This window comes from Bidens hawaiensis, unplaced genomic scaffold, assembly GCF_021521415.1.
Source record: "Bidens hawaiensis isolate Kalapana, Puna unplaced genomic scaffold, B.hawaiensis_p1.1 tig00005588_1, whole genome shotgun sequence".
Lineage (NCBI taxonomy): Eukaryota > Viridiplantae > Streptophyta > Magnoliopsida > Asterales > Asteraceae > Bidens > Bidens hawaiensis.
Window position 1 is genome coordinate 110,670 of NW_027491362.1, and position 72,089 is coordinate 182,758.

The 72,089-nt window shown below is 34.8% G+C and overlaps 1 protein-coding gene and 3 pseudogenes across 3 annotated transcripts; all 4 read left to right on the forward strand.

Annotated features, from left to right (window-relative positions):
• The first annotated feature begins 14,762 nt into the window (after positions 1-14,762).
• LOC143630172 (DNA repair protein RAD51 homolog) lies at positions 14,763-17,294 on the forward strand. Of its 2 annotated transcripts, XM_077099255.1 has the most exons (9): positions 14,765-14,934; positions 15,632-15,776; positions 15,869-15,979; positions 16,065-16,156; positions 16,250-16,344; positions 16,419-16,532; positions 16,629-16,758; positions 16,828-16,949; positions 17,031-17,293. In XM_077099255.1, the coding sequence occupies exons 1-9, from the start codon at positions 14,839-14,841 to the stop codon at positions 17,152-17,154; spliced, it is 1,029 nt and encodes a 342-aa protein (XP_076955370.1). In that variant the 5' UTR covers positions 14,765-14,838; the 3' UTR covers positions 17,155-17,293. The 2 variants fall into 2 exon arrangements, with proteins under 2 accessions (XP_076955369.1, XP_076955370.1); XM_077099254.1 differs by having other exon boundaries at positions 14,763-14,934; positions 16,065-16,344; positions 17,031-17,294.
• Positions 17,295-19,308: 2,014 nt separating this feature from the next.
• On the forward strand, positions 19,309-22,020 carry LOC143630174 (beta-caryophyllene synthase-like; annotated as a pseudogene).
• Positions 22,021-26,148: 4,128 nt separating this feature from the next.
• Positions 26,149-38,521, forward strand: LOC143630206 (beta-caryophyllene synthase-like; annotated as a pseudogene). The gene is made up of 7 exons (XR_013153128.1): positions 26,149-26,238; positions 26,325-26,601; positions 36,012-36,393; positions 36,485-36,703; positions 36,788-36,920; positions 37,425-37,673; positions 38,201-38,521. The product of XR_013153128.1 is annotated as a beta-caryophyllene synthase-like (transcript).
• An 11,718-nt stretch (positions 38,522-50,239) lies between these two features.
• LOC143630175 (auxin-responsive protein SAUR78 pseudogene) lies at positions 50,240-51,039 on the forward strand (annotated as a pseudogene).
• The last annotated feature ends 21,050 nt before the right edge of the window (positions 51,040-72,089 follow it).

The following is a 72,089-nucleotide window of genomic DNA, read 5'->3' on the forward strand; positions in this document are numbered from 1 at the left end:
TATGGATTTTGTAGCATGTCAAAAGAAGAAAATATAAAAGGAAATTCTTCCAAAGAAGTTAGAAGTGAGAGAAACAAAGAAATGAATAACCAATTTAGAGATGAGGTTCGGGAGATGATTAATGAAGTTGTAGCTCCAATAATGAAGATGCTCAATGACCCTAGAAACTTAGAATCAAGAAAAAGGACTCAAAGCGAGCCTGATTCTTCAAAAGAAAGTTGTAACCAATTTAGTCATGTAGACGAATTAAGGAATAAGAAGAAACTTAAACTTCAACCGGAAAATGTTTTTAAGAATTACAAAGCCTATGAGCCTAAGAAATTCTGTGGAAATGAAAATGTCATAACCACCTTGAGTTGGCTTAAAGAACAAGAGTCAATCTTGAGCAATATTACTTTCACAAGCGAACAAGCCATTTGGTTTTCTTCACAAATGTTCATAGATAAAGCTTTAGAATGGTGGAGTATGTTAATTCAACTTAAAGGAAAGGAAGCAATGCACAATTATATTGGGAGGAGTTTAAAGATCTGATTCTACAAAAATTTTGCCCAATCAACAAAATAAAACAAGATCAAATCCTGCCATGGGACCAGAAAGTCATTAATAACAATCTCAAGGAATACAACGCTAAATTTTTTGGAATATTGTCAAGTAACTCCACAATTAGATAATTTGGAGTTTAACAAAATGATGAAATACATATCTAGGCTACCCAAAGAGACAAGAAGAATAGTAAAACTACAAACAAACCTCTGAAGCTAGGATGGTAGCCAAATGTGTAATAAAAATAAAAAGAGATTAATAAAACAAAGGAAGTGAAGAAAAGTAAGGATGAAAAAGGATCGCCTAAGTTCACCAGACCCATATGTAAAAACTGTGAAAAAAGGCATCATGGAAAATGTAAAAATACTAAAATAGTTATGTGCACTTTTTGTAAAAGAAAACGGGGCATTTCAAGAATGAATATTCAGAAAATAAAACAAGTAAGAGCAAAAATGAAGAGATGAACGTTGAAACACTTATGACGAATATATGAAGAAATGTCAAAGACAATCAAACAAAAACAAGAATAGGTTAAAAGAATATTAACTCTTGTAGTAGCTATTAGTTTAATTAAACTCATGTAACTCGATTACCAATTTGTTATAAAACGAGAGATTTTATAAATGAATGGATATTTAAGTCCCTATTATATGAAGAAAATATTAGCATGAAGATCGTGTCTGTACACAAGAATACTATTATTTATTCAAGTTTAGAAATTTTTGAACGTCTATCATAAATAGAAAAGTGAATATAAAGAAAAGAATTGATTAAATGAAACATGACAATATTAATCCTTAAAGAAGATAGAAACTAAGAAAGAATCGAAAGGATGATGGATGGAAAGAAACTATCAAAATCATGAAGGATAGGATATTATGAAGATTTCTGCAAAAGAAATTCAAATAGACTAATATCTAGTTAACATTAGTAAATATTTAGAATACTGAAAGTAAGGTAAATAATTAAACACAATTGGCCACTGTGTTTAGCGATTTACAATTGCTTACGACATTCTGAATTATAAACTTAATATACCATCCAAAGGCATAGAATTGACAAAAGAGATATACTACAACACTCGGAATTATTAGTAAAAAGTCAAACAAGTTAACTATAGAAGGAAGTTATCTATTCAAATCGCGGAAATGTATTTAAAAGAAGATTGCATAAAAGAATAAATGTAAAACAAGATGGTATAACATTAGAACATCTACTTAAGATAGTATATCCAAATAGTTGCTAAAGATAAGTCTGAAGATTTTATTACCAAAAACGGAAAAATAAGAAGATCTGGAGAATTAGAATATTGGAGTTTTAAAAGTTCAAAACTCTAAGTAAACATAGACAAAGCAAAACTAAGAAAAACGCAAGAGTAAGTAATCAATAAAAATCAAATCTCTCTAGAGAAATGTTTTGATACAATCAAATTATAAGTTAAGAGAGATGACGAAATCCTTATACTCGAAAACTAAAATTTGATACCGATAATTGAAAAGCTATACGAAACGATAATGAACAAAGCTCATAAGTACAAGATGCACTCAAAAAGTTATAAAACATACCACAAGCCGTAGATCGAATTATTAATAGAAGAACATGAACAAGATATCACTTCGTATATAATGAAAGATCAAATTCATTTAAAAGTCAAAATCGAGCACAAGAAACCTTTGGATTACTTTAAACAACCCAAACTCCCCATGTAGAAAGGAGTAAAGACAACTATGAACTGTGTTACGAAGCTTCCCAAGATTTCCTACCAATAGGATGCAAGATGGGTTATTGTTGATAGACTAACAAAGTTTACCCATCCTTTTCCCAAACTATATGATACGTACTCGATAGATAGATTGGCATTATGTGAACAACATCGTATCCCTACACCTACCCAAATAAACGAAATAACTCGAGCGAATCGGGATTGTTGCATACCTTCTACGACTACCCGAATAAACGAAAGGGATATACAATATAATCCACATATCAAATCTGTGAAAATATCTAGCCGATAAATCTTGTCGATGCCTTTAAATAATGTTGTAATAAATGAAAATCTAAGAATTTATAACCAATACAAATCAAAGATTTTGTAAACAACAAAACTAAAGAGACGAACATTGAATATAGTCAAAATAAAAAAGGGACTCACGAAGAGACCCTGACTATACTTGAAAACGTGTATCCGAAATAAAGAAAAAGTACCCCCACTTATTCTAAAAGAAGCGAATCTCGCGGACGAGATTCATTCAAAGATGGGGAGGATGTAACATCACATAAATATCGGGTTAAAAATACCAAGTTCCAATAGTGTAAGGCCCCGAACCCGGTGACCCTACTTTAGCGTCGGATTTACTCATAAACACAGTTCTTCAAATCAGAGTTTATTAAAACTTTTCGCGGAATATAAAACATCAATCATTTGTTACAAAACATTAAATCTTTTCTTTGATACCATAACACAAAACTTTATAATTAAAACATCTTTACTTCTTTCTTCAGATGCCAGCCGTTCAATCCATGCCGTGTGTCATCCTCATGCTCACTCTATAATCAGCTCACCTGCGTGCATACTAAAAGTCAGCTACGCTGAGTGAGTTCTAGTTAATCGAACGCCATACAATACATACACATACATACATATCCGTAGATACATATCCATACTTCACTAGTTACCCTTCTGTTCTACATTCATACATGCTATCATACATACATACATACATACATACATATCTACAATCACTAACCTCAGTCTACCGAGAGTACGTTCATAGTTCACCGTCTATACCTGTACTCAAGGTCGTGAACACGTACAAGGTTCGCAGTCCTTACCTATGTTCACCATTTATGGTACGTACAAGGATCGCGGTCCTTCCCTATACCATAGTACATCCACAACACGTACAAGGTTCACAGTCCTTCCCTATGTTGCAACCTAATTCATAGCACGTACGAGGTTCGCAGTCCTCCCCTATGCTACAAATACAGCACGTATAAGGTTCACAGTCCTTTCCTATGCTGCAACCTAATTCATAGCACGTACGAGGTTCGCAGTCCTCCCCTATGCTACAAATACAGCACGTATAAGGTTCACAGTCCTTTCCTATGCTGCAACCTAATTCATAGCACGTACGAGGTTCGCAGTCCTCCCCTATGCTACAAATACAGCACGTATAAGGTTCGCAGTCCTTTCCTATGCTGACGCCTATCTACATTACGTATAAGGTTCGCAGTCCTTATCTACGTTTACATATATCATCTACTTCACGTATAAGGCTCGCAGTCCTTAACTACGCCATCACCAGCCGAGTCTATGTCCGACAGAAACTAGAGGGATTTGCTATCCTAACTTACTATGTCGAACGTAGAACTCACATGCCATTCGTGTACCTGTATACACATACTTACATTATAACATAAGAACACTCTAGGCATTCTTTACCTCATTCATTTAACAACCATACCCCTTGTCGTTACGTGCAATATCCGAAGATCGTTCACGCCCCGACAAGTATTCATTTGAAATATTCATACATCTTCGATATATAATATTCGTACCTTTATTTTTAACCTGACAATACGCGCAATATCCGAAGATCGTTCGCGTACCGACAAACAATCATTCATATCTATCACACATTTCACATATGACATACACTTATCACTTAGGATAAATGTATTAACAACACATCGAGTATGCACACAGCCCCGAAAACATAACAAGGAATGGGGCTAGAAACTCACCTGAATTCTGCTTCTTCCTCTGATATCTGTAAATCCCTTCTTTAACTGAGCTCGGCTGACTGTACAAGTTACACGTATCAATACTCGTCTGATCTAATCTGGTGGCCTAGTATTAGCTTACTTAACTTATCGCTTGATAACTTATTTTCTAATCAAACTTGGCTTTAGGCGAAGTTAACCCTCGGGCGAACTTGGCTTCAGGCGAAGTTAAGCCTCAGGCGAACTTAGCTTCAGGCGAAGTTAAACCTCAGGCGAACTTGGCTTCAGGCGAAGTTAAACCTTAGGCGAACTTGGCTTCAGGCGAAGTTAAACCTTAGGCGAACTTGGCTTCAGGCGAAGTTAAACCTTAGGCGAACTTGGCTTCAGGCGAAGTTAAACCTTAGGCGAACTTGGCTTCAGGCGAAGTTATCCTTAGGCGAACTTGGCCGTAGGCGAAGTTACGCTTGAAGGCGAAGTTACGCTTGAAGGCGAAGTTCATCAGGCGAACTTAATCTTGCAGGCGAAGTTATCGCGCTGCAGATCTGTTTGCCCATAACTCCTTCGTTTCTTAGCCAAATAACTCGATTTTGGTACCCACGGAATCGTATGATCGGCGCCTACAAATCCCAACCATCAAATCGGCCTAAAATCGACGTTTTAGGGGTCCGATTTGGGCAGTTTGGGTTTCGGGTCCGGTTAACCCATCCAATCCTAACCATTTACAGTAATATAAGCTTTGTTGGATTTGTTCTTACCTTACCAACTCAGATCTATCAACAAAATCTCGGGTCTCGGCTTCGAATCTTGATCGGTTAGAATGTGTGTGTTAGGAGTTTTAGGGTGTAGGGTGAGAATGAAGATATTTTGGGTTTAGGGGATATTTATATCCCTTAAATCCCCTTCTCATTTAACCCAAGTCCACAACCCGCATCCATTACCCAACACTAGCCGATCCATACCAACTCCTATTCTTTTATTTATTTCCTGCTAACCCGAGTAAACTTCCCCTCTATTATTAAATAATATAATTAATATTATCTTGAAATTTCGGGATGTTACAAGTCTTCCCTCCTTAAAGAGGTTTCGTCCCCGAAACCTAACTTATTCCCTATAAAAGGAAAACTTCTTATATTTACACGCTTTATTGAATCGCCTTCGCTTTCTGAGTTATCCCTCTTACTCCTGACTTGTAGTCATCGAGCGGTGATCATGTGTTTTAGCTATTACGGTAGCTTGTCCATGAAGCCCTCGATGTACCAAGTCTCGTATCGCCTTCCCGAGGAACCTTGTTTATATAATAACGCTAACTCCTAAGGCGACGCTTTACCATCACACAACTATTTATTATAACCAACATGCATTCAAGTTAAATTCATAGATCGTTCATACCAAAGCACAAGAAGTCACAAGTACCTCATAACATAAAAGGAAATCATTCAAGCTTGCTAAACAAACATAGGTTCAAATGTAACATAAAACACTCTTTAACTACTAAACATAAAACAACTGTGACATGCCACTTACTTTCCTGCTACCTCCTTAGCAGTTAATAGACCATCCTTTCACGCGTTTCCTCTTCCTTCCCTCACTGCTACGGCTTCTCCACACTCCCTAGCTATGTGACCTGACTTACCACACCTGTAACACTTCTGGTCCTCGGTGCATTCACGGGAGAGGTGCCCCTTTCTCCCACATCGGTAGCACTGGTTTGGACCAGCCTTGCATTCCCCCAAGTGCATCTTTCCACACACCTTACATGCTCCATTCCCTGCCATCTTCTGTGTCCTTCTTCCTGCATGCTCCACGATATCCCCAGCTCTTTTAGTTCCTTTCCCTTTTTCCTCATCTTCCACTCCCACATCATCCGCCGCCAGATCATCATAGACCATCTCCGCCAACTCGACCGCAGACTCAAAGGTGGCAGGTTTGCTTGTCCTGACTAACATGCGGACTCTCTGTGGTAATCCCCTCACGTAACACTTGATTCTCTTAGCCTCAGTGTTCACCATGTCAGGTACCAACCTAGACATGCGGTTGAATTCAGTAGTATACTCACGATGTGTCAAAGTCCCAGCTTTCAAGTTTAGGAACTTCATCTCCGCCCTTTCAACCTCGGCGTCAGCACAGAACTTCTTCATCACCATGTCCTTTAGGTCATTCCATCCCATTGCCTTGATCTCTTCACGGGTCTTCCTCTGCTCCACACTCTCCCACCAATACATAGCCTCATCTTCAAATGATTGGGTGGCATAACCGACAGCTTGATCGGGACGGCACTCGCTAATGCGGATAACCTTGTCCATAGCGGTTATCCATTGGAGAGTAGCGATTGCGTCTCCCAACCCGGTCAGCTTTGGCGGGTCGCATCCTTTGAAGGACTTATAGCTGCACCCACCTTGTCCTCCTCTCCTATCATCGACTTTCACAGACTTATCCCCACTCGAGGCCCCTCTTTCACCTTCCCCATCCTTCCTACCATCACCACCCGCCCCTTCAGCAGTTCGTTCACGGCTTCCAGCAGATCCTTCGGGATTCAGGTTCTTCACAGCAGCAACTACAGCCTGAACAATGGCTGCTTGAACTGCAGGGCTAAGTTGAACTTCCTCGTTGTTGTTCTGGTCTCCTCCAGCTGCGCTTCCTTCATCTTCGGTGTGGGAAGCTTCTTCTACCGAGGGTTGCCGGACAAGACGAGGCCTGCCACGACGTTCAGCGCGACCCCCAGTTCCCACAACTTCTCCAGCTCCAGCCATCAGTATTCTTAAAGGGACAACACAAACATCATCACTCAAGGAACTATTTAGTACAAGGATAGCAAGGCTAACAGGTAATAACAGTGGCCAGCTGTGACTAGCTGATCACGTTGCTTTCCGTGTCCTATACACTTCCCTTTATGAGTCTATTTGTGCTGGTTCTACTTAAGCAGTTAGTCAATTCAAACAATTAATTATTCCTATCCCTATCGTTCACATATATTTTCTTTCTCATTAACATATATCCTTTAATCATACACTTTACCTTTACTAATCTTGCTTGAGCGACACATGGCATTCTTGAACTGGCATCTTCTTTCCTTTCTTACTTAAATCCCATTTTCTGTTCGAGTCTAAGCATGTAGGATGCTTAAATCTCTCGAACTTATGCTCTGATACCAACTTGTAAGGCCCCGAACCCGGTGACCCTACTTTAGCGTCGGATTTACTCATAAACACAGTTCTTCAAATCAGAGTTTATTAAAACTTTTCGCGGAATATAAAACATCAATCATTTGTTACAAAACATTAAATCTTTTCTTTGATACCATAACACAAAACTTTATAATTAAAACATCTTTACTTCTTTCTTCAGATGCCAGCCGTTCAATCCATGCCGTGTGTCATCCTCATGCTCACTCTATAATCAGCTCACCTGCGTGCATACTAAAAGTCAGCTACGCTGAGTGAGTTCTAGTTAATCGAACGCCATACAATACATACACATACATACATATCCGTAGATACATATCCATACTTCACTAGTTACCCTTCTGTTCTACATTCATACATGCTATCATACATACATACATACATACATATCTACAATCACTAACCTCAGTCTACCGAGAGTACGTTCATAGTTCACCGTCTATACCTGTACTCAAGGTCGTGAACACGTACAAGGTTCGCAGTCCTTACCTATGTTCACCATTTATGGTACGTACAAGGATCGCGGTCCTTCCCTATACCATAGTACATCCACAACACGTACAAGGTTCACAGTCCTTCCCTATGTTGCAACCTAATTCATAGCACGTACGAGGTTCGCAGTCCTCCCCTATGCTACAAATACAGCACGTATAAGGTTCACAGTCCTTTCCTATGCTGCAACCTAATTCATAGCACGTACGAGGTTCGCAGTCCTCCCCTATGCTACAAATACAGCACGTATAAGGTTCACAGTCCTTTCCTATGCTGCAACCTAATTCATAGCACGTACGAGGTTCGCAGTCCTCCCCTATGCTACAAATACAGCACGTATAAGGTTCGCAGTCCTTTCCTATGCTGACGCCTATCTACATTACGTATAAGGTTCGCAGTCCTTATCTACGTTTACATATATCATCTACTTCACGTATAAGGCTCGCAGTCCTTAACTACGCCATCACCAGCCGAGTCTATGTCCGACAGAAACTAGAGGGATTTGCCATCCTAACTTACTATGTCGAACGTAGAACTCACATGTCATTCGTGTACCTGTATACACATACTTACATTATAACATAAGAACACTCTAGGCATTCTTTACCTCATTCATTTAACAACCATACCCCTTGTCGTTACGTGCAATATCCGAAGATCGTTCACGCCCCGACAAGTATTCATTTGAAATATTCATACATCTTCGATATATAATATTCGTACCTTTATTTTTAACCTGACAGTACGCGCAATATCCGAAGATCGTTCGCGTACCGACAAACAATCATTCATATCTATCACACATATCACATATGACATACACTTATCACTTAGGATAAATGTATTAACAACACATCGAGTATGCACACAGCCCCGAAAACATAACAAGGAATGGGGCTAGAAACTCACCTGAATTCTGCTTCTTCCTCTGATATCTGTAAATCCCTTCTTTAACTGAGCTCGGCTGACTGTACAAGTTACACGTATCAATACTCGTCTGATCTAATCTGGTGGCCTAGTATTAGCTTACTTAACTTATCGCTTGATAACTTATTTTCTAATCAAACTTGGCTTTAGGCGAAGTTAACCCTCGGGCGAACTTGGCTTCAGGCGAAGTTAAGCCTCAGGCGAACTTAGCTTCAGGCGAAGTTAAACCTTAGGCGAACTTGGCTTCAGGCGAAGTTAAACCTTAGGCGAACTTGGCTTCAGGCGAAGTTAAACCTTAGGCGAACTTGGCTTCAGGCGAAGTTAAACCTTAGGCGAACTTGGCTTCAGGCGAAGTTATCCTTAGGCGAACTTGGCCGTAGGCGAAGTTACGCTTGAAGGCGAAGTTACGCTTGAAGGCGAAGTTCATCAGGCGAACTTAATCTTGCAGGCGAAGTTATCGCGCTGCAGATCTGTTTGCCCATAACTCCTTCGTTTCTTAGCCAAATAACTCGATTTTGGTACCCACGGAATCGTATGATCGGCGCCTACAAATCCCAACCATCAAATCGGCCTAAAATCGACGTTTTAGGGGTCCGATTTGGGCAGTTTGGGTTTCGGGTCCGGTTAACCCATCCAATCCTAACCATTTACAGTAATATAAGCTTTGTTGGATTTGTTCTTACCTTACCAACTCAGATCTATCAACAAAATCTCGGGTCTCGGCTTCGAATCTTGATCGGTTAGAATGTGTGTGTTAGGAGTTTTAGGGTGTAGGGTGAGAATGAAGATATTTTGGGTTTAGGGATATTTATATCCCTTAAATCCCCTTCTCATTTAACCCAAGTCCACAACCCGCATCCATTACCCAACACTAGCCCGATCCATACCAACTCCTATTCTTTTATTTATTTCCTGCTAACCCGAGTAAACTTCCCCTCTATTATTAAATAATATAATTAATATTATCTTGAAATTTCGGGATGTTACAAATAGTACAAGGGCTTAAAATATAAAATTCTGGTTTTCTGTCTGGTCGCGATACGCGACGTCATAGAAGACAAGCCCATCGCATATCGCGATGGGTATGTTTTCAAAACCCAAGAAATGGGAAGACGGCGATACGCGACGAACTAAAAACCCAACGTCATCGCGATACGCGATGACGAGGTCTGACAACGTGACACGTGTCCCGCCACGTGTCACATGGTGGCACCATGTTCCTGCCACGTGTCACCACGTGGCATAATGGCATGACATGGTACACGTGGCATAAAGCCATGATAAGGTGACACGTGTCACCTGGTGGCATTATGTGTTGCCACGTGTCACCACGTGGTATCGTGTCCGCCACGTGGCGATCCTAACGATAACTCGCCATGCATGCATCGCGATACGCGATGGCATGTTCAAGGGATCATCGCGTATCGCGATGGGTCCCAGATCAGCCTATAAATAGGGGGTGACCAACATCATTTGTCACACACCATTTCACACACTTTCTCTCTCTAAGATCTCTCTAAAAATACCTCGATAAACGTGTACCGACCACCTCGTTTTCCGTGACCATAAAACCACGACATCTTACCTCGTAATCCGTAGCAATAAACCAACGAAACCCCGACATATCGACGTCCCGCCTCGAAGTACGTGCCGACCCGAGACGACCCGACGTTCCGCCTCAAAGTACGTGCCGACCCGAGACGACCCGCTCCAAAATGCATCCGACGAGGTGTTGATCAAGATTCTCGATATACGTGCAAGCGTCGAAGTGCTGCCCATGAGTTTAGAAAATAATAAGCCGAACAAGCTATGCATAATGCCCGAATAAAATATGAATAAAATAATAAAGGCTTAGACACTGGTCAAGAGTATAGTCTATACCTCGAAAATATACAAAAGAAAATAAAGGAAAGAAATTATATAAAGAGAAAGATATAAATATTATTATAGATTTCAAATAATAAATATGAAGAGAAAGAATAAAGAAATAATAAAAGAATCTTTATTAATAAATAAAGATAAGAATATTATATATTGTTTATTGTTTATAATTATTAAAATCAAACTAAATGATATACGTTGTTGGAAAACACAGATTTTAGCAACGAAAACATGACGGACTAAAGGTCTGAATATGAGAATAAAAGATATATGAGTTGAACTATAAGTTCAAACATACTATAAAAGAAAAGGAAAAGATGGAAATAGAAAAGAGTTATAGTTGATAATATTATTTAAGTTATTATTCTTAAATAATAAGAAAATAAAAAGATACGTTTCTTAATAAAGAAGAAACGTAGAAAAAGACAAGTTAAACTTGAGGTTTATCTTGTGAAAGAAACGAAAAGTAAATAAGTTAAAAGAAAGAATTTTAACTTGAAAAAGAAAATAAAGAAATAATATTTTAAACTAAAGGTTTAAAATAAAGAAAAGATGTTTTGAACTAAAGGTTCATAAATAAATTTAACATCGAGGTAAAGATTTTACAAAAGAGACTAGAGGTCTTAAGCCGGATTGTATATCCGACTAACAAAAAGTTATACTCGTACTATAGGTGTGAGATAACAAAGAAGAGGGAAAGACCCTCGGACAGTGTATTGAAGCTGATCCAAAAGAGAAGGCTATATTCGTACTATATGTGCGAGATAGCAAGGGAAAGACCCTCGGACGGTGTTGAAGCCGATCCCAAAGCGAAAAGGTGAATACACCCCCAAATTTTTATAAACTTGTTTTCAAACGAGTTAAACATGTTTTGTGAAAATTGTTTACAAGGAACTACGTGTTCATAAAACCATTATAAATGAAAGTATAAACCTAGCCCTCAGGCTGTGGTATACATATGTCTGGATCCTTACATAGGTGGTACTACGCGATGGGCACATCGCACCACCCTGATTGTAGGACGCTTTCCCGCGGGAAGTACGATCATTGTGTATATTTACGGGTACTTAACTAAGTCGAACGCTGCGGTGTTTGCTGAGGTGACCTAGAGTAGAGACTTGAATTTATAAATGTGTTGTTTTAGCTTTGTTATTTCTAAGCCACGATGGGCCGAGGCAGGCGTAGCCTCGAGGGGTAATAAAGTAAAAGAAAATATTTTAGCGTCAGCGTATTCACCAGCACATCGCTGACGTAATTTCTAACATTTCAGGTGATTAAAGTATCAAGAATTGGAGTCATTCATAAAGTGGATGTTCGCAAGGTATAGATGGCTCATTGTTTTAATTATTTAAAAGATTATAAATAATATGATTTGTAAAATCAAACGAGGTTTATAAATAAAACGCTCGGATATTTATTACCTGAAAAGCTTTTCAAATAAATTAAATATTATTACAAAATAAAGATTTATTAATAAAATGTTTCAAAAGAAATATTAATATTTTTTTATAAATAAAGCTTTATAAGTAAATTAATATTTCAAAATACTAATACTTTTAAAATACTTCCGCTAAACTCTGATACATTTACAAAACCGGGTACCAACTGTTGGTCACACGCCTAGGCCGTAAGTCGGGGTGTGACAGTTAATAGTGAAAATATGGTATTGGATTTAACACGAAAATGAAGATGAAGCTAGTGAAATTATGCTCGTGGTACTGACGTACACATTGAACATGAAGAAAATCCCGGTAGAAAAATTAATGGTGTTGGTATGGACACGAAAGAAAATTATGGTGTTAGTATGAAACATGAAAAAGAAAATTATAGTATTGAACACGAAGATCAAGTTAAGACAAAAAAATTATAAAATTTGTGTGTTGTTATGATATCACATGTGGTACTATCATAAATAAATATCTTGAAGATTGTATAGAAAATTAGATTTGTTCAAATATTTCATCTTGATTCTTAATTTAGATCATCAATTGGATTCCTCAACGTCTTTGTTTGTGATTTTGGTGGGGATAATAATCAATAACTCTTCTATGGGTTAAATATTGTTGAAAACTAGTTTGAGCCCGTGCTCCACACAGATAGAAAATATACTCAAAATAAAAACTTATTATATTTAATACGTGAATTCAATTATTTCATATAATTAATTTTTATTTATGACTTTTTTTATTAAGTTTTTAATATATTATGCACTATAATTTTAAGTTGAAAATCTAATATTGTGTTTGATTTATTTAAAATAAAACATTCATACCGATATTGTTATATTAAATATTGTGTATATAAAAAAATATTTATAACAAAATGTTTCACAAATTTAAAACTAAACTTACAAAGACTAAGGTTTTGTTGAAAAGAAAAATAACTAAAAATACATTTTATTTTAAAATAAAAGGAGAAACGATAAACAATCTTAAATGGTTGTGATAAAAGATATGAGAAGACAATGTGATTATTCTGAATTATGAAAATGTTAACAATTAAATATAAATAGGGTTTAGAACCCGCGCAACGATAAAGAAAAAAGCGATTAAAAATGTTAACCGCCATTAAAAACATAAATGAAGATATACAACCGCAAGTATAAAAACACTTGACATGTTACGCGTTACGGTAGGGTAAAAGCCAATTTCCGCTAAAAATGTTATATACATTCATGTTGTTAAATTACAATATTCGTTTCATGCAACAAATGAAACATATCTATATCTGACAGCGGTATAGAGTTCCTCTATGCTACTTCGACGCTGGACTATATCTGCGGGTGATTCTAGAAAACCGTGGTATACAGTGGTATCTATATATGCGGGTGATTCTAGAAAGTTGAAGAAAGAGAATACTAGCTTGAAGAATGAAGTGAAACGTCGATCAGACTTGTATGAGGGTGATGCTAGAAAATCGAAGAAAGAGAATACTAGCTTGAAAAATGAAGTGAAACGTCGATCAGACTTGTATGCGGATTTGGTTCATGCTAGGGATGAGGCCCATGATTTAGTGACTCAAAAGCATCTGAAATGGCTTTTTGCTGCTTCAGACAACCATGTTATTGGGGGTATTGAACGTGGTTGTTCGCTATTTGTCTATTCAGTACGGAGAGCTTTGTTGGGTAGGTTTAAACCCTTAACATTTGTTTTCGCTTATCCTATGTGTTTTCCCTTACATATACTCTAATCGACCTTTTCTGTAGATGCTTCGTATGGCAATGAGGAGGTGGATGCTTTGCGAGCTTCTATGGCTAATTTGATGGATCGATAAGAGTTGGTTTTTTGAGATGGGAATGGAGCGCTTTGCTCAAATGGTGAAAAGTTGTCCAGATCTCATCAACTCTTTGGGGAACCTTTAATAATGTTGTGAACGGTTCTTGTTATCAGGTTGGATTGGTGAAGGGGTACTAGTGTGATAAAGCCAAGATCCCCTTAGATCAGGAACTCGGGTATAATCTCTCTGCTAATTTGGAGACTGAGGTTGGTTATACATGTTTAGGGTTTATGATGCAGAAGATAAAGTATTACTTTGGAAGATGAAGTTTTACGTCGGACGACGAAAAAATTGAAGTCAGACAACGAAAAAAACTTCTTTGTTCGTCAGACGACCATACATAATGACACGTGATGACTTCTGGTATATTTAAATAATCAGCCGGATCAATTCTTGTTTACTTGGGATCCGACAGAGAAATATGGCTATTTTGGGTATTTTTTCGAAATAATGGCTGAATTTGGAAAGGCTGGTAAAAAATGGTTATTATGACTAGTGACTTTGGTGGTTTGAGCATGACAGTTATACGTTTTATGTATCAAAAAATAGAACTGATATACTATAGCCTCTTGATTTTAGTTATTATAATATATATATAAATTTGCGTAACTGCCGTAACACATATTTTTTGTTAAACATGTCTTATCGTGTCTAAATAAATGACTATTACGAATCTTAGAAATAAATAAATAAAAAAGTGAAATTGAAATCTGGAATTCTTCTTGTGTACGCCTTAAATTGGCGCCTGGTACTCTCTTCAAATTCATCATTTGCTTCCACTCAAACCCCAACACAGTTTCTTCTGAAATTAACCATGGAGCAGAGGCAAAGAAACCAGGTTCAAGAACCACAACAAGATGAACAGTCAGACGATATGCAACATGGCCCATTTCCAGTCGAACAACTTCAGGTTATCTCTTCAATCTAGGGTTTCATGATATGGGTTTTCTTTCAATTCGAATAATATTATTTCATATTCTTGTTTTCGTTGTTTCGCCCAATTCAAAATTGGCAAATTAAGGGTTTGTTTACCGAAATTGAGGAATGGGTATTCGAATTCAACTTGATAACTGTTTGATTTTGTACAAGAAAGGGTCTTAATTTCTATATGGGTTCATGGTTTTTTTTGTATCGAATTTTAATGTTAGGGTTTCAGTTATATCATGTGTTTCTTGATGGGGTTTTCAAGATTTGATAAATTGGTTAAGTTAGATTTCTGGGTTTTCGATAAAGATCAAAACCCACAACTACATTTAGGGTTTTTAATAGTTTGCCTTGTTACCAACATTGATGGTATTTAGTGTACGGTTTGGTCCGGGTCGGTTTTGGACTAAAACTGAACCAAAAACAGAAACTTTGGTTTTTGAATTTTGAGAACTTTTTGGGTTTGGTTCTTGTCATTTGAACTTAAAAAATATTGGTCGAAACCAAAATAATGTTTTTGGCTAAATCATTTTGTTAATTTGTGACTAATTGATTATCTTACATTTGGGCTAAAGTATTTGAGTCTCATGTTTATTAAATTATTATAAATTTACTTAATAATTTGCTTCATTACCAACATTGATATTTCATAAAGTAACTTTAATTTTAATTAAATTCTAAAGGCTTCTGGAATCGCTGCGCTTGACATAAAGAAACTGAAAGATGCTGGCTTATGTACAGTTGAATCTGTAGCGTATTCTCCTCGTAAAGAGCTTCTGCAAATTAAAGGAATCAGTGAAGCTAAAGTCGATAAAATTGTTGAAGCAGGTATGTCAAGATGTTAATTTTTTTCTTTTTATGTGGTGTACTTATAGTGAAATCTTTGAAGTTAATACTCGTTTCGTTTTTCATTTGTACAGCTTCAAAGTTGGTCCCTTTGGGTTTCACCAGTGCAGGCCAACTTCATGCACAAAGACAAGAAATAATTCAGATATCTTCAGGGTCTACAGAACTCGACAAGATATTAGACGGTACGTATCTTTTAGTGTTATAATGGTCTTAATAAAACACCTTACAGTTAAATTATTAGCATTGCATCGTTTGTGTTTTGATTAGGAGGAATTGAAACCGGATCTATAACTGAAATATATGGCGAGTTCCGTTCCGGGAAGACTCAGCTTTGTCACACTCTATGTGTAACTTGCCAAGTAAGAATAAGTATTTTGATTATTGTGTATTTAACTTTCACAAAAGATTGCAAATACGCTAACTTTTTTTTATTTTTTTATTTTAATCTTCAGCTTCCACTAGATCAAGGTGGCGGTGAAGGGAAAGCTATGTACATTGACGCTGAAGGTACATTCAGGCCACAAAGACTCATACAGATAGCAAACAGGTAATCAAGATCAGCATGTTTTCGAACCATTTTTCTGTACATATTTGTTTATACATTATGTCATCATGTTGCAGATTTGGGTTGAATGGTGATGATGTATTGGAGAATGTAGCATATGCAAGAGCTTACAACACAGATCATCAGTCAAGATTGTTGCTTGAAGCGGCTTCCATGATGGTTGAAACCAGGTTTGAAACTTTGAATCGTTTCTGAGTGTTATATTAATGATAATATAAGTAAAGAATATTGTAAGCATAGCGGCTAAAGTCTGATCTCGTTTGAAGGTTTGCACTAATGATAGTGGACAGTGCAACCGCCCTTTATAGAACTGATTACTCTGGTAGAGGTGAACTCTCAGCGCGCCAAATGCACCTTGCAAAGTTCTTGAGGAGCCTTCAGAAGTTAGCCGATGAGGTAATATTAGATAGTGTTTTACAAAATGTGTATCCAAACAGCCCCTGAATGTTGTCTTTTGTTGTTTAGTTTGGTGTCGCTGTGGTGATCACTAATCAAGTGGTGGCTCAAGTAGACGGTTCTGCCATGTTTGCTGGGCCTCAAATCAAACCGATTGGTGGTAACATCATGGCTCATGCTTCTACAACCAGGTATGCTTATGTGCTACAAATGGTGGTTACTTTTAGCCATCAATGTACTTAACATGGGTCCTGCTCGTATGCTGACAACAGGTTAGCTTTGAGGAAAGGAAGAGGAGAAGAACGGATTTGTAAAGTAATTAGCTCCCCGTGTTTAGCTGAAGCCGAAGCAAGATTTCAGATTTCTACAGAAGGTGTTAATGATGCCAAGGATTGAAAGCAAGCTATATGGTTCTGTTTTAAATTCGAAACTTTTGTGTGATAGTTGTGATACAATAGTTTGAGCTCAATAGTTTCGAGCGAAATAGCTTTTGATTCCAGTCATCTCTAAAATTTGACACTTTTGTTTGAGAATTCACCATTCAAAAGAGTTTGAATGGTTACAAGTATACCAAGAGTTTGGATCAAGGTTTAATATCCATTGTGGATTCTACAGTTGACACAATATAGTAATTACACAAAGAGGTTAACATGACAGGTTTTTATGTGGACCAAAGGTTTGATGCATAAGAGTACATGATGTTAAAAATGATAATGGTGAGTGTGAAATCAGATGTTTTAAAATTAAGCAGTCCTGTTGGTAATGAGATTGTTGGGGTTTTGGTAAGTATAATAGTATATATATGGATCGAACCAAGTGTTTTAGATCAACCAGTTTTTTTTTGTTTTTAATAGTCGTGCTTCATCAAAAGTGTTTGTTAGTAACTTGTAATGAGGCTTATACTTTTGGTCTTGCAAAACTATGCGACTTGTAATGCGACTTATACTGGATGGACATTTCAACAAGGAGGCACCCTCAAGAAATATTCATTAGTGTTGGTCATATTTTTTGTGTAGTATTTATTAAATGGAATAAATAAACTATTAAAGCCCCCCTCAAGATTTTTTTAAAGCCTTTACAGGCCCAAATGTGAAATAAACCAATTACTTGGCCTCATGTAATGTGACACAAATTTCTGAAATCTCACGTCACATGCGAAAATCAAATTTATCATGAAATTGGCTTTTCACTTTCTACTCACGAACTTCCAAAATCGCAGGTCCAAATCCTAATTGAAAATTGTAGGTCCTAAATCGTTGATCGCACGCGGCACGTCTAAATCCATCATCCAAAATTGCAGGAACTTTCAAAATCGCATGTCAAAAAAATTGCAAGTCTAAATATTTTGTAATTTTGATCATTTGTTAATATGTAGTGAAAATTATGATTTTACTTATAAAAAACAAATAAACACACAGTTTTACAGTTATGAGAAAAAGAAGTTATAACAGTTGTATTATGAAATTTTTTTAATTAAATCGGTAAATGATAGTATAACTATTAACAAAGAATATAGACATTTTAGTTTAAAGTTAAGTATGTAATATATTTTTCCAAAGTTCTTTAGAGGTATATATATGAAATATATCATTTATTCTTTTGTGCTCAGTTTTTTTCTTGTTTCTCCCAAAATTTATATTAATGATTTTAGATTAAAAGAAACTGATATAAATTAAATTTATACAATAATGATAAAGAAACAAAAAAAAGGGGGTGTGAATGACCTATCCTATAAGACCTTTTCACAACCAAGAGTTTCTTTTTCATACATAAGCGACTTAACTAAAAGAGCCAATTTTTCATAATAGTATTACTATTTTAGAGTTGGCCACACCAAGTAGAATTTGATGAGTCATACTGCCCATTTATGGAAAGGTTAATGTCGCTATATTTCCAAAATAGACGCAATATTTTAGACTACGAGTTTCTAGACATTTCCTTTTTTGGTTAACCAGGGGAACCACATCTTAAAACCAAAGTAATTTTTTTTTGACACAACACAAAATATTTTTGTTAACAAGTTGTAGAGAATTTAGTGGAAAGAATGCTGTTTATATATATAATCATTGTTCCCTTGTTCAAAACCCTAAACCCATGCATAAAGTCGCAGTCGCTCCAAACGACTTCATCTTGAACGAGGCAACATTCATTAAAAGCTGAAGTTGCATAATATTTGTCTAAAAGTCGCTACTTTTACAACTTATATTTTATAGACAAAACATACTATGACGACGTGAGATTTGCGTAAAGTTGTTACAAATAAATCGATGGGCAAATTGCATGCAAGTGCACTTTTTTATTCAAGAAGAAACAATTTTTTTTATTATATTTATATTTCTATATGTTTAAAAATAATTATATTTTACTCTAAATAATGGGGAATAAATAAATAATGAAATCTATGCTTGTGGATCTTTATCAAAGAAAGTTAAAATTTCTTTATCATAATCTCATGTTGATCTTTTAGGTGTGACAAGTGCAAGACAATCCAATTCTATAAATAGTGTTAACTCTCCTCTATGTTAAATGCCTAAGTGGAAACATTTCATCATGTCTAATTCTATCGAACAAGATGAAGTAATTCGCTGGAATGCTAATTTTCCTCCTAATGTTTGGGGGGATCAGTTTCTCATCTATGACAAGGTACAAAATTAATACCAGAGCTTAATTAATACAATGGTTATGTTTATTTAACAATAATAATCCAAATTGTAAATACCGTTTGGATGTAGCAAACTGAAGAGCAAGTTGAGGTAGAACAAAGAGTGAAAGACTAGATGGAAGACGTGAGAAAAGATATCGTGTCAGTTTTAGAGTTTCCAACGGAACACACACATTTGTTAAAACTCATTGACGAGATCCAACGTCTTGTTATAGCCTATCTTTTTGAAGAAGAGATTGATCAAGCCTTGCAACATATGTACGACACATATGGTGATAACTGGATGGGTGGAAGCCCTTCTCTTTGGTTTCGTATCCTACGACAACAAGGCTTCTATGTATCATGTGGTGAATTTATAATTAAGCATGGATTCAGTTAATATTAATCATAAAATAAGAAGCTTATGATCTTTTATATGAATTGAAACAGACATTTTTAATGAATACAAAGACGAAAACGGGTTTTTTTATGGAATCTTTAACCAATGACGTCCATAACTTGCTTGAGTTGTATGAAGCGACATATTTAAGAGTGCATGGTGAAGTTGTACTAGAAGATGCTCTTGTTTTTACAACAACCCATCTTAACAAAATCGCAAAGGATCTTAATGAGACCAACACTGCATTATCTACCCACATACAAGAGGCATTAAAGCAACCTATACGAAAAAGGTTGCCAAGACTAGAGGTTGTGCGTTACATTCCTTTCTACGAGCAACAAGATTTTCATAACAGGTCTTTACTTGAACTAGCCAAGTTAGCGTTCAACTTGCTTCAATCATTGCATAGGGAGGAGCTGAGCCAACTTTCCAGGTATACACGTAGATCGCCTACACATCTTATTGATCGCTCTACTTACTTTCGTGAATAACTGAATACATATCAAAATTACCTTGAATATATATTCTAGGCACCTTCCATTTCCTTTTAAACTATTATTGAAGATTTAAAAAGAAAAAAAAAACATATACATGCTTGTTCATGCATCATCATCAAGTGTGCTAATTTATTGTAGATGGTGGAAACGTCTAGATGTCCCAAACAATATACCTTATACAAGAGATAGATTAGTTGAATGCTACTTTTGGGCACTTGCTCTGTACTTTGGGCCAAAATACTCGCATGCTAGAATTTTTTTAGCAAAAGTAACCTCTATGGCAACGATTCTTGACGATACTTATGATGTTTATGGTACTTACGAAGAACTTGAGATCTTTACTAAAGCTATTCAAAGGTATTCGTGTGCACTATATATCTAAATTATGTATAAAAACATAAGTTCGACTAATGAGACTAATCATGGAAGCCACTTGCCAGGTGGTCAATAACATGCATAGATATGCTTCTGAAATACACGAAACAGATATACCAAGAACTTCTTGATGTTTACAAGGAAATGGAAGAAATCATGGGGAGAGAGGCATATCGTCTTAACTACGCCAAAGAATCCATTAGTGTTTTGTCTTTCATTTGAGGATCATAATTACACACTGAAAGAACTGAAATTAAGAACAAAATGACATTGGTGAATGATATTTTCCGTGTATTGGATAACTGAAAACAGATCCCGTCATACATAGAGATTACACTAAAATGATAATGATAAAACTAACCAACTAATGATACTGTTATAAAAATTAGTAACCATTGTATTCTTAAACAAAAAGTAGAATAATGACTAACAAACATAAATAAAGATAGTAATAATTACTATGCTAAAAACTAAAAAACTTTTGGTACATGTGAGTGACTATTATACAGATGAAAAAGTTTATTAGAAGCTTTATGATGGAAGCAAAATGGGCTTATGAGGGGTATGCACCAACAGTAGAGGAGCACATGTCACTTAAAATAGTGACAAGCGGATGTTACATGCTTATAGCAACATGTTTTGTTGGCATGGGTGATATGGTGACGGACGAGACTCTCAAATGGGTTCTCACACATCCTCCTCTTGTCAAAGTTTCAGGTGTAATTGGTAGACTTATGGATGAACTTTGCTCCCGAAAGGTTAATTCATCGAACTTCTTTATTCACTATACGTACTAAACAATTTGTTTGTTGCTGGTTAATGTCTCTTTTACAAACAAAAATATTGGAATATAGTAAACCATGCCTGTGAGCTCGATACTAAAACCTTCAATACTATATTCCAATAATAAATACCAGTCGGTTTTTATGAAATCTAGCGCATTTGGAATAGTGGTGGATCCAAATATCTTTCTTGATCGATTATGGATATTCGTTTGGTGTTCATAAATCTGTCATGTTCGTATGAGATGCTAGCTATTTATTACTTTACTAAAAGTGCAGGAAGAGAAAGAAAGAAAGAATGTCGCATCTACTGTTGATTGTTACATGAAGCAATATAATGTCACAGAGGAGTATACTTGCAACGTATTTAAAAATCAAATTGAAGATGCATGGAAAGATTTCACTCAAGAAACCTTTGTGGGTAAAAATGTTCCAATGCCTCTAAAAATTTGTGTCATCAACTTGGGACGGATTGCCGATGCTTTATATAAAAGTAAAGATACTTTTTCGCTCCCGGGAGAAGAAATAATATGCCACATCAAATCTTTGCTTATTCATGGACTTTAATCGGTCTCTTTGTCTTCTTGATCGATAATGGTTTAGGTTTGGCAATCTCAATAATGAGTAACGTCATCTCACGTTGCTTACTTTTCTATTATTGTGAAACTTCTAGTTCACTACAAATAATTTGTCAATTAAGTTAGTTAATAATATTGTGTATTTGCCAAAATTTCAACATGCATGAGTCATAATGAAGTAACCAAGTAATCGATAGCAACTGACCTCGTGCCGTTTTGATAATAACTTGCATGTGTGTCGTTATTGTTTTGGGCGCTCAAAGATTTATTTTTTGGAATTAGTGTTGTTGCCTTTACGAACTTAACTAAACCCGACAGAATTTGCGGAATTGTATCGTCGCAACGCGGGTGTTAAATTTTTAACTTTAGTGTACATACCATCGGTTTGTTTAAAAATTTTTATTATTTTAATTTTTGCGTATGTTTTGTCCCGCAATGAGTATGATTTTTTTTTATTTTTCCGTTCACCAAGTTTTTTTTTTATAAATATGTCAGTATTGGTTTTCTTTACAATGTTAATTTGTTGTATTTGGGCATTGGCGAATTTGTTTTTTGGTTTAGTTCCGGTGTCATAACCCAATATCCATCGAATTCGCGTCGACTTGCATTCGTAACATGCGGGCTTTATTAACCGATTACACTTCATATTAAATATATTGTTTTATTGTAAGTATACAAGTACCAATACTATTTTGCACGTTTATTGTTTTGGGTTTTTATCTTCATACCGTTTAAGCCTAATTTATACCGACCGAATAAGTAATGCTACGGGTTTTGATACCTGCTTGTTATATGAAATTTGGAGATCCTGCACCAGCGAGCCATGTCTTCGGCCAACCACACGTGTCTATTAATCTGCTGGATCTCGTTACTATATGTTACGTGGTCGATCACCACGTTGTTGTCTTGTTGACACGCTTTCCATCACTCGCCAATTTCCTGCGACAAGTGTGAAAAACAACAAACGAAATGCCGTCTATTTAGACGTCTGTTTTTGTCACCGTCTCATTTTCTAACAACATTTATCTTTCGGTTGCCTACTATCACCGTTTTTCCGGCAAACTCCTTGCATCTCTAGCAAACACTTGAACAAGATGAAGTAAGTGAGTGCCTTCACTATTTTTTATTTTAAATAGTCAATATGCTGTCAAGAATTATTAATCAGAAAATACTATTTTTTTTTATTGTTTTCACATATCAGATTACGTTCTAATTATAAAATTTATGGCAATTTTCATTTTTGTTTAAATGTTACAATAAAAAAACTGTAACTTATTTCAAATAACACATTTACAGAAAATAATATTAATAATAATAATAATAAATGATAAATTGCTTAAGTGGGTCAACCTGTGAACCCAAACCGGACCAAAACATGGTCTAGCTAAACGAGTTCATATTTACAAATCAAATCAGTTAATTCCAAAACCTGATCCACGATTTTCATGTTAGTCCGTTGTGTTTTCAAGTCGTGCCGGAAAATACACCCTAAATATGGCTTAAATAACTTCGTGTTTCTGGTTATCAACTCTTGAATCGGGCATGCCCTAATCTGACAGTCTTTGGTTGTAACACATTCATTGTGATCAATAAAATAAAAGAAAAGGAACATTAATTTGTTGCCTCTCTCTCTATCTAAAAAAATAAAAATGGTTAAGGTTAAAAGGTGTGGATGCCATTTTGCTTCGCATTTTATAATGTCATATCAACGCCATATCATACACCACTCCACTATACTCTTACCAACAATATCATGGAAATAGACCCAATTTACCAATTCACCACTTCTTTTTCTTTCAATAAAATAATAATATTTACATAGATTAGTTTAGTTTTAAATTATTTATGCTAAACTAATTTAACATAAAAGATTATTGAATAATAAATACAAACCAAAAGTATTATTATTGATTTTTATTCTGTTTGGGTCCAAATATAAATTGGCCATCACTCAGCCCATTTTAAGTAAATATATTTTGTTCAATATTCACAAACCAAAAAACCCTAATATTCAAAAGCTCTGCAACCACTGCTCGTCGTCTCTGTCTTCTTCTCTATCTTTTTTTTTCTTTTAAAATATAAAAATGTTATTATGCAAGAAGAATTTAGGTGTGAAATGGGTATGAAATTAAATAGGGGAGGGGTTGTTGAGCGGTGAAAATTTCGGTGAATCCTTCACGAAAACTTTACCGCTAGGCGGCACCAACACGCCTGGGGCGGTGTTTACCGCCGGCGGCGCTGGCCAGGTCAGCCTTTGGGCGGCATTATGGTGTCCATACCTGATAGTCTAAGCTATGAGGTATACTTTAATATCTCTTAACTCTACTAGACACAGGTAGTGTTTGGTATGCAGAAATGGATGGTGGAATGGAATGACCCATTGTGAGGGAAGGGAGAAAAGTGTGTTTGGTCGATTAAAGGAATGGAATGACCCATTATCTAGTCCATTCAATTCTCTCTAAAATATCCCAATTTCATTCCCTCCATACCCCCATGTTTTTTTTCATTCTCTTCCCTCCTTCACCCTACATCACCTCTACCACCCTCCCACCACCACCCACCATCAACACCTACCACCACCACCACCACCTACTATCGCCGCCACTGCCACCAACCACCACCATCGCTGTCCACCTCCGTCACCACCCACCTCCACCAACCATCGCCGTCAGTGCCAGCCAACACCGCCATCCGCCCACCGTCACCGTTGTCCACCACCGCCACCAACCACCACCATCGCCATCAGTGCCAACCACGCGCCGCATCCATCAACCATCGCCCCACCATCACACCCGCCGCCCACCACCACCTCCACTGTGACCGCCACCTCCCACCCCCACCCCACTATCACCACCCACCTCCAACCACCATTATCTCGTTGCCCACCACCACTCGCCACCGCCAACCACCATCACCGCCACCAATGCACGACCACCACCTACCTCCCACCACCACCACTCATTACCATTTTAATTTTATTTTTTCTTTTTGTCCTACCTACCAAACAATGTAAAGTAATTATTCATTTTATTCCCATGTGGTAACCAAACATTTCATTGAAATGGTAATTACTCATTCCATTCCTTTGTCCATTTCATTACCACGTTCATTCCATTCTGCCATCCATTTCACTACCTCATACCAAACAGACCCACGATATCATTCACTTCCACTCCACATCATCCAGGAAATGGTTTAACTATCCTAGCCTCACCTCATTCAACTTTTTCTTATTATAATATTAAACGTTTAATTTAAATTCAAGAATAAATATATCATTAATTTCTTAAAACAAATAAAATAAACATTGATAATCAACCTAAAAGATAGTTCAAAAGCATAATAAAATAAAAAATTAAATAAATATTAATAAATTAGAAAAACATAAATAAGAAAAAAAAAACTAAGAGACCACACATCGCCGATTAATGGTACCTGCCACTTTTGACCGAGAAACCGATTTCGCCCAAAGAAGAACCCTACAACAATTGTTATTCAATAATCAACAACAATCTGAAATCAATCTCCAGATTCTTTTAAATCTTTTTAAGTTGGATACAATTAGAAAGAGAGAGAGAGAGAATAGATGCAGGGGAGAAGGGAGATAAGGAACATTAAATCCGGGGCCGGAGTGGTCGTTAAAGGCGTGCGGTGAAATGTCCATGTCATGGTATACTCTCAAGCTTCTAGCACCGTTTCGACCTAAGTTTTGTATCAACCTACATGTATCCTCCTTCCGATCAAATTATCAAAACCCTAAAAAAACCAGTTTGAAATTCGGAAAAAACTTAACGTCCTTCTTTTTAACGTAGGACCATTGAGAGTAGATTTTTTAAAATTTGAGACCTTTAGTGGATAAACTCATTTTGAATTATTATTGGCTTAATAGCCTTTTGTTATGATTATTAAAATCCAATAAGCTTAAATTATTTACAAGCACAAGAAAGTATAAAAATTTCTGTGTCCTATATATTCTCGTGCGATTGAATCTTTGTGAAATAATTTAAAATTTTCAGAAATTTATGAAGAGGTGTGATAAATGGATGACATTGACAATCAACTCTATAAATGGTGTTTACCTCTCCTCTATGCTAAGTGAAAACATTTCAATTTCATCATGTACTCAATCGAACAAGAAGAAATAATTCGACCCAACGCTAATTATCCTCCTAATGTTTGGGGGGATCAGTTTCTCATCTATGACAAGGTACAAAATATTACTAGAACTTAATAAAAACACTGTTTATGTTTATTTAATATAAATCTAAAATTGTAAACAACGTTCGGATGTAGCAACTTGCAGAGCAAGTCGAAGTGGAACAAAGAGTGAAAGACTTGACGGAAGATGTGAGAAAAGATATCATGCCATTTTTGGATATTCAAACGGAACACACAAATTTGTTAAAACTCATTGATGTGATCCAACGGCTTGGTATAGCCTATATTTTTTAAGAAGAGATTCATCAAGCCTTGCAACATATTTATGACGAATATGGTGATAACTGGAACGGCGAAAGCCCTTCTCTTTGGTTTCGGATACTACGACAACAAGGCTTCTATGTATCGTGTGGTTAGTAATTAAACATTGGTTAGATAATGATAATCTTGAAAAAAAAATGTTGGGTTCGTAGGCCTTGTTGGCCCGGTTTATTATATGAAGTCAAAAGAGGAGACGGGTGTGGGCGGTCGGGCCCAAGCCCGGCCCGGTTTAGATTTCTTGCATAATAATTTACTAACCCTAGTTCAGTCTCTATATAAACAACATTATGTACTTGTAATATTTGTCACTCAATAAAGATATACCTAGTTGCCACCCGTGAACGTAGGTCAGTTTAGACCGAACCACGTTAAATCCTCGTGTTCGTTTACTGCTTTCGTGTGTGTGTTCAGTTTCGTGTGTGCGTTTAATCCTAACAAGTGGTATCTAGAGCTTAGGTTGGGATCACACGAAGAACACGGGAACCAGCAGAGTCGCCCCCAAACCTTCCGCCGCCGCCACCCTACTGCGCTAGGGTTCCGCCGTCGCTACGGTTTCCGATCGTCGTTAGGGTTTACCGCGTTGTTGTTTCGTCGCTAACCCAGCTCGACGATAACGACGAGGGTTCAGTCAAGCACGTTATCAGTAGTTAGGATTTGAGATAAGAATCAAAGAACCAGATCAAGAGGCTAAATCGCAGGTGCGTTTTAGCAGGAGACGGTTGAAGACTTGTGATTTAAAAATCAATTTAGCTACATCGTCAGTTTGCATGCTGTGACCATCAATTAAATAATATTGAATTTGTGCATCATTCAAAAAGTAAAGAAAGAAAAGGATTTGTTTATTCCTTTTGGTTCGGTTAGTTTTGAGGAAGAAGACAAAGAAAGGGGCTTGACCTTTTTTATTGGCTGAAGAAGGCAGTAGCCTATTTTGTGGTGCATAATCCTTGGGCAATTTTTTTTTGGATTAGGTGCATGAGTTATTTAGTTTCGGTTTAGCAAAGTACGAGCTAAGAACAGTTGAATCGATTCCTATTTTCATTGAAGAACAGTTTTAAGTCAGAAGAAGCGTTAAAGAAACGGAGAACCAGTGCCAACCGCGTTTGTCAGGTTTTATCGTTTCAGTTTCTGATTTATAGTTCGTATTTCCGCTGCGTTTAAAATAGGTTGATTATTTAACAGAGTTCAGTAACAGTTGTTAAGTTCAGGCCCGTGCGATTGCTGTGTTTGTCTCTGTTTTATCCAGTTTTTCGTTTTAGTCATTGTCATGGCAGAAGACGGAAAAGTTTCGATACAGAAGTTTGACGGACAGAAGTTCGGTTGGTGGAAGATGCAGATTGAGGCACTACTTTGTCAGAAAGACTTGGATGTAGTGTTTGAGGATGAAAAACCAGAAAAGTTGTTAGAAGCAGATTGGAAGAAGTTAGACAAGAAAGCTAGGGATTGTATTACATTGTCGTTGTCGGAAGATGTGGCGTTTAACGTCATGAAAGAAACCACAGCCCGTGGTATGATGGACGCACTATCCAACATGTATGAGAAGCCTTCGGCAGCGAATAAAGTCTATCTTATCCGAGAGCTAGTGACAACAAGAATGAAAGAGGGTGGGTCAGTTACAACTCATATCAATAATCTTAATTCGATCTTGTCTCGCTTAGTGTCAGTTGACATTAAGTTTGATGATGAAGTTCAGGGTCTCTTGTTATTATCCTCTTTGCCCGACAGTTGGTCGCAAACAGTGACTGCAGTTTGTAGTTCGTCTACAAATATTACTTTCGATGGGATTCGAGATCTGATTCTGGGAGAAGATTCAAGACGCAGAAGTTCAGGTGAATCATCAGGCAATATGCTAGTCACAGAAGGTAGAGGTAGGGGAAAATAGCGAGGCAGTGGGAGCAGGAAGAGGAGTCAGTCTAAGACTCGTAAGGATATTGAATGTTGGGGTTGTAAAGAGAAAGGACACTTCAGGAATCAGTGTCCGAATGGTAAGAAAGAGGTGAACGTTACAGAAGACGACACAGATGACGGGGTCAGTAGTGATGAGGCTTTGGTTTGTAGTGTTGAGAGTAGCGTTGATGCTTGGGTGATGGATTCTGGTGCATCGTTTCATGCCACTCACTGTAGTGAAACGATGAAGAATATTAAATTTGGGGATTTTGGAAAGGTTCGACTAGCGAATGATGATATTTTAGAGGTTACGGGTATGGGAGACGTTGATTTGATAACTTCAGCCGGTACTTCTTGGACTTTGAAAGACGTGAGGGTTATTCCAAGTTTGAAGAAACGTTTGATTTCAGTTGGGCAGTTGGATGACCAAGGGCACGATGTTAAGTTCGGGAATGGGCAATGGAAAGTAGTCAAAGGGAATCTTGTGGTTGCTCGTGGCAAGAAAATGAGTTCGTTGTATATGGTCGGCATGGTGAAAGACAAAATCCGGTTCACAGAATCTCGTGGGCAGAAGAAGGTTCGTTTTGCAAGTAACAAACCCAGAGCCAAAGTGAAGATTCAGGATGAACGAGCTAGGAAGGTTAAATCAGTTGGGGGACATCGTGACAGTGGGAGCACAGGTCGTGTTTCAGTTACAGTTCCAGGTCGACAGTGGATTAAGAAAACCAGTATTCCAGCTGTAAAAGTCTCTCCAATGAATTACTTGCTGAATATGGAGAGTGTTTGTTCTCAGGTTATCTCAAGATCCGGTAGTTCGTTACAGTGGGAGCCGGTAGGGACAGAGAACGGGTCAGGGACAGTTTCAGCCATGACTGACGTGTTGGAGCTCCGGGGAGCTTCAACGGGCCTTCATGTTAATTGATGAGAAGGCGGTGGCAACTAGAAGAAGTTTAATGTTCAGATTACAGAAGTACAATCAGGAGTGCAGACGAGAGTACTCAAGGCCTCCGAGTGGGAGTGTAACGATTCCGGCAACTCCAGGTATACCCTAGCCGGAATATACTATTTACGTGTTATTTAATATTGATTATATGAGTTATAGCACATTGATACGAATATATATGGTTCACAGTATGAATCATACTCAATTATATAGTGAATCGTATTGGAATTACAATTAACCAATGAACGATTATTGAAACCCGAACGAATCGGGAATTACATTATAGACGATGTATATAATGTTTAGTGATATTTACGAAGTATTAATGCTTCGGGATAGGTGAATTATAGCACAGAAAAAGGATTTCGATTTAATGGTACGTCGGTACGCTAAACGAAACCTTTAACACCAAACCAAGCAAGAGACGATCAATCAAGCCGAAAAAGATGCGTAATTATTAATAATATGATGTTTTAATGTCATGGGTTAAGTTTTTAAAGTTTTTAAATCAGTTTTATATAAATTTTATGTTAACCCGAAAAACAACCATTTTAGGCTCGTTTTAAGCCGAATTACGAGTTTAAACGAGAAACGAACTGAACCAGATTATCCACAACATTATCCGGATTACACAATCCAAATGTGTGGACAATATTTGAGATGTGGGGCCCCCCACACACCTCAATAGAACCGGCCACCCTCCCACCTCCTTTACACAATCCATTTTTTCTTTTTCTTTCATCAAAAACTCTCCAAACACTCTCAAATCTTCAAGTGTTCAACCAAAGTCTTGAGTTTTAACCAAGAACACAAGGTATAACTTATGTTTTGAAGCTTGATTCTTGTTTCTAATTTCATAATTCTTGAGAAAAGGAGGTTTTCATGTGAAAAATGGGTGAAAACCCGAGATGAAACCGATTCTCGTGTGATCAAGGGATGTATACAAGTTATACAAAGGATCTTGATCCAAGTAAGTAGTTAAAAGTGTTTAGAATGAATTTTTACGGTTGAAATCTTGTCAAATGAGTTTTCCATGTGAAAGACGGGTGAAAACCCGAGATGAAACCGACTCTTGCATGATCAAGAGATGTATACATGTTATACAAAGGATCTTGGTCCAAGAAATGAGTAAAAAGAGTCGAGAACGGATTTTTACGGTCAAAATAGTTGTTTTGAAGTTTTAACCGACACTAGGAAAGAAATGGCTTGATTGTGGGTATAACTTGCTTGGTGTGGTGTTGATGTGCTTGTAAGTGTTGTATCTAGCGGCTAGCAAAGGCTAGAAACCGAGATCCTTGCGATCTAAAGCTAGAAAACACAAAATAGTTCGGTTTTCGTGTGTTTATGAAAAATGGACAGATTTACGTGTGCTTAGAGTCGGGTCACGAAATTTCACAGAGATGATCTACACATGAAAATATGAGATCTGTGAATTTTTGGTAATTTTTGGATAAAAGATGAATATTTGGTGAATTTAATGCTCGGTTTTGGCCAAAAATAGTGAAAAATAGCAAAACATGATGAAAAATTCCGGAAAATTTAAGATAAACTTTTTATAACATATAAAAGGCACCCACAAAATTTGAGCTCAGTTGGAAAAGTCTAAGTAGGCTTTTCGGTGAAACGAGTTCTAGGGCTTTCTAGCTCGTTTTTGGGTGAAAATGGCTTGAAAAATAAGTTTTAAATTCTGGAAAAATTCCAGAAAGTTATGAGGATGATAGAGATCATCCCAGAAAAATTTGGGAATTTTCTAAAGTGTTTTGGTATTTTTGATATATTTAGTATTTTAATAAGATTTAAAAATAGTTAAATAAATGTAAATATAGGAAAAAAAATCTGGGAAAATTCCAGAAAGTTATGAGGATGATAAAGATCATCCCAGAAAAATTTGGGAATTTTCTAAAGTGTTTTGGTATTTTTGATATATTTAGTATTTTAATAAGATTTAAAAATAGATAAATAAATGTAAATATAGGAAAATAAATCTGGGAAAATTCCAAAAAGTTATGAGGATGATAAAGATCATCCCAGAAAAATTTGGGAATTTTCTAAAGTGTTTTGGTATTTTTGATATATTTAGTATTTTAATAAGATTTAAAAATAGATAAATAAATGTAAATATAAGAAAATAAATCTGGAAAATTTTTACAAAATTCCTTACTGTCAAATTAAGTTTTGTGCAAAATTTCAAGACCCGAGACTAATCGGGTAATTATTTGTGCTAAAAAGAACATAAAAACAAGTTTTTAAAGCTTAAAACGTGTAAACCGGCAAAGTTCGCATAAGCGAGCTGACTGGTACATGAAAACTCTAAAAATGGACTATTTCATAAATCTAAGTAAATTAAGTAAAAATAAATCATCCGAAAATAATTCGGATGATTTGGGTAATTTTACCCGATTTTACCGTTTCCGGCACCGAAATATCGGGAACGGGCCCCACGGCCAAACGGGGTGTCAAACCGAGCTATAATTTCATCACCTTAACTAAATTGACTGTCAAACTCTAAGCAATGTCACAATCTTAGTCCTTAGAAGTGTCACGGGGTTAACATAGTCCCCGAATCGAGTACAGTACTGGGTTAACAATGTTCCCAGATGTACCGATTGATACGTATTTAAGTTATGGGAATTATATAGTAACGACTAGATATTATATTACAGATCCAGGCACGTAGCTGTTCCTTATATTACTCACCGACTCACAGAAAGGTGAGTTTTCACGAGCCCCTTTTAATGAATTGTTTTAATTATATTTTCCCGGGGCGGAAAACATGTCTTATTTAAAGTATTTAAGTACATACCGATCGTATGGAAATACTTGTACATTTATATATATATGGACTGATGCACAGAATATATAAAATGTTTATCATGTATTATTGATCTGGGGTAACATAGTTCCCAGGGGTTATTATTGTTCTGGGGTAACATAGTTCCCAGGGGTTATTATTGATCTGGGGTAACATAGTTCCCAGGGGTTATTATTGTTCTGGGGTAACATAGTTCCCAGGGGTTATTATTGATCTGGGGTAACATAGTTCCCAGGGGTTATTATTGTTCTGGGGTAACATAGTTCCCAGGGGTATTTATTGTTCTGGGGTAACATAGTTCCCAGGGGTTATTATTGTTCTGGGGTAACATAGTTCCCAGAAAGTTAATGGAAATGTTCTGGGGTAACATAGTTCCCAGCATGATTATATTGCTAATAAATGGTTATTAAAATGATTTGTCAGTGTTTATTTAAATTAGTGAAACTCACCAACTATTCGTAGTTGACCCGTCTTCTTTACATGTTTTCTAGGTATGCCCAAGTTGGATTGATTAAAGTGTGCTTAACTATCTGTGCTACCTGTTGGAAGCTCGCTGCTCTATGTTTTGTAATGAATTTATTAATGTCTTATCGGTAAAATATGTGTGTAACACCTAGACAGTAACGAAACTCGCAACAATGTAATATGTTATAAATTAATGTAGTGGTATTTCCTTTATAAGCAATGCTGTTGATATCAGATGTGTCTGTTGCATCCCGTGTACGTTTCCGCTGCGGTTACGGGGTGTTACAGGGAGATTGTTGGGTTCGTAGGCCTTGTTGGCCCGGTTTATTATATGAAGTCAAAAGAGGAGACGGGTGTGGGCGGTCGGGCCCAAGCCCGGCCCGGTTTAGATTTCTTGCATAATAATTTACTAACCCTAGTTCAGTCTCTATATAAACAACATTATGTACTTGTAATATTTGTCACTCAATAAAGATATACCTAGTTGCCACCCGTGGACGTAGGTCAGTTTAGACCGAACCACGTTAAATCCTCGTGTTCGTTTACTGCTTTCGTGTGTGTGTTCAGTTTCGTGTGTGCGTTTAATCCTAACAAGTGGTATCTAGAGCTTAGGTTGGGATCACACGAAGAACACGGGAACCAGCAGAGTCGCCCCCAAACCTTCCGCCGCCGCCACCCTACTGCGCTAGGGTTCCGCCGTCGCTACGGTTTCCGATCGTCGTTAGGGTTTACCGCGTTGTTGTTTCGTCGCTAACCCAGCTCGACGATAACGACGAGGGTTCAGTCAAGCACGTTATCAGTAGTTAGGATTTGAGATAAGAATCAAAGAACCAGATCAAGAGGCTAAATCGCAGGTGCGTTTTAGCAGGAGACGGTTGAAGACTTGTGATTTAAAAATCAATTTAGCTACATCGTCAGTTTGCATGCTGTGACCATCAATTAAATAATATTGAATTTGTGCATCATTCAAAAAGTAAAGAAAGAAAAGGATTTGTTTATTCCTTTTGGTTCGGTTAGTTTTGAGGAAGAAGACAAAGAAAGGGGCTTGACCTTTTTTATTGGCTGAAGAAGGCAGTAGCCTATTTTGTGGTGCATAATCCTTGGGCAATTTTTTTTTGGATTAGGTGCATGAGTTATTTAGTTTCGGTTTAGCAAAGTACGAGCTAAGAACAGTTGAATCGATTCCTATTTTCATTGAAGAACAGTTTTAAGTCAGAAGAAGCGTTAAAGAAACGGAGAACCAGTGCCAACCGCGTTTGTCAGGTTTTATCGTTTCAGTTTCTGATTTATAGTTCGTATTTCCGCTGCGTTTAAAATAGGTTGATTATTTAACAGAGTTCAGTAACAGTTGTTAAGTTCAGGCCCGTGCGATTGCTGTGTTTGTCTCTGTTTTATCCAGTTTTTCGTTTTAGTCATTGTCATGGCAGAAGACGGAAAAGTTTCGATACAGAAGTTTGACGGACAGAAGTTCGGTTGGTGGAAGATGCAGATTGAGGCACTACTTTGTCAGAAAGACTTGGATGTAGTGTTTGAGGATGAAAAACCAGAAAAGTTGTTAGAAGCAGATTGGAAGAAGTTAGACAAGAAAGCTAGGGATTGTATTACATTGTCGTTGTCGGAAGATGTGGCGTTTAACGTCATGAAAGAAACCACAGCCCGTGGTATGATGGACGCACTATCCAACATGTATGAGAAGCCTTCGGCAGCGAATAAAGTCTATCTTATCCGAGAGCTAGTGACAACAAGAATGAAAGAGGGTGGGTCAGTTACAACTCATATCAATAATCTTAATTTGATCTTGTCTCGCTTAGTGTCAGTTGACATTAAGTTTGATGATGAAGTTCAGGGTCTCTTGTTATTATCCTCTTTGCCCGACAGTTGGTCGCAAACAGTGACTGCAGTTTGTAGTTCGTCTACAAATATTACTTTCGATGGGATTCGAGATCTGATTCTGGGAGAAGATTCAAGACGCAGAAGTTCAGGTGAATCATCAGGCAATATGCTAGTCACAGAAGGTAGAGGTAGGGGAAAATAGCGAGGCAGTGGGAGCAGGAAGAGGAGTCAGTCTAAGACTCGTAAGGATATTGAATGTTGGGGTTGTAAAGAGAAAGGACACTTCAGGAATCAGTGTCCGAATGGTAAGAAAGAGGTGAACGTTACAGAAGACGACACAGATGACGGGGTCAGTAGTGATGAGGCTTTGGTTTGTAGTGTTGAGAGTAGCGTTGATGCTTGGGTGATGGATTCTGGTGCATCGTTTCATGCCACTCACTGTAGTGAAACGATGAAGAATATTAAATTTGGGGATTTTGGAAAGGTTCGACTAGCGAATGATGATATTTTAGAGGTTACGGGTATGGGAGACGTTGATTTGATAACTTCAGCCGGTACTTCTTGGACTTTGAAAGACGTGAGGGTTATTCCAAGTTTGAAGAAACGTTTGATTTCAGTTGGGCAGTTGGATGACCAAGGGCACGATGTTAAGTTCGGGAATGGGCAATGGAAAGTAGTCAAAGGGAATCTTGTGGTTGCTCGTGGCAAGAAAATGAGTTCGTTGTATATGGTCGGCATGGTGAAAGACAAAATCCGGTTCACAGAATCTCGTGGGCAGAAGAAGGTTCGTTTTGCAAGTAACAAACCCAGAGCCAAAGTGAAGATTCAGGATGAACGAGCTAGGAAGGTTAAATCAGTTGGGGGACATCGTGACAGTGGGAGCACAGGTCGTGTTTCAGTTACAGTTCCAGGTCGACAGTGGATTAAGAAAACCAGTATTCCAGCTGTAAAAGTCTCTCCAATGAATTACTTGCTGAATATGGAGAGTGTTTGTTCTCAGGTTATCTCAAGATCCGGTAGTTCGTTACAGTGGGAGCCGGTAGGGACAGAGAACGGGTCAGGGACAGTTTCAGCCATGACTGACGTGTTGGAGCTCCGGGGAGCTTCAACGGGCCTTCAGGTTAATTGATGAGAAGGCGGTGGCAACTAGAAGAAGTTTAATGTTCAGATTACAGAAGTACAATCAGGAGTGCAGACGAGAGTACTCAAGGCCTCCGAGTGGGAGATTGTTGGGTTCGTAGGCCTTGTTGGCCCGGTTTATTATATGAAGTCAAAAGAGGAGACGGGTGTGGGCGGTCGGGCCCAAGCCCGGCCCGGTTTAGATTTCTTGCATAATAATTTACTAACCCTAGTTCAGTCTCTATATAAACAACATTATGTACTTGTAATATTTGTCACTCAATAAAGATATACCTAGTTGCCACCCGTGGACGTAGGTCAGTTTAGACCGAACCACGTTAAATCCTCGTGTTCGTTTACTGCTTTCGTGTGTGTGTTCAGTTTCGTGTGTGCGTTTAATCCTAACAAAAAAGAAGCTCATGATCTTTGATATGAACTGAAACAGACATTTTTAATAAATACAAAGACGAAAATGGGTGTTTTAAAGAATCATTAACCAATGACGTCCAAGGCTTGATTGAGTTATATGAAGCGACATATTTGGGACTGCACGGTGAAGCAGTATTAGAAGATGCTCTTGTCTTTACAAGAACCCGTTTTAATAATATAGCAAAGGATATTGCTGATACCAACTCTAAGTTGTCTACTCGTATACAAGAGGCACTAAAGCAACCTATACGAAAAAGGTTGCCAAGACTAGAGGCTGTGCTTTACATTCCTTTCTATGAGCAACAAGATTTTCATAACAAGTCTTTACTTGAACTAGCCAAGTTAGCATTCAACTTGCTTCAATCATTGCATAGGGAGGAGCTTAGCCAACTTTCCAGGTATAAACGTAGACTCGCGTAACCCATCCTATCAATTATACTACTTTCATTCGTGTACATATGCATCACCATGTGAGCTAGTTTATTGTAGATGGTGGAAACATCTTGATGTCCCAAACAATATACCTTATGCAAGAGAGAGATTAGTTGAATGCTACTTTTGGGCACTTGCTCTATACTTTGAGCCAAAATACTCACATGCTAGAATTTTCTTAGCAAAAGTAACCTCGATGGCAACTATTCTTGATGATACTTATGATGTTTATGGTACTTACGAAGAACTTAATATCTTTACTGAAGCTATTCAAAGGTATTCATGTGCGCCACATATGTACATGATGCATAAAAACATTTAGCTTAACTAATGAAACTAATCAAGGAAGTCACTTACCAGGTGGTCAATAAAATGCATAGATATGCTTCCGGAATACATGAAACAGATATACCAAGGACTTCTTGATGTTTACAAGGAAATGGAAAATATCATGGGTGAAGACGCATATCGTCTTAACTACGCCAAAGAATCGGTTAGTTTCATTAACTTTCATTTTTGGATTATCAATTCGTACCGAATGAATTGAAATGAAGAACAAAATGATATAGTTAATAATAATTTATGTGTATTGAATAACTAAAAACATAAAAACATCTCTGTATATAGCGAGATTACATGAAATTGACTATGATAAAGCAAAAAAAAGAAATGAAACTAAGAATAAAACAATAAAGCTAATAATATTTCATGTACATTGAATAATCGGAAACAAATCTCTAATGTATATAAGGAGATTACAATCAAAATGATAATGATAATGATAATGTTAGCCAAATAATGATATAATGATAAACTATCGATATTAGTAATCCTAATATTCAAAGTAGAGAGAGAATAAAGACTAACAAATCAATATAATGATAAATAGAATTCTAATAGTTATAATTTATAATAGACAATAAACTCAGATAACATGTACAATTTTAGAACAAAAAAAACTTTTGGTGTATGTGACTAACTAAATAGATGAATATAGATGAAAGAATTTGTTAGAAGCATTATGATGGAAGCAAAATGGGCTTATGAGGGGTATGTACCAACAATAGAGGAGCACATGTCGGTTTCAATAGTGACAAGCGGATGTTACATGCTTATAGCAACATGTTTTGTGGGCATGAGTGATGTGGTGACAGATGAGATGCTTAAATGGGTTCTCACACATCCTCGTCTTATCAAAGTTACAAGTGTAATTGGCAGACTTATGGATGATCTTAGCTCCCGAAAGGTAGATTCGTTATTTGCATGCACCATACATTTTTTTTGGTTGATGTTTAATGCCATTTCTTACAACAAAAATACTGGTTGGTTATTATGACTTCTTGCTCGTTTGAAACAGTGGTGGATCCATATCTCTATCTTGCTAGATTTTAGATATTTTTTTTGGTGGTCTCACATCTATCTTGCTCATTTGAATTGCTAACTAGCAGGGGTGTCTCTAATAGGGGGCGGGTGGTTGGCAGTTCAGACCCGATAACTCAGATAGACCTAAAAATTGTAAAAAAATCTATATTTGATATATACATATTTAATATTTATTTAAAAAAGTCTATTTTTTAATAAAAAAATAGTACCAAGCCATTTTTAATAAAAGAAATCATAATTACTACTCTACTATTTACTTTTTTATATGTAAGCTATCAAATTTATATTTTACTTAAAACCCAAATTTTACCCGTTTTTGATCAAATTTTTTTACCAAGTCTCCGAAACGGTCTTGCTAGCTAGCTATTCATGGCTTTACTAGAAGTGCAGGAAGAAAAAGAAAGAAAGAATGTTGCATCCACTGTAGATTGTTACGTGAAGCAATATGATGTCAAAGAGGAGTATGCCCGCAACATATTTAAAAATCAAGTTGAAGATGCATGGAAAGATTTCACCCAAGAAACCTTCGCGTGTAATAATGTTCCAATGCCTCTGAAAAATTGTGTCATCAACTTAGGACGTATCGGCGATTCTTTATATAAAAGTAAAGATATTTTTTCGCTCGTGGATGATGAACTTATAGGTCATATCGAATCTTTGCTTATCCATGTTATGAGCATAAGACTTCAAGCGATCTGTTTATCTTCTTGAACGATATGGTTTAGTTTTTCTAATCTCAATAATAAATAGCATTATATCAAGTTGTTTGCTCCTTGATTATCGTAATTTTAATATCTCAAAATTAAAACATGCTTCTTTCATGTTTTATATTAAGGGGGTGTTTGGGATTCCTTATTTTGTCTTCTTATAACTTTTCATTAAGTTAATAAGATACAATATTGTAATTTATGAAACTTTTCCTCTCACAATATAAACAATTTCAAACACCTTATCACTTTTCGGAAAGTTTATAGGTTGGTAAAAATAAGCAATCCCAAGCACCCTAAAACAGCCAACTTTTGGTTTTGATGCATATATTTTGGTTTTGACCCTAAGTTAGAAAACTTAAAGCTTTAATCAAATAGTTTGCACAAATGAAAACTCGATCATTGGTCATTACATCAAATAATATATATATATATATATATATATATATATATATATATATATATATATATATCATAAAATAATAACCAGTTTCAAACTAAATATAAAATTAAGAAACTAAATATTAAAAAGATGAGGCCTACTTTAATTAATATTATAAAGACATAATATATGTGTGTGTTGGGGAAAGGGGGGAGGGGTTAAACACTACTAGTTAGGGATTCCCTAGCTTGGACCGGTATTGATTTCAAAATTTTGAGATATTTGGACTGGTACCGAATTGTAACGGTACCAAAAACGATCATCCGTACTATCAGCTCGTACCTCAATCACTTAATTCGAAAACCGGCCACCACCGCCATTATTTGAAATCAACCACCACCATTAGTCGAAAAATTGGGATCTTCGACATTTACTCGCCACCACCACCACCACCAAAAAATTGGGAAGTGGTTTCAGAGATCCACATCTACTCGCCACCACCATAATCGTGAAGGAGGGTTTAGGTGTGGTCGATGACCTTGTTCTAAACTGTCTCCACAATCGATGATCACCTGTTTTTGAAACGGGAGATGCTTTGTTGTGTGTTCACTTTGGCGATGTGTTCTATAATAGAACTTCTATTGGAGAATGAAGAGGTCATCAGTGTAAAGTTAAAATGAGAAGAGTGGTGGCCAACGGAGGCAATGTAGACGATGTGTTCTTGTCCAAACCACACACATTCACTGTGCGTGCACACACAAGTCAGTTTAGTCATTTCACTCATTACTTCAAAAATTGTTGGATCTATAATTCTATATGCCCAAACATAACACATATTCATGTTGCTTTTATTATATTTACTTTGAGGGTCACACGTGAAGCAATTATCCAGCATACGTTTAATCTGTTAACTAGATTAGAGTCTATGTTACACACGGTTAGAAAATATTATAAAAGTAAAAAAATTATTATATTTAATACACAATTAAGTTATTTCACATAAGATTTTTTATTTATTACTATTAGATCCCACAAAACAATCTATTCAGATTTCACAAAACATGATCAAATGATTTTTATATTGGTAAATGTGAAAGCTTGTAACTATTATTATCATATGAATTATATTAGTTTTACTTTTCATTAAGGAATGCCGAATATATAACAATAAAAACAAAATTGTTTAGCGTAAACCGAATATTCACATATATTTAAACAAAAGAAATTACACAGTTGACTACAAGAAAAGTCAAAGAGTATTAGATCTACAAGGAAGAGATAGAAGCCACACAAAGTAACCAATAAAAAAAACAATCTCCGTGAACATCATGAATTATTTCAAGACCCTTTCTGTAAACATAAATAAATCAACGATTATGTGTCTAAATGTTAAAATAAAATAAAAACTATAAAACCAATGACAAAAAGTACTCACACATGGCAACAGCTTGAGTGTATCAGTGGCACAGCCGTGGGATCCAAACTTATTCTTGTTATAATATCTTTAGACCCGCTTGTATTAACCTGAACCATTGTGATACTCCTTTAAAAAGAAATCAGTTTCGGCTCGAATTCATTTGTGAAAGCTTTGTCAGGTTTTCTCATTAAACTTTCAGTTCTTGACTGTTTCCAACAACATATTTCAAAATTAATATTTAACTGTATAGACTGTTGTAACTAAGCCTGAAAACAATAATGACATCAAAACTCACAACAACCAATTTCCCACCCAATCAAACCTAAATCAATCATAACACAAAAGCAACCAAAATGAAAAAAAACAAACTAAGGTACCACCATATAAATACAAAATCGATTGAAACAAATATGGGGATTGGTTGCTGGAACATTTGTGCGGACTCCTGTATAGTACATATACGCTTAATTCCCATTGATTGCATCCTATCATGTAAAACCTTGAATTATAAATTGTTAATAATTGGTAAGTTTCAATGTAAAGAGGGTGAACTTGTCAGTACTTTTTAAAGTTTTAAATACACTAAATCATTATAATCATAATAACATAAACACACATGAGGAAAGTATTTAAATTCACATGAACAAAATGTGTTTACTTACTAATAGATCCATCATTATATCATCATGATTGTAATCTTCTGCAATGAGAAACAACAAAATTATTAATTTTGATCATAATTAGACCCAAATCAGATTGATACTGATCATAATTATGCTTAAAAATTAGATTAAAAACCTAAAAATACATAGCTAAAGTTTGTAAGCAATAGTATGCTGAAGAATCAATTTGAATAACCAATATAGAAATTCCTCAATATGAACACGACCGAAGATTGAAGACGTTGAAGATGGTGATTGTGAAGTTGAGAAGAGACTTGAATCATGGAGAGATGTGTGATATATTTTAAAATCGATTAGTTTGAAGAGGAGAAAGAGAACGCAATATAGATGTTTGGAGGGGGGGGGGGGGGTTTAAAACCCTAGATTACATAGAAAGCGTCCAGAGTAAGATTCTTGCTAAACTTCCAGGGTAAGATTTGAACTTAAAATTTCAAAACACTACTTTCTTTAATTAGACACGACACTATAATAGGAAACAACCTACATAGCATCTACGTGGCATCCAATATGGAGGCTCTAGAATAATGTCACGTGAAAAATATGTATTGCTTTAATATATTAGTAAGATGAGTAAACCATATGAAAACCAGTTATGCATATACTTATTATTTGGTGAAATAATAATAATAATAATAAATAGAATTATATGATCTAATAATAGTTATTGTTATTTTTTATTTATGATGAGTTAATAAATATTAATTTATTACCTTTTCCAAATTATCTTCTAGTTAATCATTGGTGCATTATTATATAGTTATTTAATTAGTAAACTAACTTAGATTAATTATATCATTTATTTTATATATAGATTCCAACTACTTAGGCTCAATCTAGTTGAGATTTACCCAATTATGTTGAAATCTAACTTGTAGATGATCCATTACATAAGGCTAAGGGTAGTGTGGCTTGATCAAACCCCAAGTGATTCAATATATTTACGACGCGTAGGCGCTGACGTGACACACGATCAAGCCCCATAGGGTGTAGTGGGGCTTGATTGATTCACCCCCAAGTTTTTGATCCACCCCATGCCTAACAGCTCTTTTGAGCCCCGCAGACCGGCTCGTCCCGGCCGTCCGCGCCCACGTTCACGCAAATGGGATAGTGATGTGCGCGGCTGCCGCATCGTCCGCGCCTCACTACCCTCAGCCCTAATGTACAAGACTACCATCTCAAAACTGCCCACTATGGTCTTGATGTGGCAGGTTATGGAACCCTATGAGTTTTAACCTCGAATCTTTGATATTTAATGCTCAAGTTGTAGTTCATTTGATAAGTGAAAAAGAAAAGCACTAGTTCAAATGCAACTTAAAAGTCTTGTGAAGATATATGAAGGATTTAGGATGCACTTTACTAGAAATTCGATAAATGAAAGTGGGCTTGAGAAAATGATGGATTAACAATATGTACGTATGGGCTAGATCTACTTTAACGAGTAGTGCAACCCATCATTATTGTACCAAGTCCCACGTAGAGGTGGAAAACCCGGGTTTTTTCGGAAACCGGAACTGGATCCGGGGCTGGTCAACAAAAGTTAATAACCGGGTCAGAAAGAAACTGGTTCCAGGTATGGTCGGGTTTTTGACCGGCTTTTATCGGGTTTTGGTCGGGTCGAGTTTGGGTGGACCGGGTTGAGGTGAGATCAGTTTCGACGGGTCCTTGTCAGTTCGGGTCTGGGTACGATTTTGGGGAGAAACTGAAACTTGTTTCATACCCGCTGGTTTGGTATAATCGGTCCGATTCTAGGAAGGGTTAGGAACCGGGTTTTATTCTAGCCCCACAATTGGAAATTGGAACCAGAAACATACCAAAACTATACGAGGGCAACCTTTTGGCCCAAAATTGTACTTTAATAAAATACTAGCTTTAGACTTGTATATTGCATTGATAATTGATGAAAAATAATCTATCTATTCTAATAAAAACCTAACTATTTTTGCCACTTGTCATCCTCATAGCCCTTCTCACATACTTTTCACTTATTTCAATATATGGTCCTTATATTTTAAGTTATGTCAATATATGAATTCAAGTTTTTATTATATATAAATCCTAATTGATTCATTCATTAACATTAATTGTGAAATAAGGAAATATTAAAATTGACGTTACATGTTTGTTAGAATATAAATTTAAAGTCATAGGTAATTGTAAATTAAAGCAAATAAATGTGCATTATTGTTGAAAATTTTGGATTTGTATGATAAACTATAAATTGTTTTTTAAACTGGGATTCGAGCAACAGTGCATAATTTTTTATATAAGATTTGTTTCAAATTTGAATTTAAAATTTTCTCATATGCATTTAAACTCGGGAAAATATGTATTTTCTTAATTTTCTTCAAACGTTTTGTATAAACTTTGAAAACATAGAGAATACCTATTATATATCTTGGTGTTTAGTATTAAATTATTGAAGTTGAATTATATATTTATAATATATATGTACACCGATTTACTATATGAAGTATATGTCATTTATTTATATGATTTTTTTGTGTAGTATAAAAAGTTTTAATAATAAGAAATCAATATCTAGTTTTCAGTATGTATTTTTATAGTTCAGACCAAAATGATTCAGAACATATATTTTCACATTAATTTAAAAAAAAATAGTTAATCCGGCTAAAGGTCATTTACCATGCTTCCAACAAATCCGAAATCTTTGTTTTTTTTTTCTATAAGTTTTTAATATATATATAGAGAGAGAGAGCAATGTTAAATTAAGAAGTAAAACTATCCTAAGAAGTGTAATAAGTGTTTTTTACCCTTAAAAAAATAAAACACACCGAACAAAAACACACCGAACAAAAAACACACTAACAATATCCACCATCAGATGATCACATCCAACGCCTGATATTACTTCTCACACTTCTTACAAATAACTCACTTCTTATTCTAACCTCACCCTATATATATATACATATGTGTGTGTGTGTATATATCGGTTAATTAAATATTCCAACAACTCCCATAATATTAACAAATGACAGGGGATTAGTATTCAAAATTTAAACATTTCCTATTCAATACTTTCAACTATTATAAATAAGAATCACTACATTCACTTTATGCAACTTTAAATCTTTTATTATTCTACTAACTCAGAATAATCACTTTTATTTGAACATAATATGTCTTTGTCATTTTCCATTAATATGAAATGAAAAAAAATCATTTTGTTATATTTTAATTTTCGGTTTTATATTTTGCTTGATTATACAATTGTTAATTGTAAAATATAAAATCAAGTAAATATTTGTCATTCACAGAATATTAATGACACCAAATTTATCATGATCAATCAATTTTAAATTCTAAAAATTATAAGCATGACTATATCATCAAAGTTCAGGTAATCTGGTTATTTCATGTTTTGGGATAAATATGATCACATGATCTCAAATGACATTATATATATTAATTGATTAACATGTATGATATTTTATGTGTAAGATTATTTTTTTGTTAGTTTCATGGATATATTATCATCTATCAAGGGTTGGTATGTACTTGAAGAATCTTATTGATCACACGGATAATCATATGTGGCGAGATCAAGAGTTATAAACATATCTATATGCTACCTTATTAAGAGTTATGTAACATCCTAAAATTTTTATATTGATAAATAAAAGAAAGTTATGTTTAGTAATTTCACGTTTTAGTTATTTAATGTCGAGTAAGGAACGGGTCTTGGGCTTAGTTATTTTATGAACTCGGCCTGTCTCGACCCGTAGGAAGCCAACCCGAGCCTAACCAAACCCGTAGTATATAAACGAAAGTTCTTGACACTTCCACCATTTTTCACCATCTTCCTTCACTTACACCCACCCAAACACTCTCATTTCTAGAGAGAGAAGCTAGAGAGAGAAAGTTCTTAAATCGCAAATCCGAGTCCACAATCTTGTTCCTAATCGTTTTTGGTAAGTCCCTCTCGAAAATCATCCGTTTTCATAACCATTTTCGACCTCAAATCGAGCAAAAACTCCCATTTTCGTAACTTGAGTTTTCGGGTCAAAAACCGCCTTGTTTTGGTGTCAAAATGCAAGCTTTTGTGTTTAAAAGTACTAGGAATCGATAGCCCTCTTAATCCCGAGCATTTCCATGTCAAAAACTTCGATTTTGGGTCAAAAATCTGGAAAATCTGGAAAACCCGTGGGTTTCTCCGTCGCCCAGCTTGAAGGAGTCGAATCAGACTCATTCGATCGAACCAGTCGATCGAATCAGTCCATTCGATCGAATGCGTAGATCGAACAAGTCCAGTCGACCGAATAGGGAAGCAACCGAATGGTCTCCAACTCATTCGATCGAATGAGTTTTGTATTCGATCGAATGAGTGTTGTATTCGATCGAACGTGTTCCTATTCGATCGAACGTGTTCCTGTTTGATCGAACGTGTTCCTATTCGATCGAACGTGTTGTATTCGATCGAACGTGTTGTATTCGATCGAACGTGTTCCTATTCGATCGAACGTGTTCCTATTCGATCGAATCAAGCCAGAACCAAGCTGTTTCCAAGTTCGCCTAAGGTTTAACTTCGCCTGAAGCGAAGTTCGTCTATAAAATAAATTAAAAACCTAATGGAAAATGTGTTAAGGCAGTTATCGAAAATAAAATTTTTCCAAGCTGACCTGGCAGCTTAACCCCAGCCAGGGGCTCTGCCCCTTGGACCCCGCTAGGGGCTGCCGCCCCTAGAACCCCGCTGCCAGGGGCGCTGCCCCCGGACCCCCGTTCGTTGTGGGTCATTTATAGATAGAAATACAAACGAGTAGCAGTAGTTAATTGATATGTGTAAATATTATACAGTTAGCCGAGCCCAGTTAAAGAAAGGAATTACGATCAACGGCGAGCGTAACAGGATCCAGGTGAGTTTCTAGCCCCATTCCTTGTTATGTTTTCGGGGCTGTGTGCATACTTGATGTGTTGTTAATACATTTATCCAAAGTGATAAGTGTATGCCATAGGTGATATATGTGATATGTATGAATGATTGCTTGATGGTTCGTGAACGATCTTCGGATATTGCACGTACTGTCAGGTTGTAACGTTATAAATATGGCAAGTATGATATGTATGTTTATGTGTATGAACGTAAGAAAGTTAATAAAAGAAGGAAATGACGGTTGTATGGTTATATGGTTACGAAAGGGGTACCGAGCCCTAATAATACTCGAGGTATGATGTATGGTTGTATGGTAACGAAGAGGGAATCGAACCCTACTAATATTCGAAAACATGGGACCAGACCCTAATAATATCTGTGATGTTAGGGACCAGACCCTAATAATATCTGTGATGTTAGGGACCAGACCCTCATAATATCTGTGATGATAGGGACCAGACCCTTATAATATCTGTGATGTTAGGGACCAGACCCTTATAATATCTGTGATGTTAGGGACCAGACCCTTATAATATCTGTGAGGTTATAGGGCGAAAGGCTCTTTAAAACGTATGATTATGAATGTAAAGAAAGTATGTAAGTAAGAAAGAAAGTATGTAAGTAAGAATGAAGGTATGAGTACTTATGTGTGTATGAAAGAAAGTTATGAGGTTAAGTACGTATGTATGTAACAAGGTATTGTATGGTAGTGTATGATTAACTAGAACTCACTCAGCGTAGCTGACTTTTAGTATGCACGCAGGTGAGTAGGATGAGACAGCTGGCTTGAGTGGAGGACACATGGCAGAAGACTAAAGCCTGGCATCTGAAGATCCGATATGTTTTATAAGTTACGTTTTGATTTTGAAAGACAAGAGGAATGTTTAAAGACATGATTATGAATTGATATGTAATGTTTTATGAAAGTTTTATATTCCGCGTAAAGTTTTTAATTAACTCTGATATTTAGAACTGTGTTTTTGAGTAAATCCAACACGAAAGTAGGGTTACCGGTAACGGGGCCTTACAAGTTATAAGCAGACATGGACTAAATATTTGATTTGTGATAAACACGGACAATTACAAATGTAGTGTACAAGGACTATTTTACTTATTTGTAACATATTTGTGTAATCTTAGTTATGTAATTTATGTAATTTTAATGTAAATTGTAACTGTATAAAACATATGATCATTTTGTTAACTATATTTCACTTTATGGTTGGTTAAAGTACAAAATTTTTATCAATTACCCGTGTAATACACGGGACTCAAACTAGTATTTAATAATTAAGCAAAATACAAAAGACAATAAACTTAGGTTGTGTTTGTTTTAGCTTCAAACATCTGCAGGAGGCTTATGTCTGCGAGCGCGCAAACATAAACCTTTAAAGACAGTTTGTTTTAAAAAATAAAAAAGATCTGAAAATTGTTTTTATGATCTTAAAAATAAGCTAATATCCATCATATTCACACTTCTTCAAACTTCTTTACACTTCTTAACATCCTACCAACACCCAATGTCCAACACCACCGCCTCCACCACCCACCGTCCGTCACCACCACCGCCACCCATCGTCCGCCACCACCACCGTCAACCACCCACCACCACCGCCGTCCATCACCACCACCACCCCTGTCCGCCACAACCACCGTCCACTACCACCACCCACCACCACCGTCCATCACCACCACCACCTTTGTCCGCCACAACCACCGTCCACTACCACCACCACCCATCGACCACCGTCCGCCGCTAGCACTACCTCCACCACCATCCACCACCACCACCCACCGTCCATCATCGCCACCACCCATCATCGTCTGCCATCACCACAGTTCATCACCCACCACAACCGTTTATCACCATCACCACCCACTGTCGGCCACCATCACCGTCCACCACCCACCACAACTGTCCATCACCACCACCCACTGTCCACCACCACCATTCACTGCCTACCAAAATCGTCTACCACCACCCACTTCCATTGTTCGTACACCACCACTCACTTCTATAGTTCGTACACCACTACCAATTATTTTAGCAATTTACAGACGTTAAATGACTTCTATTTACTGTGATATATATGATAGGTAACTAATTTTCAGCTTATGCAGACAATTAACAGTTTATAAAACATACAATATTATTATATTTTTAGATTGCAGACCTTCAAACCACATATTCAGTTGCAGACATGAAATCAGATTGCAGACAGTTTTTGTCTTAAAAAACAAACGACACCTTAGATAGCCGTTGTATTGTAGTGTTCAAAACAATTGAAGTATTTAGTATAATTATTTTCGTCATTCGAATTAGTTTTAAATATACAGTAATCAATTAACAAATTAATTAAAGTGAATGATTTTAAAGATTTAGTTGGTTTTAATTTCTGAGGATAAATATGAATGCGACAAGTGACAAAACATTGTAGGTTTTTATTAAAGATTATAGATATGCTAAACTGATTTTAATACAGATTTAGTTAGTTAGGTTTTTATTTAGGTTTTTACTAAAGAGTCCTAATAGTGAATTTAGTTAGTTAAATCGACGAATATTTAAAAAAAACTTCTCTTGAGAATTATCGTAAGAATCTACAAAGAATTCGAACACACATAAATGTAACTAGGCTATACAATCAAAGTTAATCAACATATAACCAGCATGTAACAATGAAATGCTTATTATTAAACATGAAATGTTTACTATTAAATATGTAAATTCTGAGTTCTGACACATTAAACTATTCGTAAAATAAGTCTAATACATATATATATATATATATGTGTGTTTTTTTTTTCTTAATTTTGATCATTTTCATTTGATTTACGTCAAATGTTATTTAAATCAAAGTCCAATTATATATGAAAAGTAAACAAGATAACTGGTCAATTAAAATTGATTTAATATATAAAAAAGTAAAGAATAATAATTCTGCTGCCAATTTATTAGTATTATCTTCTAATGAGAGTCGGTAGTCTTCCTATTAGAATACACGATACTCCCATTTCATGACTTGTAATTTGGGAAAAAAGTCAAAAGCGATTGACAAATTTTATGGTTTATTATAGTGTCTTGTTTGGAAGGACATCACAAATAGATCATAAGAATGGTTTAAGAGACAGACAAGAATGGCCCTAAACACCTGTTTGTCCAAGCACCACTAAAATATGTACACATTATAAACATATGTGGTAGTTAAGTGGTACTTGCGCATTGTGAATAATTTTTTTTAAAGCTCGAAAGGATATTTTGGTCATTTACCTAAAGTTAACAGAAAACTAGACGAAAGTTAGACTCAGACTACAAACTTGTTACGATATTGAAACCACAAACTTGTTAATTTTAACTCTTATTACTTAAAGGTGTCAGTGTTACTTTATCTAGCCACATGGGCCGTATTTGTAATTAACTCTTTTAATTTTCTTTTCTTTTTAACTTAAAGATAATTTGGTCATTTTAAAAAATATGACAAAATATCAATTGAAAGGATGCGAAGGTTTCAGTTGAGCCTGAGGGCTTATTATTTTGGTCATTTCTTTATATAATTTCTTATTCTTTTCTTTATAGTGGTCCCAACATTATATATTTAATTTTTCTTATTTCAAATGTAAATAAAAGGACATTTGTTCATTTCACAAACTAGGTGAGTTTTAACTCCTGATAGTGTTAAGGATCATTAATGTTACGTTTAAGTGAACAATAAGGACCACCAATGTAGTAAATTTGTAACACGGGTAAACCACGCAACTCATTCGTGTAATTAACTATAATCAAATAAAGAGAATAAAATTATTGTGTTTATATATGATACAAGTTTTGATTTTTGTTATCTTATATATTTTTTTTGAACAAAATTTCATCTTTACCTTGTATTTGCAAGTTTTTAAACTCGCAATCTCACATTTGTAAGAGTAAACACCATATCAATAGATCAATAGGTACTAATCTAAATAGAAGCTATCTAAAACTAGAAAAATGAGAACTAGATTTAAAATGAAAAGCAAAATAGGTCTTTTCCCTCTTTTGTATCCCTAATATTTATAATTTTAATCACACCAACTTTTACATTTTCAACCATATTTAACTTTCTAACTACAAGAATTGAACAAACCGGTTAAAAACAAGGGTTAGAACCGAATCGGTATCTAGTCAAAGAAGTCAAAGTCGGTTCTTGGAGAAACCGGTTTCTAATCAAGGGGGTTCTAAACATCCCAAATCTTATAAGGTTTCCATTGGTTTCATACTAATTCCTATACAATCTGAATCAGCTCCTAGCTAATTCGGTTCAGTTAATCATTTTTTTTAATCTCACCTTTCTTTTAAAGAAATTATATTATATTTTCTTGTATATATCTTTTATACATGTCCCATCACTTTCCAGCCTCAAGACTATTTTATATAAGAAGCCAGCTTCCATTCCATTCTCTATTTCCCACATTATCTCCAAACCCAAAACCTCTAAATCATTTTACATTACACACAACAAAACCAATGGCAAAAGGCGGAAAGCTAACAAAGATCAAGTCCGTGCTTAAGAAATGGCATTCGTTTAGCAACGGCAAGCCGGCTGACCGTGCAAATGCACCCACTTCTGATGAAGACATTAGCCATTCTCATGCTGTCTATGTTGGCAAGTCAAGGCGCCGTTATCTTATTAGCTCGCATGTCGCCCAACACCCGCTGTTCCAGGAGCTTGTGGAACGGTCTAGTGTTGGCGATTCCATTGAGTGCGAGGTTGTTTTGTTTGAACATTTATTGTGGATGATTGAAAATGCAGATGATCCTCAACCTGATGCTTTACATGAGCTTGTGGATTTTTACGCTTGCTAATGGTTTTTTTTTTTCTATATTAATTCTTGTATTTTGTTCTTGAATTCATGCTCTCTCGGCCATTGATTTCTTTCTTGGATAACAAGCAATCCAATAACTTGTATTTTTATCTTTTTGATTTGATAGAGTGATCAATATCTTCAATCTAGATTAATTTTTGTGGTGCTCACGTCTTTGGCTTCATTCCATAAAAAGATTCAGAATATATAAATTAAAGACCTCAAGTGATTTTTATGCTCCTCAAGTCTTTCATCATTCATGTCTTCAAATTATTTTTATCAGTACAAAAGTATATTAATGAGACTGAAGGTGTTCTCGTCCATCCCGACGCCCTTCACAAATTTCGGCCCGTTTGTTACCATTTTATCTATCGGGAGAAAATTTTGTTGGAGGGAATTGGGATGAACGGGAACATCGTCCCACTCCATCGATACGGGTCATATTTAGATCCCGTCCTGACTCACATTGTGTAGCCTAAATGACCTCAACACACTAGGGGTGTGCAAGAAACCGAAAAAACCAATCCGGAATCGAAAAACCGAAAAACCCAAACCGAAAAAACCGAACCGAAACAAAAACCGACGGTTTGGTTTTAATTTTTTGTAAAAAACGAACTAACGGTTCGGTTTTGGTTTTGCATATAATAAAAAACCGAAAAAACCGAACCGAACCGAATTCCTAAATTTTTGTTCTTTTATATATTATATTAAGTAATTTATAAAAATTTAATAAACATGTAACTCAATATATTTTTGGTAAAATGTTTAATAGTCAATTATTTACAATTAACAAAATTATTTATACCTATATTAATTAGTTTTTGAAAACTTTCTTTTGATCTAAAATTTTCAAGATGAAATGGCAAAAACCGAAAAAACCGAAACCGAACCAAAACCAAAATGAAAACCGAAAAAACCGAAACCGAACGGTTTCAAATACTCCAAAAACCGAATTTTTGGTTTTCGGTTCGGTTTTAACCAAAAACCGCACCGAACCGCACCACGCACACCCTTACAACACACGATATTTTAATTTAGAGTTAATGGCTATTTTCGTTCCTGTGGTTTACTACTTTCGCCACTTTAGTCCAAAATTTTTAATTTTGTCAATTTAGTCCTCATAGTTTTAAATATTAGCCAATTACGTCCCATCCGTCTAACGGCATCCAGCTATGCCGTTAGTTTAAGGGTATTTTTGTCTTTCTCCTTTTAATTTTGAGTTAATGGTCATTTTAGTCCCTGTGGTTTGATATCTTTGCCAATTCAGTCCAAAGTTTAAAATTTTGTCAATTTAATGTTCAGTTTAATTCAGTTTTTTTTGTTTTTTATGTTTTTTGTTTATAACCCTGAAGAGCATAATTCAAGCCCAAAACCATCGAGCAACCTCAAATAATGGTATGCATTTACTCTGTTGACAACAGTAATCATACCCCCCCTTATATTTAGTTTCTAGACATTTCCTAAAATCTTCTCCATGGTGGAATTCAATGGTAAAGTGGTCAAGGTAATTCCCTGAAACCGAATTATACAGAAAAAACTAAAAATTGTTTTGTTGATTAATGTATAATAGTTGATTACGACCCAGATTTTCGTTATGATATGTTAATCTCTAAACCCTAAATATTATGCATTCATCAAAGAAACGATTTTTAGTTTTTTCCGTACAATTCGGTTTCACAGAATTACTTTGACCACTTTACCATTGAATTCCACCATGGGGGAGAGTTTAGGAACCGTCTAGAAACTAAATATGAGAGGAGGGGGTATGATTACTGTTGTCGACAGAGTAAATGCAGACTTGTTTTGGGCTTGGATAATGCTCTCTAGGGTTATAGAAAAAAAACTGACTTAAATTGACAAAATTTCAAACTTTGGACTGAATTGGCAAAAGTATCAAACCACAGGGACGAAAATGACCAATAACTCAAAATAAAAAGGAGAAAGACAAAAATACCCTTGAACTAACGGCATAGCTGGATGCCGTTAGACGGATAGGACGTAATTGGCTAATATTTAAAACTATGAGGACTAAATTGACAAAAATACAAATTTTGGACTGAAGTGGCGAAAGTAGCAAACCACAGGGACGAAAATGGCTATTAACTCTTTAATTTAATCATAGTATTCTTTTACTAAGGTTTATATTACAACAATAAATAAGGGTTGACTAGACGTATTCTATTGGACCTTCCTACAAAACATTAACTTAAGCAAGCATTTTTTTGTTTAATCATGATTATGTATATTTATTTATCAAGATTATAATGTATATTACAATAATTAAAAGGGGTTAGACTAAACATATCTCCTTTGGCCTTCCTAAATTTCAACTGTGCGCGTCCTTAAAAACAACAAATTAAGGTAATTTTTTTCACGCTTTAGTTAGTGTGCGAAAAAAAAAGTAGTATTATTCTTGTGACAAATTAAAAGAGGAGTATAACAAGTATGGGAAGGAAAAACTCGAGAATTCCTTAAGTTTTAAACTTGAAAAAACCCGACCTACAAATTCTATTTATTTATTTTTATATTTATTATGTGTATGCTATATTTACTAGAAACCTTTTTAAGACGAATCGAATAATGAAACAGGTGTAATGAACTGTAACATTACACTGAACCAGTTATCTTTATAGTTCCAAAAGGTTAAAGCCTCGTGACCTTTAAATGTATTGACTTGAAACGGTCATGACTTTTAAATAAGATGAACCAAGACGCTTAGTATGTGGTCATAAGCATGTGGTTGGTTCGCAAATGGACAACTCTAGTCGATGGAAGGGTTTCGACAAGGCAACTATTAACATAACGTACAGTGTTCAAATATTAATTTTGCGATTTTATATCATCTCGTTCATATTGTGACAAGAAAACTTAATACTCTAGACATGATTACTTATTTGATATAGCTTTTACACGAAAAAAGGTTGCGGCTTTTCATTAAAAAAAAACAAATGATGGCTTCCTAGCTAGGAAATTATTTAGAGATGTATTGATTTCTAGTTAAAACGTATGTGTAATTAGTATCGTTTAGCGAAAGATATCTAGTATGTGTTGGAGTCATTATCACAAACCGTTTGATTGAATGCGACAACAGTGACGAAAAGTCGAGTTGGTAATCGGTAGGGAAGAAAAGAAGATAATTAAATTGTGAAGGTGGGCAAATGATTGGGTTGGGTGGATGCTTTGTGTTTAATTAATCAACGTTTATGTACCAAACAGCAGAAGCAGACCCCTTCTTTTATATTTTATAACTTTAGTTAATTTATTTAAACAAATATATATGAAACCCAGCATGGAAGAAATCAAAATTAAAATAATATAATCATGAAGAAACGCGTTTTTGTCTGTGATTTCTTTTATTAGGTGTGGTTTTGTTTTTAAGGCCTTTTTTTCTTTAACGTCCAACGAATAAATAAAAGCTCGCATCATATTCATACAAGATTCACTTTATTATAAACCATAAATTGACTTGTAAAATGTGCAGTAATAAAATTTGATTTAATGAATATCATGTCATGAAAAACTCATTTGGTGTAGTGATAAATACTTACAAAATTAGAAAGTGAAAAAGAAACCTACCTAATTGGATAACCAAATTTAAAGAGGGATGAAGAAACCAAACGTGAAATGGATGTGCCATTGATACAATTAGGTAGGGGAACCGAATCGAACGAAGTCTTGTTAATGTCCGTTTATTTAGCATTAAACAAGTTCACGAATGGTTTATGCAGAGCCGTCTTAACATTCGTGAAAGTGAACTAAAATGTTGAGCCATTTTTTGAAAAATTCATTTAATTTACACCCTCTTCCTTTTCCCGGGTTTGGGACCGGCAATAAACTAATAAATTTAGGTTTCGTTTGGTATGAGGTCATGGAATGAACAAATGAATGGAATGAACGTGGCAATGAGATGGACAAACGAATGAAATGAATTATTACCATTCAATGAGATATTTGGTTACTACATGAGAATGAAATGAATCATTACCTTGTGTTGTTTGGTAGGCAGAAAAAAATAAAAAAATAAATTAAAATGTTGGTAAGTGGCGCTCTTGGTGGGAGGTAGGTGGCATTCTTAGCATTAGTTGGCGGAGGCGGGCGGCGGTGATGAGGGACGGGTGCGACGGTTGATGGCGGTTGAGAGTGGTTGGCGGTGGTGAGCAGCTGGCACTGATGGCGGTGGGTGGGGGCGGTGGTTGGTGGTGGTGGTGGTTGTTTTTAGTGGTGGTGGTGGGTGTTGAAGGTGGTGAGAGTGTTGTGGAGGTAATGTAGGGTGAAAAAGGAAATGGAATGAAAAAAAACCATCAGGTATGAATGGAATGAAATTGGAGTGTTTTTTGAGGAATGGAATGAACTAAATAATAGGTTATTCAATTCTTTTAATCAACCAAACACATTTTTCTCCATTCCATCACAATGGAACATTCCATTCCGCCATTTATTTATGCATACCAAACGTATCCTTATAGTTGGCGAAGTTAAAATTATTTTTGTTTCTTTAACATTTTAGATTGACTCGATTCAAACTTTCGAATTGTATTTGACATTATAAAAAATCTAACTATAAATAATCTAATATTCTAACCATCAGTCGCCATTAGTTTTTGTCCTTATTTTTATTTAATTTTTCTACTATAGGTACATAATACAAGGATAAATCATTAATGACATAAGTCTCACTTTTAACTTGTGACCCATCAACAAGTTCTTAATTAAAAAACCCCTAGTTTTAAAATATGTACATAACCCATATAAAATTGGGGGCCTAGAAATACTGGATGCCCAAAGCCATTATCTTATTGGCTGGCCCATGGGCCGGGCCTAGGTTCATGAATGTTAACCAAAAATAAAATCTTGTTCGTCTTCAGTCGTTAAGGAATTGAACTTATTAACGAATGCAAATAAACATGTACTATTTAAGAAAATATAAGGGGGGGGGGGGGGGGGGGCATTTTAGTTAAAGCAAAAGTTTAAAATACAAACCATTAATGAAGCGAATCGAACATAATCAATAAAACTACAGATTTAAGTGTTATGTTGGTTATTACAAATAAAATATTATAAAAATATAAAATAAACCTTTAACTAACGAACATAAACAAACGTACATAAGTAAACGCATTACCGCACGTTCACGAACACAACCTTTGTTCATGTCCGTTCGTTTAATTAAACGAATAAAATTTTTTGTTCATGTTCATTCTTAAACGAACGATCGTAAACAAACTTCCTACCAAACAATTTGCAAACTGTTCACTAAATATTCAATTCGTTCACGGCTATACAATTAGATAATTAAGCTTACAATCTAGGTTATTTAATATTAGGCTTAAAACAAAAACAAAAAACAAACTAAAACACATACAAAAAGATTGCATCCGATTTGACTAAAATGTACTTTGATTCAACTTTCAAGATAGACGTGTTCAACCATATGCCATTCCTTTATTCAATCACACTAATTAACTCATCCGTAAAGGTTTTTATTTTTAATATATATAATAAAAAAGTGTCGATTATAAAACTATGCGTAGTGGAAGGCTACAAAATATGATGAATTTTTGACACGCGGTGCCACAAATCAGAGTGACGATTTTCATTTTAGAGGTGTAGTGGTATTGTAGTTCAAAAATCACCTTCACCTATAGTTGACCGTCAAGTCAGCATTTTCATCACACAAGCCGATGACAGGTTCATGTCCCCCCCCCCACCCCCAACCCACTTATCATCTGGGGTGCGGTGTTCTTGCCCCTTATCGCCCAATACGCATTGTCTAATGCATAATCAAAAACAATAAGAATTACACAAACATATATATCAATTTTATTAGATCAGACGAGATTATATACTACATAATTATTTAAGTTTGTGTGGTGGTAAAATGTTACTCTTTAAACCTTCATCCGTTTCTCTCTTGTTATTATGTTACACGGGTTCGAAACCTGCTTCTTCTTTTTTTTATTACGTTATTTTCTTTCTTTTTACTTAGTTATGGTCTTATAATTGGGAAAAAAAAACCTTTACTCATTGATTAGATATACCGGACTTCACCAAAACCAAACCATCCTAAAAGACTAGTCTTTTGTTTATTTTGTATTCTTTTATACTTGAATAGCTGATTCTCATATTAGAATCTTGTGTTCTATAAATATCAATCTAAAATTTGTGATTTAGTTTTGTTAAAACTTGATAATGTGGGCTAATGGGAGGACTACATAAAACAAAATTGCCAGCATTTAAGTCATCTTCTTCATCAAAGAATACCCCAAATATGGCTGAATTGGAAGACCTTCCATCGATTCCTCTTAGCGGAAACCAATTTCATCATATTATCCTAATCAAAGAGATGATATTAGACGAGCCTATTTGAATAGAGGTTCATGTCAACCACAATGTCATGATTTTCCACAATGATTGTTTACTAAGAAATTAAGGCGTTTTGCTCCCGAATGGTTCATTGAATTTCATGATTGGTTCGTATAGTGTAAGAACGGATAAGGCATATTGCTTGGTTTGCTACTATTAGAGAATATTGTAGGATATATTATTAGAGTGTGATTATTATACTATTATCATAGTTAGGAGATTGTATTTGATTATGTTTTCTTGTATTTATCTTATTATACTCTTATATATAGTTGATCAATAATACATTACATCTTACGTGGTTTTCATTATTCTATAGTTATGTTTTAAGGAAAACGGTCAACAAAATGCATTTGTGAGTTGTGAACGAAGGATATCAAGGTTGGGAAAAAAAGTAGAATTGTTGGTCATGTATGTTTTCTTGTTATCTTTCTTATGATATGGTATCGTATTATGTACTACATCTTGACCGACCTACCTAGAAATTTTAACCATCAGTTGTGAGAAATTTGAAAACCGAAAAAGTGTGAGCTGATTTAAAAATTTTTTTGGATCTGGATCTGCCATTGAATACCCTTCCCCTTTCACACACACCATACACACACTTGAAGCACATCAAATAGGAAGTAAAATTTAGTGTGAAGTGTACGAAGTAAATCTTTAAAAACAAATCAGTGACGAAGATAAAGGTTATGACAATTTCATAATTAACTGATAAATAAAAAGAAAAAAGGTACAATTTTGACTTTTTATGTACTTCAACCATTAAACATCGTTGACGTTTATATTTTTTAATTCAAAAAAATTATATTAAAAAGGAAAATTGGATTTTATTGGTCCTAACTATTGTCTTTTGGTCATTGTCGGTCTCAACTAACGAATTGGTAACTGATGGTCCCAACTTTTAATGTATTTGTTCCTAACGGTCCGCGGCTAACAAAATCTTAACACCGTTAGTTTCGGGTCGTCGGAAAAAAGTTTTTGGCCGGAAAAGTCAATTTTTTCCCGGAAAACACCATCTAAACACCGCCACCACCAATTGACTCACCGCCAACCAACCACCATCACTTAAGCACCATCAACTGATTCCGACAATGGTTCTAGGGTTCCGGCGACCTCAATAATTGGGTCTTTTACTATAAAAAGTTTCCTAAATGTACGATACAAAGTTACCATGATGTTTGGGACAAAATTGTTGAGTTTTCGGAAAAAAATGTATGTTTTCCGTCCAAAAATGTTTTTCCGGTGACCTAAAACTAACGACGTTAAAATTTTGTTAGTCGCGGAACATTAGGAACAAATACGTTAAAAGTTGGGACCGTCAGCAGCCAATTCGTTAGTTGAGACCGCTAGTGACCAAAAAACGATATTTGGGACCAATAAAAACCAATTTTCCTATTAAAAAGTAGAGCACTTTTTTCTATTTTAGTTGAATGAATATATTAAACACTAGGCTATTGACCCGTTTACGACACGGGTGAAAATTTATAAATCATGTAAAATTCGCAGTTAATATAAAATTATAAAATAGGTTGTCATATAATTGGGATGGGTACGTGATATTTAGTTGTTAATAATACCGGTAAAAAAATTGATTATCAAACATAACTTTCAACGAAATTAACATCCTTTATACAATTATTCGATAGATAATCCAAAGTTTAAAATGAAAAATTCATTAACTACTAAATATTTCCTTATAAACCACATTTGTAGTTTTGTTTGTAACTTTACCGTCTTTGTCTAATATAAACATTTTAACACCGTCTCTACTCTCCACTCGTGAAATTCCCTATGCAATTGTTTCTTTGGTATTTATCTTGACAACTGTTAAATATAAAAACAGAAGAATGGTTATATAAATACTGGTATAACCTATGAAATAATGTGTGAATACATGTACTTTATCCAAAAAGTAAATGAATAGAAAAAAATAACATGTGTTATTTGAGTTTGCACATATAGAACATTGTTTAGTAGTTTACGGTTCATTTTCTTCTCCAATGTCTAATCAATTAACATTAAATGATGTCATTGGACAAGTAACCACATAGTTAATTGTTATTAGAATAAAATAAGCAAAAAGTTTATTAAACTTAACATATTTTAAAAACAAATTATTGTCTATACTAACGTATATTAGATTTTGTAAAATATTAAAAAAAATGGTTATGTAATATTTTAATGTAATTATAAAGGTATTTGGTTGTTAAAAAGAAAACATATAAAAATAAAACGGAAATATACAAAATAACAATCTTAATTCTTATCATTTCAATTTGTAATCGTTTTGACATAATTTTTTGTTGTTAATATAAGTATACATTTTTAACATAGTAATATGCTAAAATGAGTATCTTTATTTTTGGGTGTATGTTCAATTTTGTAAAATACATAGCGCATAGAAAAAATATATTTACTTAAAATTAACATTTATAGGATATCTCATAACTTGATGTAAATATTATAATTGAATCCAACAAAATAATAAATAAAATATAAATATATGAAAACGTATTAATGAATAGTTATTTTAAAATATTACCGTTGGATATGATACTCAATGGTTCCTTTTCCGTTGACACTGCATGATTTGCAAAAAATAAAATATAATATAACATTTAGAGAGTAAACAAATAATATTAAAATGACTAACCATTTATATTATTTCTCTTATTGGAAGAGGATGACTCAAAAACACTATGTTTCATGGATCTTGAAGAAACCTAAAATAAAATATAATAAGGCTTTCATACCAACAAATAGGTAACACTAAACATGTTGACAATAAAAACGTATATAGGATGACACATGTTTATATTTATTTAACAAATGATTTAACTTAAAAAAAATAAACATACATACCTTTGTCTACTACAAAAGTATAATATTGGTTAACTTAAAACGGCATAAAGAACTTCAAAATCTTGCATCTCAAACTTCATAAGCAACCAAGTATGAACTTTGACATATTGTGTTTTAATATATAGTTTTTCAAATATAGCTCACGAAATGTATTGAATATATAATGTTTAAATTTACGTAGGGGAAGACTAAGCTATTTGTTTGCTAAAAATTATGCATTTCTTGTTAAGGTGTGATTTCTTTACCAAATTAACATAATATTAAAGTGATTAAAAAATCACAAATTAAACACCGATTGGGTCGTATTGCCATAATTTGAAAGTCAAATCTAACTTTTTTTTATTTTTGTACACGTTCAAAAATGGAAAAATGAATTGACTTTAATTTTGAAGGGACTCTAATATAAAATTAATATATCTATATGTATTCTAACTTTAATTTAGACGCGTTAATTAACCGTTACGTAAATTATACGTTTTATACGTTAACAGAATATGGTTCAACAACTTTATTAAACATTTACACATATAAATAAACGTCTAATAAGTAATCAATAATTTAGACCCGTTTATAAAATCCACTCTTTGATTTATTAAATGGTTGAGTGAGTTAATATTATTTAAAATTTGACCAAAATGATAAGTTACAACTTCACATTTAATTATAAATTTAAATACTTCCAATGAATCCATATTCTTAAACACAAGAATAGTAAACGGGTTCGGGGGTTACACGATGCATTGAATGGTTTTTTTTAAAAATATTTTGTTTTAAAATTATTTTATTGTGAAAAATAGAGAAGTTGTTGATATAAATGGAATGAATTGAAAATGACCAATAGGAAGATGCCATGTTGACTTAAACTTAATTCTTTTAATAGTATAGGTAGATATGTAGATTTCGAAGGGACTCTAATATAGAAAAAATATATCCCATATGTATTCTAACTTTAAATTAGACGTGTTAATTAAGCGTTACGTAAATTATACGTTAACAGAATATGGTTCAACAACTTTATTAAACATTTACACATATAAAATAAACGTCTAATAGTATAGATAGATTATGATGAATGAATGAATAAAAAGTATGTTGTTAAATAATATTAACCTTTTAATAGTCAAATTATGAAACACTGAAATTAGTTTATTTGAATTGGTTTTATATATACTAAATTGTGACATTTTAATGGAATGTGGTTGTATTTATTAACAATGGAAATAAGTCTATTAGTATAATTGGATACATATTTTGTGCGTTATTTTCATATAGGCAATACCCAGTTGACTAATGAATCCAAAAATTGAATATATTAAGTATTTGAATATTTAAGATTGTTTGAACGTTTTTAAAACAGAAATATGTTTATTTATCTAATTCCATACAATGCTTGTGCCTTTATTTTTTATACATAATAATCAATGTGATTGACTAAAGACTTCATGAGTTACTATTTTATTTAATATCACAACCATTAAAATTAATATATGAATTTAATTGTTTACATTTAAATAATATTGTTTACTTTTGAATTATTTAATTACCAAGAAAACTTGAGAAGACTTAATATGTATGAAAACTATAGTGATTAGCCAATAGATAAATGTCATTTGTTTAAAAAGCCTATTGCTTTAATAGTATGTGTAGATAAATTGACCATTTAATTATAGCCAAATTCATGCTTTCATAAAAAAAAAGTTGATCGTTTTATAATAGGAAAAACTCCATGTATTTTTAAAAATAAGTTGACCATTATTTATAGCCGAAAATTAAGATTTTATTTCAAATAAGTTTGCCATTCAATTATAGCAAAAAAATACGTATTTGATAGACCTGTTTTAAAATTTAAGCCACGAAAATTAAAAATCTTTAATTAGACAATTCCTAAAATAAACTTTTATATAATAATTATATACGAATGATACCGAAAATAACGTTTATTAATTAAAAAGAATGCACAATCAGTTGATATTGAAATGTAGTTGACATAGAATTGATTTTTATTTGTTACTACTAATTATGGTATTAACAACTGTGTGCAAATAAATAGTTTGAATCATATTTTGACGTAAATTGTTAATTAAAATGTAACAAATTAATAAAATCATATTATACTTATAGTTGATAAATTTATGTGCTCAACAACCAATCATTGCTATATTCACGTACACATGCATGTGCACACATATTTAGTTTGTAATTGGTAAGACGAAAAAACAATAATGTTTTTCATTTTATATAATAATTAAATAATATCAAACAGTACATAATATACACTAAATTGAATACCAAAAATATTTCAACAAACAATTTGTAGACACAAAGCTAGAAATGCATTTTAATAATATATAAGATCTTTTTGAATTTGTCAGTTATTGACATTAGAATTAGAAACACGTGAATTGACAAACTTTATGCAAAATATAACGTATTTATAAATATATCATTTGTAAAGAAAATTGGTCTTAGATTTAAGTCATATTAAGTGAAGGTTGAAAAATTATTGTATTTTTGAATAGATATAAAAAAAACTTTTGAAAATGTTAAACCAATATTTTAATACATTGATATTTTAAAGCAAAACATTCCATGTAATAACTTACAGTTAATTAGTGATAGGTAAATATCATAATTATTAACATTAATTAACATTAATATATGGATTAAATAGAGTGTTAATAGAATAATATTATTTACTTTTTTGAATTATTTAATTACTAAGAAAATTTAAGACGTCTTAGTATTTATGAAAATATAGTGATGAACCAATAGAAACATACATGACATTTATTCAAAAACTATATTCTTTTAATAGTGTAGATGACCTCCTTTTAAAGTATTTATGCTATTTCCATAGTTATAGCATAACATTTGGTCTCAATGAATGCCCCCACCACATATAGGAATATATAGCTATGGTCTGGCTTGGTGATGTTGATTATGAAAATAACTATACTTGACATGTATATACTTACTATGAAATACAATGTTTAATGAGGTGTGCATGTAATGAATAATGATGTTATTAGACCGATCGTTTAGTAAAGTTGCGGAGGCATTTTGGGTTCAAAACATCAGGGAACACCCTCACCCCACCCCACCCCACCCCACCCCACCCCTGGCATTTTGGGTTAAGTTGTGGTGGTGAACGTTGTGTAGACAACATTGGAGGGAGGAGGATTTAGGTGCTGTTTGTTTTTGCAGACATAAACTGTCTGCAAGCTGATTTCATCTGTTTTCATGTCTGCAACTGAAGATGTGGTCTGAAGATCTGCAAGCTGAAAATATAAGACTGTTTGTTTTTATAAGCTGATACTGTCTGCATAACTGTCAAACTTATCTCACAAGATAGAAGTCATTTATTCAAGTTACATCTAGTTTTTAGTCTTTGCTTGCCATGCCGATTTGGTTTTGGTGGGTGGTGGAAGGTGGTGGTGGTGGATGGTGGTAGTGGCGGCGGACGGTGGGTAGTGGCGGTGGATGGTGGTGGTGGACAATGGGTGGTGGTGATGGATGGTTTTGGTTGGTGGTGGACGGTGGTGGTGATGGATGGTGGTGGTGGTGGGTGATGGATGGTGGTGGTGGTGATGGATGGTGGTGGTGATGGATGGTGGGTGGTGGACGGTGGTGGTGATGGATGGTGGTGGTGGTGGCGGACGGTGGTGGTGATGGATGGTGGGTGGTGGACGGTGGTGGTGATGGATGGTGGGTGGTGGACGGTGGTGGTGGCGGTGATGGATGGTGGTGGTGGTGGGTGATGGATGGCGGTGGTGGCGGTGATGGATGGTGGTGGTGGTGGCGGACGGTGGTGGTGATGGATGGTGGGTGGTGGACGGTGGTGGTGATGGATGGTGGGTGGTGGACGGTGGTGGTGGTGGTGGCGGTGGATGGTGGTGGACGGTGGCGGCGGGGTACGGGGGTGGTGGTGGCGGCGTACGGTGGGTGGTGGTGTTGGCGGACGGTGGTAGGAGCAGTGGATGAGAGGGTGGCTGCAAAGGGAGAAGAGTAGGGTTTTTTTGTGAAGATGTTTTAAGCAAGATTTCCTTGCTTTTCTTTTAAGATGAAAGAAGATAACTTCAGATCTGTTTTAAGAAAAAAAACAAACAGTCTTCAAGGGTAATGTCTGCGCGCCTGCAGACATTAGCTCCTTGAAGATGTTTGAAGAAAAAACAAACACCCCCTTAGTCAATCAATGTTTTTTTATATATATTAATGAATTAAAAAATCATAATTGTGTATAGTTTTGACTACGCTAATTTTTTTGCAAAACTTTACAAGGCTGACTAGACGTCACGTGGCGTAAAACGCCCAAAGATGAATAGCTTTGACTATGCATGGTCTTAAACAAAAAAAATAATAATAACTGGGTTGTGTTTAATCAGAGGTGCTTATCAACAGCATATGCAAATTTGGATTACGTTGCAATCAATGCTTAAAGATACTAATTATTGTAATTAGTATGATAAATTCCAAAAGCAAAAAACAAACAAACAAACATTTACATGCATGCATGTGATATTGTGATGTGATGTAAGCCCCGCCCCATTCTGTTGTGGGCTCTATGTGTCTACCAACACAAATCACCATACAAGAAGAATGTTTCAAAGGGGAATGAATGCGGCGGACGGCTCATGTTCTTCCATATTGCTATTGTCCTTATTAGTGTCATTATGTAAAATTGTATCAGATAAAGCTACATTTCATTTGAAAATGGGTTGAATATATGTAACTGATCTAAGTTGTCTGACTTGTAAATAAATGTATGTTAGTGAAAAACCAATATTATTGTTTTCTATAGTTTAGTCAATAGTCACTATACTGAAGATATTAATTATTTATGGTCAGATTAACCCAGCCTGTTTTGATCCATTTTTATATTTACTGCTATGACTCATAGGGCCGGCCCAATATTGATATTGCGGAACAACTTAGCAGATGTTTGGTAGCCTTTTAATGATAAATCAGTATGAACGGTTGACATGTCATTTTAGAAAGACTCACTCGGGTATTGGAGGTAGTTTCAAACGTTGTTAAAAAACTTATAAATAAAATGATTTGAATGACAACCCGACTTCACATGATAGGCAAATGTACCTGTTGTTTACGTATTATAGTATTAGTAAGAAACAAATATCGATCAAATGATATGATAGTTCTCAATGTTAAACTTTCGATATCATTTAGTCAAGCCAAATATTGAAAGGTTTCTGAAATAAAAAAAAAGAACGAGAAAGAAAAACTAAATAAAGTATACATAAAAGTAAAATGTGAGAGAGAATCAATAATCTAAATAATCTAAGAAGGATATCACTTTGGCTCTGATCCATATGATGTACATAACCAAATAACTAACACAAGTTAATGGCACGATTGGCCGATTGCAACTTTGCAAGCCTGATTGAAACAATTATGTTTATGTAAAATGGAAATACTCCCATTTACGGGTAGTGAGAGCGCACAACTTCTTGATAAACCGGATGGCAAGCACGGATCTTTCCCTTCAAGTTGGAGTTAAATACATCTTTAAACACGATTAGACTCAAGTGTAACATCTCAACCCTGGTTATCATCAAGAATATTAGGAATCGATCAGGCCACAACATGACGAAATCATACTATCACAGACATGCGAAAGCCAAAAAACATGAAAACCGAATTTCACATGATTCTGTCAAGATGACAATCTGACATACGTCCATGGGCTATAACTAGGGTATTCTTTATTATGCTCAGCATAAAGGTTAAATTATAATGACATAGGCATATATAGTGATACAATTTGGTTAAGTAACTTAGGGACCAAGAAAAAAAGGCCTTCCTCCTCGTGTAAATAGGTCGCTCTCATTTTCCTTCTAAATGTCTACGAAAACAAACCCAAAAGGCCTTCACAAACCAAACAACTCATGCTTTAAATCACAAAATGGAATGACAATTCAGACGTACAATTATGGTTGAAATACCTTATCCACGATTCCGACTAATTAAAAGAGCATAAGGAATAACATTTCAAAGTTAAAGTTTAACTTTTGAAATAATCTTAACTCAAACAACATCAAGTTTTTGACTCCGCCTAATATTTCTAAAGCGGCGCTCAGTGTTTGTATACAAATCGTACAACCCACATAAATGCGTGTTTTGCTTCATCAACCTGGCTAAGAAACACGCTAGTTTAAAACTTTAGGTCATAAAAATTGTGCAAAGAATACATGAATAATCATGGCTTTTAAGAATCGCAAAAAAATAAAATAATAATAATAATAATAATAATAACACAACCATATTAGTTTAGTACATGGAATGCCTTTTCACCAAATGCCCTGTTTACACTTGTTTACTCCCACAAATTCAGAGAGTAAATAATGTGATAAAAACATGTATGATATCGGGCATATTAATCACACTTATTTTTCTCAATATAATTTGTGGGTTTACTCTCTTTAGTAGAGTGTAGATGTATAAATGTTGATTTAAGTGTTTTACTTAGTTAGATCTTGTTCAACATCGACTTTGCAAAGTATATGTCAGTATGCCACTGTGGCATTGTGACCTTTGTTAATTACGTTACTTGTTTTTGTGCTAATGAGGAATTGTGGAAACGCTGTTAACTTGGGTATGCGGATACTTTTCAAAACTTTGGACCACCGAGTTCATATATTTACAAGCCTTTTAAATACCAACTTTACCACATTTTGTTGGTTTCCTATACCATACACACTAACAAACCCTATAAAGGATCCCCAAGACAGCTACGTTTTGAGTGCCATTTAGCTCCATCGTATCAGGATGGATTCCTATGAACCGTGTTAGGCTCTAGTCGACTAAATTGTGTTACACAAAGCTCAAATTTGATTTGACAGCATAACAAGTGATACTGATGCAACTTTGGGCTTAGCTCGAGGAAAATCATCATCATCATCATCATCATCGTACTCAGTATATCCCGCCAATGCAAAACTATGGTAGGGTCTGAGGAGGGTAAGATGTAGACAGTCTTACCTCTACCAATCAACAAGCTCAAATAATTTAACAATTTCCATCAAAATGATACTAGATAAACCAAGATTGTTTCAACAACTCAAAACTATTTTATCCACACTATATTTGATAAAGGATTTGGTAAAGTAAATTATCAACACATATTAAGAGGCTCAATATCCAATAAGCATCTGAGTCGACTTGAATTCATAATCTCATATCATTATAATGCTTTTAACCTTAAATTCAAAAAGTATCAAAGTCAAGCAAGAACACGTGGCACTTGTTGGGCATTACGCTTCTTTCAATGTTTTACGTTAATAAGAAAATTGGCATCCCTTACGTCGTGTTCTTGAGTTTTTTTTAAGGAGAGAAAGAAAAAGAAAACTAAGGATAGTCCTTATTAAAGAAACAAACGAAATGGACTAGGGGTGAACAAAAAACCGGACTGGAGCCGAAATTTTGTTGAGCCTGGTTTGAGTTGAATTGTAGGGTTGAAATCGGTTTGTAAGTTTATAATTTGAAACTGGTGGTCAAATAAGTCACACAAGTTCCTTTTCCCTCCAAAACCAGTATGGAACCCGAACTGGTTTCACCAAAAGCTAGGGGTGACTTTGTTTGACCAACCTGGTCCGGTTTCAAGACACCATTTTGGCGCGATTTGTGCACCTCTCTAATGGGCTCACTTTATGAAAGAGAAGGCCCAATTTAATTAACATTGAATTCATGAAAATTGGCCCAAATAGTATACCTTAACATTTGACTTCATTGGAAAGAAGGCCCAAATTTATATTTAAACATTAAACATTGTTTTGCAGCCCAAGAGATCTCTACAATTTAGAATACTCATAAATAGAAAAATGAGCTAGAAACATATAACAATTTGAGCTTAAGTGTACAAAAACTCAACTTGAATGTTCTGGCCTACATTATACTGCCAGCAGAACAATGATTTTCCTCATATACCCAAAATATTTCCCATATCTTTTCATCTCTCATTTATCTAATATATAAAGTTCCTATGAGGTGTCTCATAGTTATAGTGTCATGTTACTTATATAATACAGATCTCTCCATGATCCACAAATCTTTAAGCACATGCACCCACCACTCACATGATCACTAACCCCTTATTATATTATCTTATTTTAATTACAAGTACACACCACTTATTATCTTACCTTACTCTTTACCTTAAAGCATCCCCATTGACAATGTCCCTTTACAAGCATTCACACAACAATTAAAATGACTTTACAACCAAGCCTAATTACTTTTGTTTTACAAAGGTACCGTACATGTAATATAACAAGATTTAAAGTAAAACATAACTTGCATTGCACGATGAATATTACGTCTAGAGTTCAAATGCTAAAAGAATCCAAGAACACAACCAATCAACATCACAAAGTTAAGTTAGCTTAGATGACAACATTGTTCTTATTACACCTTTTGATGATGTTCCATGCAATTGAGAAGGTACTTAAAGGTCTCAATCTCGCATGGGATGGTCAACCCGCCGCTATGGTCAAACCCGAACTCTTCTTCAACCTTTTCAAGCAAAACCTTAAAAAGCGGATCACTAAGATAACTCGTTGGAATAATGAACCGTCGAAGCTCGGGGCCCACATAAACAGCTAGGTACCCTTTAGGGACATCATTTGGTAGATCAGGACTCTGGCAGCCATCTTCAACATCCGAATCAGAATACACATTGTAGCCTTTCAATCTCATACTTACTGCCGGATTGATCCCCGCACCAGAACGGTTGCCTATCGGAGGACTGTTGTCCGCCTCATCGTTCCCTTTCGCCCCTAGTGTCACATGCTGCCACCTTTGGATTATTTCTTTCAGCCGAACAATCTGCCTAATCGCGTTCAATTTAGTGCCCCCATTGTCTTCCATTCTTGTGATCCTCAACACCTAGATATTTCACAATGCATTAATTAACTTCTTAGTTTAAAATATAAAAAGGAGTCATTGAACAAATATAAAAAGAGAAGATATTGGAAACTAAATGCTGAAAGAGGGAAGGAAACCTAAAAGTGATAGCCGGCGGGCGGACGGCTGCGGAGGAGGAGGATGACAGAGGAATAATATGTATGTTTTGGATGAAGAATTGGGGTGGAAATAAGCAGAAAGAGATGGATCTGATGGATATATATATATATATATAAATGATGAAATAAGGAAGAACAAAATAGGTAAAAAAACTGAATATCGGAATCCTTTTCGGGTATTCCTATGCTTATGCTTATTATTGTTGTGTTGCCTTCTTTGTTGGACTAGCATCATTCCTCCATGCCTATCGCTTTAATATATATGAGAGTCAAAAACCATTTTTTCCTTGTGAGAAATGTAAAGCTTAAAATATTCTTTTATAAAATAACTTTTTATTAAAACTGTTGGCTATTTATAATATTTGAGGTATTTTTTTTATAAATCTTTAGTATATCATGTATTAAATAGGTTCTAAGCCTATAAGCTATTACCAATAATAATTTGCAACACTTTAATTTAACAAAGATAAAAAAAATATCTATGTGAATAAAAAAATGATAAAAAAAACATGTTAAAACTTTTAATTTAACAAAGAAAATTGGGGGACTTAATTGAAACACTTTTTAAACTTAAGTGACTTAATTGGAATACTTTTAAAACTTGGTTACTATTATTTGAAATTGTCCCGAATGAATATATTAAAATATTATAATTCAGTAGGTAAACATGTCTTATATTGTTGGATTTAAAAATTAAAAAAAATAGACAAATTTTTCTACAACTGATTTTGATATGGTTAATTATTCATGATTGAGTTAAATTACTGAAACTTATGTATTTTAATTTGATCAAGGATATGCATGAATTCCAAGTAAGCAGAAACACAATAAGGAGGATGTCTGGCTATATATTCAATTGATTTTGACGGTTACATGTTTGATAATTAGAAAATCTAAGTTATGACAGATTTATTTTTGATAGCGTAACTTTATCAGTTCCAAAGTGGTGAATTATATAAAATCAAGATCATTTTTATGGTTGAAACATAGAAGTAATGGCAAAAATGATATAAGTTTAATTTTATGAATGTCCATTTATTATTTGGTTCATGTTTTCGAACTAGTACGTAATTTGAACTTTTATTTTCCTGTATGTTGTGGGTTCTTGCCTTTTAAGTTGCTTCATTTTTTTTTAATAATACTAGCTTTTAAATAAAAAAGTTATTTAGTAATATTTAATCTAACTAATTATACTATTAAAAGAAAACCTATTATTCACATCACATTATACTATCAAGTGTACATGTTTTCAATTTAACAAATTTCACTTCATTATCTATTTTGGTTTAATTAAAATTATTAAAATAAAAAATACGTTGTTGATGGGAATCAAACTACTTGTTTTTTAAAATGTTTGTGCCTTACCAACTCAATTATGATGATTTGATGTCAACCTTCTCTTTTCCTTAATAGGTATAGATTTTCAATATTTCATTTTTATTTATTTTGAAATACGAACTATTCTCACCAATCAATGTATTTTAGAAAATATGCTACATTCATTAATATTCATTATGTAATACCTTATAATTTATAAAAGTATAATGTTCATTATGTAATTCATATACGTATATTGACGTTTCCTATATTTTTTACATGTGTGTTATACGAAACACTAAGCTAAAGCTAGTATAGAATATTTGCCTATCTATTAGAAAGAAAAACATTAAAAAGTCTAACCTACTTTTTCTTTGATTGGCCAATTTTAATATATATATATATATATACATATATATTTAAAAACAAGTTTTAGTTATCTCACAAAAGTTACTATTCATAAACACTAACCACTAATTTTATACATGTGTGCAAATGAGCTAGTTTTTCACATGAGTAGTTAAAACTTTAATCTATTTTGTACATATAGGTCCCTTGAATTTTTTTTTGTACGTGTTAGTCATTCATTGTATGTATCTGTTGTCTATTTGTACCGAAGCTTTAGCGATTGTCAACAACTTCTATTATTTTGTACTTCTCTTTTGTTCCTTTGGTTTACACGCCATAAGCAGATGACGCCGGTCATTTCGTATCAACCAGCAGGGCTGCATCATTCGACGATTCTCCAGCAACCAACATCAGATTCGCAACAGCATAACATGTTTTCTTAATCATTTTTCATCCCTTTCCACCGCCTTCAAACTTGCTTTTCTTCTGCAAGGCCCGATATCGAGTGTTCGTATTGTTTAAGCTTCTTCTTTGTTTTTTAAGGTGTTAATCGACTTATACGTCTCTCAACAATTTGGGTTTAGGGTTCATGTATGTTGTTTGGGGCTTCACGGGTATGTATATAGTAGCCACAATTAAATTAACCATTCAACTAAAGAAAACAAAAACAAATTTTCTCTTCGACTGCTATTGTATACATGATTTCTTATAACTCAAAGCCCTATAAGTATAGAATATTTGCCTATTTATTAGAAAGAAAACTATTAAAAATTATAATCTACATTTTTTTTGAAAGGCCAATTTTATTAAAAGAAAATGGAAAGCGCAACTAAAAAGTGGCGAGAAGCCAAGACATACAAGAAATAACACATAACAAAAAAAAAATGAAAAAGAAACGGGCAACCAAACTAATTTCAAAGGAAAGTTGTCAAAGTTAAACATACACCAATCATTATAATTCAAGCTTAAACTTCGACTCGTGACTCCCTTGCTTTACCCATATAAAAGAGGTTGTTTTGATTTCATTCATCATCTCGTGCACCTACTATAATAGTAATGTTTATTTAAAGTGATATTCTTCAATTTTCACTAATTAAGTGTAAGAGCATTCTCAATCTCTATAATTACACTAATAATATCATTTTTTCTCTCTTATTTTAAATTAAATAATATTTTTTTATACTTTTATCATTACATTTTTTCTCTTCTTCACTCACAACCACTTTAAAAAATATTTAAAAATTATAGAGGTGAATAGTGTGTTTCTCCAAATTTAGCCATGAACAGTAACATTTAATCTCTCCTCCTCTCACAACCAATTTTAACCATAAGAAAATAGAGAACCCTCTTACGTAATTTGAAGAATGGGTTGGAAATGCTCTAACGACCTTAATAAAAAAGTTCTTTTGAGAAAAGGGTAAAAAGGTAGTCGCCC

What these genes read in the sequence shown, in the direction of transcription:
- LOC143630172 (XM_077099254.1), top strand. Translation starts at nt 14,839, where the DNA reads ATGGAGCAGAGGCAAAGAAACCAGGTTCAAGAACCACAACAAGATGAA. An exon ending in CTCATACAGATAGCAAACAG is followed by an intron (nt 16,345 to 16,418) that starts GTAATCAAGATC and finishes ATCATGTTGCAG; the next exon opens with ATTTGGGTTGAATGGTGATG. An exon ending in GCTCATGCTTCTACAACCAG is followed by an intron (nt 16,950 to 17,030) that starts GTATGCTTATGT and finishes TGCTGACAACAG; the next exon opens with GTTAGCTTTGAGGAAAGGAA.